This window comes from Xenopus laevis, chromosome 4L (assembly GCF_017654675.1).
Source record: "Xenopus laevis strain J_2021 chromosome 4L, Xenopus_laevis_v10.1, whole genome shotgun sequence".
NCBI lineage: Eukaryota > Metazoa > Chordata > Amphibia > Anura > Pipidae > Xenopus > Xenopus laevis.
In genome coordinates this window covers 122,319,701-122,391,789 of record NC_054377.1, presented here as the reverse complement: position 1 = coordinate 122,391,789, position 72,089 = coordinate 122,319,701, and the positions used below count along the sequence as shown (strand labels likewise).

General features: G+C 39.7%; 4 protein-coding genes across 6 annotated transcripts in view; 2 read left to right on the top strand and 2 right to left on the bottom strand.

Annotated features, from left to right (window-relative positions):
* Positions 1-3,930: 3,930 nt before the first annotated feature.
* Positions 3,931-7,021, bottom strand: MGC75753.L (Novel protein of BTG family L homeolog). Its single transcript, NM_001093510.1, is given in 2 exon segments — positions 3,931-4,603; positions 6,458-7,021. Coding segments are annotated over 2 exon segments (462 nt in total). The 5' UTR covers positions 6,576-7,021; the 3' UTR covers positions 3,931-4,259.
* A 13,974-nt stretch (positions 7,022-20,995) lies between these two features.
* Positions 20,996-48,578, top strand: atrip.L (ATR interacting protein L homeolog). Of its 3 annotated transcripts, none has more exons than XM_018256673.2 (14): positions 20,996-21,749; positions 22,736-23,151; positions 26,639-26,706; positions 28,115-28,285; positions 28,906-29,015; positions 30,888-31,054; positions 31,145-31,216; positions 33,027-33,153; positions 34,696-35,334; positions 39,814-39,956; positions 40,756-40,847; positions 46,868-46,954; positions 47,814-48,066; positions 48,347-48,578. In XM_018256673.2, exons 2-14 carry the CDS (start codon positions 22,755-22,757, stop codon positions 48,412-48,414), a joined length of 2,394 nt encoding a protein of 797 aa, XP_018112162.1. In that variant the 5' UTR covers positions 20,996-21,749; positions 22,736-22,754; the 3' UTR covers positions 48,415-48,578.
* Positions 48,579-49,712: 1,134 nt separating this feature from the next.
* Positions 49,713-62,977, bottom strand: LOC100137672 (protein shisa-5). Its single transcript, XM_018258921.2, has 5 exons — positions 62,819-62,977; positions 55,476-55,632; positions 54,233-54,363; positions 50,924-51,106; positions 49,713-50,242 (listed from the first exon to the last, which is right to left on the bottom strand). The coding sequence occupies exons 1-5, from the start codon at positions 62,877-62,879 to the stop codon at positions 50,208-50,210; spliced, it is 567 nt and encodes a 188-aa protein (XP_018114410.1). The 5' UTR covers positions 62,880-62,977; the 3' UTR covers positions 49,713-50,207.
* Positions 62,978-68,749: 5,772 nt separating this feature from the next.
* LOC121403108 overlaps positions 68,750-72,089 on the top strand; it is a 6,883-nt gene continuing 3,543 nt past the window's right edge. The window contains exons 1-3 of the mRNA XM_041590745.1: positions 68,750-69,094; positions 70,976-71,144; positions 71,518-71,760. Of these exons, the coding sequence (XP_041446679.1) occupies positions 69,016-69,094; positions 70,976-71,144; positions 71,518-71,760 (491 nt within the window). The 5' untranslated portion in view covers positions 68,750-69,015. The remainder of the gene's footprint in view (positions 69,095-70,975; positions 71,145-71,517; positions 71,761-72,089) is intronic.

Genomic DNA, 72,089 nt, shown 5'->3' with positions numbered 1-72,089 from the left:
TTATCAGCGAAAAGCCTTTTAGAATGGTTCACATACCGACCACTGAAGTCCTTGACAGTTAATCCGTGAAGCAGCAATGTTGTTCTTCTCTTCCGTCTGGTTTCCAGCACTCGCAGCCTTTCTCCCCCCTCCCTTAGGAATGCACGCTGAAATTTGGCGATGCGCACATGCGCAGTTCACCAAAAAAATCTAGCGCATGTGCACATGCTTGTATTAAGCGTCGGAAGCAACCTTAGTGTAGAGGTCAGGAGGATTGGGCTATTGGCGCATGCGCATTGGAACGAGGAAGCGCGCATACAGAAAAAAATGGCCGCCGGGTAAATCAGAGCGCAATGGTGTAAAGAATGCGATGGTGCAGGGAAACTGGAGCGCTTTTCAAAGCGCAACTAATGCGGTTCACATTGGGCTAAGGTAGGCTACACAGGGATACTGAAATGAAAAAGCGACTTGACTTTTCCTTTAATCTCTTCAAGAAAAAACTAAGAGCCTACCTTTTGGACCACTAAAATATTAGCCTAGTCCTGTCCCTACTGACTATGCCTTACCTTGTGCACTTTTTCATCTCCAATTTGTACCTGTATGTTAGCCTCCCATCCACTTAGAGTGTGGGGGTAAGGGACCTCCTTAAGCTCTTTGTCCTATGATTCTGTATATATTTATTATGTGATTTGTCTCCACCATGTATACTTTTATATATATTGTACTTTTATGCACTGTACAGCGCTGTGGCTCCTTAACAGCGCTTTACAAATTATACATACATACAGGCACAGCCCCATAGGCACAGCGTTTGGGTGCCTATATGGTAAACACACCACCGAGTACACAGCTCATTTACATTTCCTGTTGGAACTGGCACTTTAAATGTGATCTATCACCTCTTGAATAACAAAAGGAGATCCTGGTCTGATTACAAATACTCACCTAGTGGTTAGTGTGACCCCCTAGAGCAATGATTAAACTGCTGATATATTTTTTTGCTGAGGCCATTTTGTCTCTGGACTCACAAGTGGAGCCAGGTATGACTTCATAATACCTAATATCTATGCATTACCTGTAAAATATACCTCTATTAACATTGCTCACTGATGTCATGGTTGCTTGGTGATATCATTGGTGTCACATAATTAATTGAAATGTATGTACCATAAAAATATAGTAACCCAACTGAGACAAATGAGGTTATTAAAAGTTACCTTGGGGTTCCATGATCAGTATAAAAGCACTTGATTCCATGCCTTATGCCTCTATATGGTCATAGAACTGCTTGGTAACTTTAAATATGCTTACATTTTACAATAGAAGGACTTTATTACGATTTCCTATACAAATTTGGGACCTGTTATCCCGAACGCCTGTGACCTGGGCTTTTCCGGATAAAAGATCTTTCCGTAATTTGGATCTTCATACCTTAAGTCTACTAGAAAATCATGTAAACATTAAATAAACCCAATAGGCTGGTTTTGCTTTCAATAAGGATCCATTATATCTTAGTTGGGTTCAAGTACAAGGCATTGTTTTATTATTACAGAGAAAAAGGAAATCATTTTTAAAAATGTGTATTATTTGGATAAAATGGATGGGAAATGGCCTTTCCGTAATTCAGAGCTTTCCTGATAATGGGTTTCCGGTTAACAGATTCAATACCTGTACTGCCGTCAGCCTTTTGGGGTTCAGACTAATAATTAGTTACACTTTTTCAAGTATATCTGTATTTTTTATGCACGGGGAAGATATATTTCCTTTAAATTTCAGATGCCCCAGGCCGATTTAAAAAAGAAAAATATAAGAAAGAAAAAGTTTCCTGTCATCCCGGAAATCGTAATTTTGGAAGAACTAGTAAAAACCTGAAAGGCCCTGCAGGTTGCTGTGCAGTTCCCATTTGGGCAAGTTCCCAGTGCCAGCCTGTTATTATCATTCCTTTACTTCCAATAGTTACTCAGTGATTGTTCATTAGGTATATAAGTCACAGCGGAGCTAACAATCACATTCACCCAGACACAATAGGATCATTAAAATTGTGAACCAGTTAACCTGCTTGCAAGAACAGAGTTGTATATGTGACCAGATGATCATAAGCAACACATGATACCCAACTGCTCTGAGCCTCTTGTATCCACCCCACATGCTGATGCAGCTAGTTCCTACCCTGAGTCAACTACATCAGATACAGTTGCGCTGAGTCACATACACATCCATGTGGCCCCAGCCAAATCCAAGATAATCTACTACACACTTAAAGGAACAGTAACGTCAAAAAATAAAAGTGTTTTAAAGTAATGAAAATATCATGTACTATTGCCCTGCACTGGTAAAACTGATGTGTTTGCTTCAGAAACACTACTATAGTTCATATAAACAAACTGCTGTGGAGCAATGGCGGAAGTTGAAAAACGGCTATATGGCACAGGTTAACTAAAGGATAACAGATTACACCATTAGACAGATAGAACTTATTTTCCATCTGCTGTGTAACCTGAGCCTTTATTCCTTTGAATGACTGCCCCCATTGCTACACAGCAGCTTATTTATATAAACAGCAGTAGTGTTTCTGAAGCAAACACACCAGTTTTACTAGTGCAGGGCAACACTGCATTATATTTTCATTACTTTAAAACACTTTTATTTTTTGATGTTACTGTTCCTTTAACTGATCAATTTACATGAAAAATAACATTGAAAGAGTAAATATTCCCACTTTACTATTTGTCTTTGCAGATATGTGGGGGAATGTAATAAAAGTCAGTAACGGAAAAAATATTCGCAATGAGAAAAGTGATGCCTCCGTGCGAAAAAAATTCCCTTTGCGCAAATTTAATATAGCTTTTGCGAACCCGAAAACTGTCTAGCGACCACTTCCCACATTAGAAGAAGGTTTTTGAGTTTTATAGTTTGTGCCAGTGCGCAGTGAATGTAATAAAACGTCTTACTGAAAAAGTTACGTTTGCTCAAAAAGATCATGACACCTTTAAAGGAGAAGGAAACCCAGTCGGCGCAAAAACCCTCCCCTGCGTTGCTTCCCCTCCCCCCTGGCCTACCTGTCTCGCTGGGCAAATGCCCCTAACTTGTTACTTACCCTTCTGCGCAGGTCCAGTCTATGGAGTTCACCGACGCCATCTTCTTCTAAGCGATCTTCTTCCTGCTTTGACCGGCGCATGAGCAGTAGGAGCATTTCGCCGGTACGGATCTACTGCGCATGTGACAAAAGTCACAAAGTGAAATCGGAAATCTTTGTGACTTTTGGCGCATGCGCAGTAGATCTGTACCGGCCAAATGCTCCTACTGCGCATGCGCCAAAATGCCGGTCAAAGCAGGAAGATCGCTTGGAAGAAGATGGCGTCGGTGAACTCCGTAGACTGGACCTGCGCAGAAGGGTAAGTAACAAGTTAGGGGCATTTGCCCAGCGAGACAGGTAGGCCAGGGGGGAGGAGGGAGGGGAAGCAACACAGGGGAGGGGGGAGGGTTTTTGCGCCGACTGGGTTTCCTTCTCCTTTAAGCACTTCTTAAAAAGTGGGCAATGTGCAATAAAAATGTGCAATACGCAATGAAAATTCGCAATGCAATAACAGTTTAAGAATATTACATTGCAAAATGCAAATTTGTATTCTTATTTGTGCAAATTATTTTGCTCTTTGCGACTTTTATTACATTCCTCCAATAGACTTATAAATATCCCACAGGTGATAGACATAAACTCCCCAGTGATCATAAACAGATTGTTCTGTTGCCATTGCCGTCTATAGAAAGTGTCTCTTCAGAGGAAATCCCAATATAGTAGTAAACACTCATATGAATAAATGCAAGCAAAAAAAAAAAAAACAAATCCTGTGTTAACATTAAAATATACTCTTGCATTTTGCTATTTAAGTTGTGGAAAAAAAACAAAAAGACAACCACTACCAGCCCCACAGAGTACAGACAAAAGAGAAATAAAATAGTTTTTCTTTTTATTAAAAAGAGCCAATGGTTATTCCAAAATATAAATTCTCTCTTGACTCATGATTTCATTTTACAATGTACAATTTCAGAGACCGGCGCAAGAAAATGTCATTGGAAAAAAAAAAAAAAAAACAGAAATGATAAGAGCTTTTTTGCCCCAGATGATATTCTACATTCACCTTCTGCAACAAGACAGGTACATTTTTTGGCAGTATTACAGTTTTAACATGGAATGAAGATAAAACATTAATGCAAATCAAGGCAGAACCGGGACACATAGATACTTGTACAATTCCTGATTTATTTATTCTTTCAGCTTTTTAACTAGAAACTGTCATTATGTTGTAATTTTTGGAGGGGCTGTTCTGGCCAATTCTAAGTGCATCCTTGCAGCTGGCATGGCTTTCTAGAGGTTTGCCACCTGCTGCCGCTCCTTCGTACAATACGCAGATGGACCCGTCTTCACCAATGCGATAGGAGACTTCAAAAGGGTCAACCCAAAGTGTCAGCTCACGGGGGAGAAGCTGGAACAGTCTCAGATGGCTGAGCCCAATGTGACCTGCCGCCTGTCCTATCAAGGGGTCCATTTTGTGGTTGATTCTCAGGCAACGGTACCCTGATCCTTTGAAAGGGTTTTGCGGAAACCAGTGGTGTTTATAATGATCTGTTGGAAACAAAGAGAGGTGGGGGTTGCGGGGAGGGCAGGGATTTAGGAGGAATAGGGGGAGGGATCAGATAAAGACTCGTTTAGACATATTCATTCACATAACCAGTAATTCAAGTATTGTTCACAGAAAACACTTCACTGAATAAGTAATAAAACAGCCATTTTTAGGTGCCCCTCTCTAAAAAGAGTAAGCAATGCTCTAGTTATGTGTTCTTGGGCAACATTTAAACTCACTAATTGTTATAGTATCTATTTGTGTATGTACATATGGGGCCAGCAAAGGTTTCTCACTGAGATTAACTGTATGGGTCATCTAAATTAAACACAAGGAAAAGACTGAGGAATGAAGTAAGATCTATATATATATAGATAAATACAATTCTGGTAGCGAGATAATTCTGCATATGGCTAACCAAGTGATTATCTCTGCAATAAAGTAAAATGTTTCTCACAAGAACCTGCAGTAGGTTTTTATTGTTCCCAAATGGGGGTAAAGGGGACAAAAAAAAAATCTTGAGAGCAGTTGTATGAAATAAACGGTTGTTTTTTAAGCAACAAAAATATATCTTCTGACCTCTGAACCGGCCTAGAACTAGACAGAATAATAAGGTCCGTGATTAATGAGACTGCTGCTCCACCCACAAAAATAAAACAAAGATGTTTGTCTTTCAAGGGGAAACAGAAAATAGCAAGGCATACAAAACCACTGGGTCCATCTATATATAACAAAATGATCATTGGTGTTGTACGCTGTAGTGTACTTATGTTGTAGTGTTCAACTACAACTCCCAGGGATTGACAACAACATATGGAAGGGCCATGGGGGGAAGCTGTATGGGGATCCTGGCAGGGCCAAATTGCCAATCTGTGGGTTCAGAGGGGCTGCTGTAAAATGCCATAGACAGTCACTATTTATTGGGCTGCCGGGGGCCTCTGTGTGTCTGAAATAAAAGGGCTGCTTAAAAATCCTAGTCCAGACCTGGATCATGGGAATTGTAATAAAACAACAGCTCAAGATAAAACATCATACAAGTAAGGCTGGCTACATATAGAACATACGGTTTAATTTAGACTAAAATGTTTTAAAAGTAGGGATGCACCGAATCCAGGATTCGGTTCAGGATTTCGCCTTTTTCAGCAGGATTCGGATTTGGCCAAATCCTTCTGCCCAGCTGAACCGAATCTGAATCCTAATTTGCATATGAAAATTAGGGGCAGGGAGAGAAACTGTGTGACTTTTTGTCACAAAACAAGGAAGTAAAATTTTTTTCCCCCTCCAACCCCAAATTTGCATATGCAAATTAGGATTCTGTTCGGTATGCGGCCATATCTTTCGCAAAGGATTCGACCGGATCCAAAATAGTGGATTTGGCGCATCCCTATTTAAAAGCTAGAACTCATAAGCCCCCCATACACGGGCCGATAAAAACTCGGCCTGTCGGCAGCTTATTGGCCCATGTGTGGGGCCCTCCGACGGGCTTCCCCGATCGATATCTGGCAAAAAGTCGTCCGGATCTCGATCGGGGCAGGTTAAAAAACCGGGCAGCATCTATGCGTGTATCCGACTGCCCGTATCAGATCCATTATGATCCGATTGTGGGCCCTCGTCCACTTCAATGTGGGCGTATCGGGGAGAGATCCGCTCGTTCGGCGACATCGCCAATGAAAACAGTGTGGAATCCAGTAGATTCCTTTGAGATGCAGAAACCATTGGTGCATTCATATCCTGGCTGCTTGTTTGTAATGTTCATGCTCTTTGTTGGTTACAATTGGTGACATGAGGATAAATGTGAGTGTGAGAAGCTGGTGTATATGAGTGGAGATGTTTCCATATAGTCAGAGCCCTCTTACCCTTCATGGCCTCCTGTAGGACCTGGCAGAAGTGCTGCAGCTGCCTCTCCTCGATTGCTCCTGTTGTTTTCAGCAATCTGGTGATAAAAGCAGCCGCTGATGAGATCTCAGTCATCATTGTGGCACTGGCAGGGTCCCACCACCATAGAACAAGGAATGCTCAGGAGTGCGGGGGGATATCAACATCAACAGCAGCTGTTCTCCGCCCGGGACTCTTTCCTCGATCGAGTAGGCAGGATAGCGTAGTACACGGTCCCTTTGTGATCTACAGACAACTTTCTGCCCCCGATCCTTCCGCTGGTGTAGGAGAAGCAGGCCAGAGCGATCAGTCCGATGTTCAGCTGGACCCCCTCTGTAGCAGGCAGGGGATGGGAAGGACCTGCTTCTGCTGATGTCGTACAAGGGGGTATAAAGTCATTAAACTGTTTGGGTTTTGTTTACTCTCCTCCTCTGTCACTAAGCCCCGCCCAGGCCTTAGCGTCGCGCTCGCTTTAAGTCTGATTAGCGCGATCTGTTGTCCTTGTACATAGGCTACGTTTGCAGTTGCCGTTGTGTTTGATTGCCCTGGCACCAACTGCCCAGCTAGCGAAGCGCCAACACTGCAGGCCGCAGCTGGTAAACAAGAAGCGGGGAGGGACCAACGGGAAGACACGCCTTCTGTTACGTCACCGGGGGCGGCCAGCGCGTCGTCGGCACAGGTTTGGTACAATGTATAAATAAACACACGGAAGCGCTCTGACACGTCATGGGCTGGGAATCTGCCTAGCAACAAGTGGGAGGTGCGTGGGCTGAGGCTTGTGTGTGGATGGATCTGCCCGGCAACAGGTGAAAGAGGATTCAGTTGGTACATTCCGCTCAGCCATCTGGCCTAGGAAGAGCCTATGTTTCTACTGTTCGAGGGCTGGCAAAACTAGCAGCCATTGAGTCTACCAGCAATAATAACTACTGTCTTTCTTTAATCTGCTCAGTGCTATGCGCTCTTTTTACTTGTGAGACGGCTTTTTGATTTAGTGAAGATATTTCAGAAACAGTACAGAATTTTTAATTCATTATATTTAAAAAAAAAAAAAACAACTTCTTATTTCAGTATGCTAAAGCTTATATTAAATTTTCGTTTTCCCTTTTAAACTACAAATTCAAACTTGTCTGAACACCACTTTTTAAGATTTTGCCAATTTAACTCCACTCTTTGGATTCAACATTATTAATAGAAGCTGCATGAAAGACACAACTTTACCAACTTCAAATGACTGCACAATGTTCTGCCTGACAGAAATACAGTGGTGTGAAAAACTATTTGCCCCCTTCCTGATTTCTTATTCTTTTGCATGTTTGTCACACAAAATGTTTCTGATCATCAAACACATTTAACTATTAGTCAAAGATAACACAAGTAAACACAGACATACCTGAAAGACAGACTGAAAGGAAACCACATTAAGCTGGCCATAGACGTGCAGATTATTCCTTATGTCTGATGAACGATCGGACCTCGCAATCTCCCGTCCTACCACTAACCATTCAGATTAAATGAAGTGGTAAAAAGAACAAATCAGACGATGTTCTGGTCATTAAATAACAGAGAGCAAGTTATGTCCAACAAATAGTAATTACAGTCACCCTTTGATATCATCAGATTTCAAATTCACTTATCGTTAGCGGATTTAAATCTTTTAACCTGTCTGATCAACTGAACGGCTGATTGCCATGGTACGAAAGATGTCGGGATGATCCGAAAATCGTACAAATCAACTCTATCTTTGCGTTCTCTGATGAACCATTTCCCAACATCCTTAGACTTACAGTGTATTGAAACCCCCTCCCTTACCTTGATCCACTGTGAAGTGATGGCTTCTAGAACTTGAAGTCCCTCTATTTTCTATAATATACACTGCACAGATTCTCTGGAAAGCAGAGAGACTCCCAAGTTCTAGAATTCATCACTTCACAATGGAACAAGGTGAGGGAGGTGTTGGATAACTATGTGAGACTCAGGGAGACAAAAAACAGACTTCTTTAAAAATGTTTTTTGTAGGGATGCACCGAATCCACTATTTTGGATTCGTCCGAACCCCCGAATCCTTCATGAAGGATTTGGCCGAATACCGAACCAAATCCGAAATTAGGCGTGGAAAGTGGAAAACATCTTTTACCTCCTTGTTTTGCGACAAAAAGTCACGCATTTTACCTCTCCGCCCCTAATTTGCATATGCAAATTCAGATTCGGTTCAGCCAGGCAGAAGGATTCGGCCGAATCCTGCTTAAAAAAGGTTGAATCGTGGTCGATGCATCCCTATTTTCAGAACTTACCCAGCTGCTTTTGCTGAACTGCAACCCCTAAAACCCCTGAAACCTTTTTTTTTTTAGCACAGACATAGTCTTGTAGTATAACATTTGTTTTGGGCCTAGTTGACAGTGTTACAGATATAGGAATACAGTTTCATGTCAGATATTTTTATTTCAAAAGAGCCATAAGCACATTCTGCCCTAATCTTAAACATTCTAACTGTAATTCCATTTTTCACAAAATACCGGCCTTCCTATATATTTTTCTTTTTTTCCTATAAATAACATTGGGACAACAGCCCTCATTTTTACTGGCCAGGCCAATAAAATACCAGCCAGGTGGAAACCCTAGTGGCAGCAGAGTAGCAGCGGATTCTCGGCCTTTGAGGTCGAGATCAGCTACATGTGTACCTAGCCTTATGTCTTGTATTTGAATCCTCTTACTCTATAACGTGATGTGGGACAATGGAGCCATAGGCATAATAACAATCATTCTAAAACTGACAAACTATTGGAGGAGGTATTTTAGGGGTCTCAGCTGAGAAGTTATGTAAAGGCCTGAAGAAGAATCAAGGTATAGTATCTGTTAGAAGGATACAAAGATAGCCCTAAAAAAATATCCAAATATAGCACTTGCTAGTTCACGCTGTTCATACCAGATATGGTATGGTATACTTTATTAAAGAGAAAATAAACACAGCAGCAGTACTGCTGTCTATTAACTCGAGTTGCCACGGGTGGGTATAAAGTCATTAATTAATATTTTCACTTGTGCAATGTCACTAAATCCGGTCCTTTCCAAGAAAAAATTGGCAGACAAAACAGTTGGGAAGGCATCACAAGCATTGTACGTGACTCAAACAGGGTCATTCCCACACCCCACCCCATTACTCACAGTGATGCCTAAACATCCAATGGCTTGGCATTTGACTGCTAAATGGATTTTGTGGGGGAGGGCGAGGATCTGTTTACATATGAAAAGGGTATTCTTAGAGGTATCCAATTTCTACTGTGAAGGCAATAGACTGCCCTTGGAAACAGAGATAGAATGTAAAAGATTGCAATATATATATATTATTAAAGGAAACACCTTTTTATAGGCATTCCCTAGATGTTTCCGTAAATATTCAGCAACACACATTAGCAAATGTTATTCAGAAATACAGATATGACTTCTAATAGCAATTGCATTTACAAATAGCTTTAACACCACTGAAAATTTGTCATTAATATACATTAGAAAGTTACTTCAAATTACATTTTTCCAATATGCAAAAAAAAAAAAAAAATAGGTTTTGGGTGGAAGACCCCTTTAACCATTTTCCTGCCATTGACATAGGTACTGTAGTATCAGCAGGGGAAGATACATTTTGCCAACCATGCAGTACCTACAATTCCGAGTTTAAAGGGATACTGTCATTGGAAAACATGTTTTCAAAACGCATCTGTTAATAGTGCTACTCCAGCAGACTTCTGCACTGAGATCCAATTCTCAAAAGAGCAAACAGATTTTTTTATATTCAGTCATGCGACTTGTGCCTGCATTTTAGGATGGAACTACTTTCTGGCAGGCTGTTATCTCTCCTACTTAATGTAACTGAAGGAGTCTCAGTGGGACTTGGGTTTTACTATAGAGTGTTGTTCTTAGATCTACCACAGAGCTGTTATCTTGTGTTAGGGAGCTGCTATCTGGTTACCTTCCCATTGTTCTTTTGTTAGGCTGCTGGGGGGGGGGCGGGGGAGGGAGTGGGTGATATCATTCCAACTTGCAGTACTTGTTTGCTTGAGTCAGCTGGATTCCTTAATATGAAAGCAATATAAGGTGCACGTACCATCAGTGGTCCATCCTCCACCATTGATCCAAAAAATAAGTTTTCGTATAGCACCAATAGATCAAAATGCCTTTATTGGTACATTATATGGCAAACAGCCTGGTCTGCGACGTTTCAGGCCCTCAGGCCTTTTATCAAGCTCTGATATTATTCCAACTTGCAGTACAGCAGTGAAGAGAGACTGAAGTTTATCAGAGCACAAGTCACATGACCAGGGGCAGCTGGGAAACTGACAATATGTCTAGCCCCATGTCAGATTTCAAAATTGAATATAAAAAAATCTGTTTGCTCTTTTGAAAAAAGGATTTCAGTGCAGAATTCTGCTGGAGCAGCACTATTAACTGGTGCGTTTTGAAAAAAACATGTTTTCCCATGTCCGTATCCCTTTAAGGTTACGCTACAGGAACACAAGGGGACTCATTTATAAACACTGGTATATTTGAACCTGGGTGGTTATCTGTGAAAACCTGCAGCTGGCTGGAAAAAATGTTATCATTGGTTGGCTGCTATGGGTTACTGACCAGGTGCAAATTTGCCCAGTGTATATAAATTAGCCCCTTTATCTTTTATAAAGTGCAAGCAACTAAACCCACCAGAAAAAGGGTTAAACAAAACCTTTGCACTTAAAATGTAATTTAAATGGGTGATCAGGTTTCCATTCTGCATTGGTAAATCACCTTAACTATATATTCAGACTTCCTGCTTGGAGGACCTCTGTTGTTTGCTAGAAAGGCAATATAAGAAAATTTAGCCACGAAAAAAATTCTATAGGCTCCAATGAGTGAATAAAAATTTGCGTGTCAAAATTTGTCATCAGTAAGGTTAGTGTATATTCAGACTGCCTGCTTGGAGGACCTCTGCTGTTTGCTAGAAAATGAATATAAGAGAATTCAGCTATGAAAAAAATGCGCATAAAAAAATTGTTGCACATCAAAAAAATTTGTCGCCTATTGACGGTTTTTGCCATTTCATGAATTTTCGGTGAAACAGGTCAGATTCTCCCATCACTAGTACTGAACAATCGAAACCTGTGCTTTGCGGAACACAAACTTGGTCAAAAGCATGTAAATTATGTGTTTTCAAATGCTTTCAGTGTGTGCCTGCTTAGTGTTTGCAAACACAACATACTTTAATCAATTGTGTACATGTTTATATGTTTTGTTTTGTGATTTGGGGCAAATCAATAACAGTATATATGGGACCTGCTATCCAGAATGCTCAGGAACTGGGAGGTTTTGTTTTTTTTGAGATAAGGGATCTTTCTGTAATTTGAATCACCAAACTTTGAGTCTATTAAAAAAAATATTAGATATTAAAAATGTAAACATTAAATAAAACCAGCAGGGTTGTTATGCCAACAAAAATATAACCCTAACAAATGGTTAATTATATCTTAGTTGGGATCAAGTAGAGAATGGAAATCCTTTTTAAAAACATGAATTATTTTATTGAAATGGGGTCTGTGGGGGATGGTATTCCTGAAATTTGGAGCTTTCTGGATAAAACATTTCCAGATAACAGATCCTATACCTGTATAAAGGGGCACATACATGAAAAGATCCACTCGTATGGTGAGGTCGCCAAACGAGTGGATCTCCCCCCGATATGCCCACCTTGAGACGGGCGATATTGGGCAGATCCGATCGTGGACCTAGGGCAGGCGGTCAGACGGGTGTCCATCAACGAACCAATGCAGTCCCCAATCCGACAGGAATTTTAAGCCTGCCAGATCTACATGATATTGACCTCGGAAGCCCGTCGTGGGTCCCATACACTGGGCAATAAGTTGCAGACTTTGTCTGTTGGCAGCTTTTGTTGGCCACCTTAACTCATGCATTCCCATGTGGTAGAATGCATCAAAAAGCGTACATGCCTGTGTGTAAGGGCCCTTAGGATGTTGGGATTCCCAGATGAAATCACACAAGTACAGTAAGAACATACAAACTCCATGCAATTAGTGCTTAGGTCAGAATTGAACCCAGGATTCCAACCAAGACAGAATTGTTAACTGTATTGTCACCTTGCTGTCCATGAGAGTACAAAAAATATTAATGGGATTGTGCAATGTGTGACAGTATTTATATATATGAAGTCATAAAAGACACACCTAGGTGTATGCATGATCACAACAGTGCTCATTGACACATAGGTATAACGAGGACAGATTTGTTGGCCAAACTGAATGTGTCTGCTAACAAGACAAGACAAGACAAGTAATAACAGAAAAATCCTTGTGACAGCCTAAAATAGGTGAAATAACAGTACATGGCAAATGCAAAAATGATCTTCATATGAAACTGGAGAAATGATATACTCCCTCACCAGGTTAAAAGAAAAATAAGGGTCCCTAAAAATTGTGCTTCTTTCTTTTTCCAACAAAAAAAAGCCTCCTTGTAATCTAAGTGGTATAATCACAATAGAAAAGTGTGATGGCATGCCTTAAATGAGTTCAGTGTGTGGTGTTTATACAAAGGGCCTGTATGTGTCACTGTGCACAAGAGTTATACTGTGTATAAATAGTACTTTCTATACTGCTTAAAAGTATTAGAGTTGAAGCTACTGTTGAAGTGTAATGGCTGCATGAACCTGCTAATAAAGCACTGTTATACTCTACTCATCCTCGGCTACCAAAACATAACAGCGTAAAAATAAAAACTGGTTAAAGGAGAAGGAAATGTAAATTTCATACACTACCTCCCTCTACTCACATTGTTGTCCTTAATCGCTATATTTTCTCTTCACCAATGCGCATACAAAAGCAGAAAATTATGGTTGATCTTCTGCTCTGCTGTAGAACTGTAGAATGCAGCGGCCATCTTACCAAAGGATTTGAGACAGTAATGCGCATGCGCGAGAAAAACTTCCCCTGAGCGCGTCACGTGACGTAGCGCTAATTAGCAATAGCAGCACGAGCAGCAAGAGAGCGCAATAACTGTTAGCATAGCTAAATTTGCATGCACGTCATCTGGGGAGAAAGGCTGCGCCTCTGAGACATGCGCATTAAACTATAATTGAGCCCACCGCGCCTCAAGCAGCAGGGAGGAAGCTGCATTGAAAATTAGTGACGTCACCCGAGTCCACTGCTAGATTCTCTGCAGAGCGCTGTTCCTTCTTCTAGACACCACGGAGAAAGCATTAACTACGCTTTGTAAGCTATGATTGCTCTAGTCTTATGATAGAAATCTACTTAGGTTTAACCTTTCCTTCTCCTTTAAATAGATAGGCTGTTCAAAATAAAAAATGTTTCTAATATAGTTGATTAGCCAAACATTTCATGTATAAAAGCTGGGTGTCTAACATAACAGCACACTACTTCCTGCTTTGCAGCTCTCTAACTCTGAGTTAGTCGGTGACTTTAAGGGGGGCCACATGGGTCATAATTGTTCAGTGAATTTGCAATTGATCCTTAACATTCAGCTCAGATTCAAAAGCAAACAGGTATGACCCATGTTGTCCTCCCTCAAGTCACCGATTGGTTATTGCCTGGTAACCAATCAGTGGAAACCAAGAGAGCTGCAAAGCAGAAAGTAGTGTTCTGGCTGTTGTTAGACATCCGCTCACTCCAGCCTTTATACATTACATTTTTGGCTCACTAACTATATTAGAAACATGTTTTTTTTGCACTGCCTATCTATTTACACAGTTTTTATTTTTATACTGAACAATTCCTTTAAAAGTCAGGTGGATTGTATTAGGGCTTAATATGAACAGGAAGAATGATGTGTAGCGTATGCTCTATACGTGGAGACCAGAATGACATATTCCTTGTGTGCCATGAGCTTCTAAGAGAATGTAGTTCACACCTTCACAATTCCAAGGTGAGATTCCTACATCATGCAACACCATACAACACACACACAGTGAGGTTTATAATAGTGAGGTAATGTGCAAATATTTTTTGTTATTATTGTAATTAAATAGCACAGTATGACATATCTATCACTAGTTTCTCTATAATACAGTACAGTCCATCAGATGTTTCCTCCTTAGCATTATTTCCTTTCTGAGTGTATCTTTACTGTATATGCATGCAAGCACTGTCAATAGCTGCAGCCCACGGTTTCCATTTTGCAGAAAATTGCTCTCATCCGCATTCCTGCTGTTTTCAATTGTTTATGCCCTTGTGCCAACTAATTTAACAATATAAGGCAACCATACAGTGTTTGGCCACTCATACAGTCTTAATCTGTTTGGCCTGTGTTTTGATCATCAGAGAGCATAGCAGATCAGCCTTTGTTGATAAATCATATTAAAGAATAAATGGCTAGGTATGAAACTCAACACAAACAAGTAAGTGTATAGAGTTTCCACCTGCCGCTAAAAATTATGCTTGACGCTAATGTTATTAATACGAAAGAAAGTTACGTAGAAAGGAATGTTGAGTTCTGTTAAAATGTTTACATACTGTAAATCAAAAACTACTTGGCTTATACATCTATATAGTAATTCACATGACTGTGAATGTACAACTTGCCTTGTTTTATTTCGCCCTCTATTTCGTTTTGTTGCCTTCCTATATTTTTATATGTCTGCCCTATTTGTAACATCGGCTTCAAGCATCATTTTCACAGGCCAGATCATTTTAAATCTTTTTTTTGTGATTCCACCTACCGGTATATATTGTGTATAATACAGTTCCCTGAGTTGACACCATTTTTTCCGGACCCCTGAAAAAGGTAAAATTGAGATTCTAATTTAGCTATAAGGACTCTATATGTCTGAATTTTTTCTCATGAAACTTGGAAATGGAAATGGCTTTTTCAGTTGGATGTATAGTAGGCTTATGTTGGTTAATCCGTTCCTATATGGGTTGAGTAGTTTCTCTAGGATACAACATTCAATCTGTGTTTAAGTTAATACACAGCATAATCAGTATCATTAAAAATAACCCTTAATCTTCCTCAATGAGGGCAATTGAGATATGGTGTCTTAAAACACACTAGGTAACTGTGCACTGGAATCATCAATTCTCCATGAGCATATGAATAGTTGAGGTGAAATGAATATGTAACCATATCTACCCTGTCCAAATTGAACCGTCGATGTATACTTTTTGCTAAAATGCTGAACAATATTAGCTGTAACTGCAAAAGATATTCCATGTAACGTCACAGAAGGGTAGGTAAAATGGCTAACGTTAAAGGAAAGAAAGCAAGTGAAGGGGAGCGAAGATGAGAAGAGAGAATAAAGGGTAAGGTAAGACAACATTTTGGCCTAGGGGAGAGAAAGGTTCATTAAAATAGGTTTAAGGTGAGAAAAGTGGGGAGCATTTATGAGGAGAAGCAGGAGGAACAGAAAACCAAAATTGGACCTGGGAGGAAATATAGTATTTAATGTAGTCGCCATTTAAGTCACACAATGTATTTATACATTAGAACATGGTTTTGTGGGGCCTTGGTAGCCCTAGACGGTGCCCTAGTTCAACACTAGTACAATTTACTTCGTTGCGAACATGGGGCAGCACATTTATCAAGGGTCAAATTTTAAATCCATGCGAGTTTTTTTTTTTTTTTTTAAAGTCCAATGAATTTTAAATTCGACTAGTTGAAATGTATTAATAGAATCAAACTTTTGAAATTTGGACAAATTGAAACTACCCGGAAACTTGAATCGAATTCAATCAAACTGGATTGGAGTTTTTTCTCCGAAAAAAATTTGGAAGTCAGGAAGGCTGCAAACATCTCCAAATTGATCCCTGGACCTCTCCCATTGACTTAGAGAGTAATTCAGCAGGTTTTAGGTGGCGATTAGTCATATTCAAATTTTTAAAGCGCCAGAGTATGATAAGTCTTGAAAATTGAATTCAAATTTTTTAAAAAACACAAATCGATTTTGAATTTGACAGTTTTGACCATAAAAAAAATTAGAATTTTCAATTCGAGCCTTGAAAAATCTGGCCCATAGTGTCGTACACAGCAAAATGCCATATCAAAATGTAAAAACTGCAGTGAGCAACTATGCAAATAAATAACACAAGGAACAAGCGGGTATTGCTTTCTTTGTGTATGATTTTTACTGTGTCTACATAACCACGCTGAGTTAAGAAAAACAAACACTATATAACATCCGTCACTGCACAGCATAACAGTTGTTCATTGGCTGCTCCGTCTGAGGCTGGAAATCAGCTTGACAATCAGTGCATGTTGTTCATACTAAACATCCGTCCTGTTCTCTGAAGCGTCACAAAAACAAAAAGGGAGGATTCAGCGATGTACACATTATCAGTAATGCCATAAACACCTGCTTGTGTGCTATACAACCACAGACTTCCTTTCTTCTCTGCAACCGAGCGCAATCTGTACCTTGTATTTAAGCTAGAACTGCTGTAGGACCAAAAAAAAAAGGTTCTATTCATAGAGCCAGTCACTGGGGGATTGAGTAAAGAACACTCCACCTCTTCTCTGTTACAAATTAAAGCTTCCTTTTCCTTCTCTGCTGCTGATTAGTTTTATATGTGGAAGAGACCATAGGAATGCAGGACACATGGGAAAATTGCTTTGTTTATGGAGCATTTTCAGAAATGTGTCTGGAGAACATTTGCTAATCCCTGCAGCTACAGTATTTGATTTCCTCATTATGGGGCAGGTTCCCTAAAGGGCGAAAATTCGCCAGCGTAACGTCATTTCGGAATTTCCTAATGGGCGCAGGAATCATTTTGCTAGCGAAGGAGATAAGACGCTAGCGTTGGTTAGCACTGCCAGGTGACTTTTTGCTCTGGCGAACGGATGTAACTCCGCAACTTCACTAAGATGCGGATTTTACTGAACGTTACCTCATTCGCCAGACTTGCCTTCACCAGCTCAGACCAGACGAAGTGCAATGGAGTGTATAGGACTTCCTCAATTTTTAGTGCAACATTTTTCCAAAAATATGCTGGCCTTTTTCCCTTTTTCCTGAGTGATAGTGCAAAGGTTCGTAGATTTTTTTTTTTGGGTAACTGGGTTCCCCCCTCCATTTCCTAACATATGGCACATAAACTATACACTGGGCTCATGTGTAGGGCATTATAACAACTCTATTTTATTTAAGGTTCCCTGGACTTGTGTAGTGTAATGTATTTGCTGCAACAAATATGGCCATGTAACTTTATCATTTCCCGTCGTATGCAAATTAGGCACCGCTAGCGCATCTTCGCTTTGATTGCCGAAGTAACGACTGCAAAAATTAGCCAACATTCGGCGCCCTGGACACAACTTTGCTTGTTAGGGAATTGGCGTTGTCCTAGCGAATTTACGCCTGGCAACGTGTTGCGATGACTGCTAAGCCGTCGCTGTCTAATTTTAGCCGGTTAGGGAATTTGCCCCCATGCCTCATTTACAAATGTACCAAGCACCCAAATGGATGCAAAATTAAGGACTTATTAATGCTATTCATAAAAGTAGGCAAAATACCTGAAGCCTTATTGGCCATAGGGGTCCCCTACCCCCAAGCATGTATTTGTAGGTGCACCCACCATTCTCAGTGTGCCCTTGTATCTCTGGTGGGCCCCATTGTACACAGCTCTGGTGCAGTTGCCTCTGCATATGGGCTCCTTTAAACTTGTGGGAAACGACAATGCACCCTTCCATCAGCTCTGATAAATTACGGCAAATACAAGCATTTGTAATTACTATCAGCCTGGACCTGTTCCAGGGTTCCCTTAGCAACTGCATCAGTGGCTGCAACAGACTTGCACCAAGTGAATCGGATGCTAATGGAATTATTAACCCTGTGTACTGGAACCGACACTATTACAACACTGAGGGGCAGATGTATCAAGGGTCGAATTTCGAGGGGTTAAATCCCTCGAAATTCAACTGGGGAATAGAATCCAATAGGGAATTCGGGCGAATTCACGCACTGGCGAATAGTCCAATGTGTGAATATTCGCCCAGCGAATAGTCGAGCGATTGAATATTCGATCGAAGGATTTTCATCGAATGCCTTTTTATTCTGTCAAAAACGTAGAAAAAAAGCCTATGGGACTTTCCCATAGGCTTTTAGAGCAATTCGGTAGGTTTAATCTGGCGAAGTAGGCAGTCGAATGATTTTTAAAAGAGACTATCGAATGGGCGAAAAGTCACAGCGTTTTTTCGCTCGATCTATTCGAATCATTCTACTCAGGCGAATTTACGCCAATGCGATAGTCGAGGAGCACAAAAAACTCCTCGAAATTCGAGGTTTTTTCCCTCTATTCATTCACCGGAGCTTAGTGAATGTGCCCCCAAATCTTGAGAAATAAATGATATAAATAAATAAAAAATATTAATGTGCCTTATGCATCTATAGTCAACATGAGCTAATTAAAGCTAGATGTGTGCTTATTGTTTGAGTCTGACCTCAGCTCAATATTCACTCATCTCAGAAAATGCAGAAAGAGCGAGACAGAGAGAGCATAAACACAGGGTAGAAACCAACTGCATGTAAATGGGGGATGGGAAGTTGGGCCGCAGGCATTCAGAGAAAGGGCCTTCACTGAACTATAGCTTATTAATAATACACCAAGGTACGTGCATAAATCAGAGCACAGTATTTTTGCACTGCTGATGCCTTTGACTGGAAGAATGGCAAATCATACTTGCCAACATTTAAACATGATTTGTGGGGGAGTTTTGTTGCCTATTCCACACCAACCATTCACGGCATGCTTAAATGCCATGTTTAAAGCCTTATTAATGTTTTAAATAAGGTTTCACACCTTAAATAAAAAGGGATGCACCGAATCCACTATTTGGGATTCGGCCGAATCCCAGAATTCTTTGAGAAAGATTCGGCCGAATACCGAACCGAATCCTAATTTGCATATGCAGAATACCGAACTGAATCCTATTTTGCATATGCAAATTAGAGGCAGGAAAGGAAAAAGTGGGAAAAGAATGTTTTACTTCCTTGTTTTGAGATGAAAACCATGTGATTTCCCTTCCCACACCAAATTTACATATTCAAATTAGGATTCAGATTCGGCAACACACAAGGATTCACCCGAATCCCAAACCAAATCCTGGATTCGGTGCATCCCTATAAATGAGGTTTCACACCTTTTTACACAAAAAAGTAGTAATATGTTATTTAGCCCTTTTAGCAGACTAAAATAAACAGTCCACTATTCTTGAGAGATACTGTGGTTCATTTATGACCGCAAGTGCAGTGTCTTTTCCCCCAATAATGCATTATTTCCCAGAATTATAGCACTGTTGTGGAATTGTCTGACGTACCAACGTTAACACAATTGTGCTTGCACTTCAATGTAAATCGAGCACAATTGCACTGAAAGTCAGGTCTTGTTGCTGTTATTCCCTGCTTTCAGCATGAGAGCACCCTCTGAGAGAGCAGGGCTTTGAGGGAACCTTAGAGCTACTGCCTGTTCCAGAGGTGGAATCTATTGGCACAGCAGCACTTGATTCCAAATCGGAGGAATCAATTTAAATTCCATCCATAACACAATCTGCAAGGAGTTAGCCCAAAAGGATCAGCCAAAGCCTGATCTGGTGATAATGGTGTTACCAACAAATACCTTTTATAAATATAGGCAAAACAATCATGGTGATTTTTATGCCTTTTGTAGCTTGGGGGTACAAATGCCCCTCTGTTCAGTTTTATGGGAATTACATTGTTGTGGAATTTCAGAAACCATGGGGCAAATTTACTTACCTCCGAAGTTGCGCCAGCATTGGCTTCGCTGCACTTCGCTAGGGTGCCGCTAATTCACTAAAATCCGAAGTTGCGCTCATGGAGGCGGAAGGTAGCGGAGTTGCGCTAGTGTTAATTCGTCAAACAAAGCGAAGTTACGCTAGCGATACCTAATTTGCATACGGCGCCAAGTAAAGTACAATGGATGTATATGTAGCAGCAAATACATTACACTACACAAGCCTGGGAAAGCTTCATGAAATAAAAAAGCATTGTTATTGTGCCCACTGTATAGTTTAGGTGCCATATGTTAGGAAATGTTGGGAGGGAAGGAGGGTACCCCAAAAAAATGTACGATCTTTTTCAGCCTATCACCCTTAAAAAAGGAAAAGACTCCAGACATCCAGCCCTATCTAATCTATTGCACTTCGCCTGGTCTGAGGAAGGCAAGTCTAGCGCAAGAGGTAACGTTTGCGCAAGTTATTGAATTAGTGTAGTTGCGTCCCTTCGCATAGCGCAACTTCGCCTGGCGTAAGGGTGCGAAGTAGCGCTAGAGTAGGTCCACTTTGCTAGCAAATTTACACCAGCGCCCGTTAGTAAATCAATGAAGTAACGAAATGGCGTCACGCTGGCGAATTTGCACGAACCGCTTCGCACTTTAGTGAATTTGCCCCCAAGAGAGAGAGATCACTTGATGTAAAAGACAACATTTGACACAAGCTGCGTGGATTCTGCACTCTCAGCAGTCAGAATAGCAAAACAAATCAATCATGGGGTTTTTATGGACTGTGTCACGGTCAAAGCACACAAAGACAAGCTCGTCAGAAACTGCACCCAGAATGTTACATTGTAGCTCTCAACTTAGTGTTGTTAAGTGAGACAACACGAACCACAGTTTCTGCGTCGAAGTTCTGTGAAAGAAAGAAAAAATGTACGCAAGGATAGAAACAGAGCTTACACAGCCTTCCCATCCACTCAGCATTTCCTTCAGTGTTCCCCTCACTCCCTGCTTAATGCACTAATGAAAACAGCAGCAACAACAATACAAGGCCCCTCAAGTCTTTCCAAATAGCGTTCGATTCACACAACGTTTCCACCAACACAGCCTTCCCAACAGTATTCGCCAGCCTTTGTCTCAACCAATCCTATCAGTCAGACCGCTTCACCCCTTAGCATTCCTTCCCCTCACCGCTCCTCACACATAATTTGCATTGCCAGCGTTCCTCTCCATCAGTCTTCCCCTCACCCAGCCTTTCACTAATCGTTCCTCTTCCCCAGCCTTTCTCTCCTTCAGAATTTCCCTCAGGGTTCCTCTAACGGTCCCAACGTCCCCCTCACACACACACTGCGCCTGATCCACACAGCCCAAACGAGCCGTACATTTTACAAGAAAGGGGACCAGAATCGGAATGCCCCGCTGCTGAGCTACCGACTTCCGGTTTGAGCCGGAAGGAAGAAGTAAGACGTCGGGGGCGCGCAGGTAGCATCGTCCAGATTCAGCGCTTGTCTTTCTATTGCCTGTTCTCAAAACTTTTTACAGATCATGGAGAGGGGGATTCATTAAGGTATTTTTTTTATCAGTAAATGACTAACATTATGTGGGTCATGAGTCATTATTTGGAGGGTGTAGTTGGCACTTTTTACTTTTCCTTATAAACCCCTCATTCTACTTGTTCAACGGTAACATCGTACTAAATACAAGTTATACAACCGTGTTTCTTACCAACGCTACACACAGGGCCCAGCCAAACACTGCAAGGTGCTGAGAGCCCTATAGGCAAATATGTACAATTGTACCTCATAGGGGAAAGCTTAGCCTTGGGCTGAATGCATTGCTGTGTTTTATTTAGAAAACAAGTTACATCCCCCCTTTAAATGTTATGTGCAGTTTTACTATATCAAAAAGGCAAATACCAAATGCTGGCCATACGCTCTAACAATCGAAAGGGGTTGTAGACGCAAACATCTAGGGATGCACCGAATCCACTATTTTGGATTCGGCTGAACCCCAGAATCCTTGGTGAAGGATTCGGCCGAATACCAAACCGAATCCAAATCCTAATTTGCATTTGTAAATTAGGTGTGGGAAGGGGAAAACATTTTTTACTTCCTTGTTTTGTGACAAAAAGTCACACGATTTCCCTCCCGCCCCTAATTTGCATATGTAAATTAGGGTTCGGATATGGTTCGGCCAGGCAGAAGGATTCGGCCAAATCAGGATCCTGCTGAAAAAGGCCGAATCCTAGATTCGGTGCATCCCTACAAACATCACATTTTTGCCTAATAGAATTAGAATAGACACCTGCTTCTAAGGAACTTCCCCAATAGTTGCCCAGGTGAGTTTAGAGCTCCGCCTCTGAGAAGAAGCGATAAGGAGCGTGTATGTGAAAAGGTGAACTTCCAGTTTGCACCTTAAATGAATGAAAATTAGCTTTATACTTTACAGATTCCGAAGATGGTATTTTTCTTCAATGGAAGATATACTGTCCCCTTTACTTTATGATGTAAACTGTGTTCTAATATTGTTTTTTTTTTTTACCCCCAATCACAGGACTTCTTGTGCGTGCATTATGTCTGCTAACCCCTTGTTTGCCAATAAGAAAAGGGAAAACTCTGTATTGCACGGCACAGGGCGGGTACAAGTCGTCTCCTCTCTCAGTATGCCACAAGCTGCCCAGAGCACTAACTATGACAGAAGCAGGTATCCTCCTCCAAAGCGTCACCGAGCGGCAGATGCCAACTACAAGGCAATGGACGACCCTTTTGATGACAATGAAGATTTTACAGCTGACGACCTGGAAGAGATTGACATCCTTGCATCACAAGCTTACACCCAGGACACAGGGATGACAAGTATCAGAACAAATTATCAGCAAGGGAAAGCTGTTATAATTAACCAGCCGGCAAATACATTAAATGTCACAAAGCCACAGTCTTCATCACACAGAAATGAAAAGGAACAACAAGGTATTCCAGCAAACAGAATCATGTGCTTTCAGAAAGAGCCAGCACTTTTGGATTGAGCTGCTTTCTGGCAGGCTGTTGTTCCTCCTGCTCAATGAAACTTAATGTGACGCAGTGGAACCTGTATTTTGCTATTGAGTGCTGTTCTTAGATCTATCAGGCAGCTGTAAGGGCAGAGACACACACATCAATTCTCTTCTTCTGGAGCGACTAATCTCCGAACTGCCTTCCCGCGGGCTAGAATGAAAATCGCTGGCGGGATGACACTCGGAGCGATTCGTTTTCCGAAGTTGCTTCTGGTGACTTCGGAAAACGAAGAACTCCGAGTGCTATCCTGCCAGCGATTTTTATTCTAGCCGGAGGAGAGGCAGTTTGGGGAGATAAGTTGCCCCGAAGAAGAGGAGATTTGTCGCCGGGCAATTAATCTCCCCGAATTGCTGTGTGTGTCTCTGCCCTTATCTTGTGTAAGGGAGCTGCTGTCTGGTTACCTTCCCATTGTTCTGTTGCTGGGGGGAAAGCGAGGGGGTTGATATCACTCCAACTTGCAGTACAGCAGTAAAGAGTGATTGAAGTTTATCAGAGCACAAGTAACATGACTTGGGGCAGCTGGGCAACTGACAATATGTCTCGCCCCATGTCAGATTTCAAAATTAAATATATATTAAAAAATAAATCAGTTTGCTCTTTTGAGAAACGGATTCCAGTGCAGAAATTTGCTGGAGCAGCACTGTTAACTGATGCGGTTTGAAAAAATATTTTCCCATGACAGTATTCCTTTAAGTGTATCCGAAATTGTTGAAAACCTTGGCATACAAAAAATAATTAAAGGTTTTGCAGATGATGCATAATACTGAAAATAAACAAACAATATCTAATCATACTTAGGTGAGCTATCAAATATATTTTTATATGTCTGAGTGCTCAACTTGCACAGGCCATTTTTTTTTTTGTAGTTCACCTCAAAATGAAACTTTGGTATAGTGAAGACACTGGCATTCTTTTGAATAATTTAAGTTTTCTTATGCTTTGAATTTAGACATCTGTTTAGTTATCCTAGCATCCAGACAGAAATGAGGTATTGGAAGAGGAACAAGTTGCCGGAATCAGTGACCCTGACAATCGGATAGAATTATTGGTTGCAATGAAGAATAGAAATTAAAAACTATGCTAAATGAATATCTTCTAAAGAGTTTCTTAGAACTGGTCTCGCTATAACATACTAAAAGTTAATTCAAATTTGAACTTATCCTTTAGGGCAAGGCCAGATGTGGCGTTTTTACGTTGCGTTTTTAAAAAAGAAACGCCTGGCGTAAATTCGCCACTGAAACCACACGCTACCGTCAACATGCGTTTTTCAGCATGTAGGTTACTTTTCCCAACATGCACTTCTCATTTTTCTCATTGAGAATTTGGATGCCATATTTAAAATACGCTGCGTATTTACGCAAAGTGTGGTTTCAAACTATTGATTTGGTAGTTTCTTGACGTTTTTCTTGAAAAACGCCAATACTGGCATCCTGTGGCGGATTTCCATTTGTTTCAGTGGTAGTGCAGTTTATGCGTATTTACGGCTGGCGGAGATTTTCTAAAAACGCCACGTCTGGCCTTGCCCTTAATGTATAAATGGGAACTACCATGTTACCTGTCTTTGTTGAGGCACTATTAACAGTGTCGATCTGCAGGTGTCACGACCCCATCAACCACTCTCTCCCCTACCTGATTGGCTCATGTGCACATGTCTATAGACTAGAAGAGGGTCAACCTACGGATTTAGCTGAAATTGTCCGGTGGCAGGCCGAGGATATTTTTATCCCCCTAAAGCTGCAACCCATGGCTCATGCACTCAGGTGTCTTATAGCAAATGTGACCCTGATTATTCATACACTTTAGTTAAACAGGGAATATAGCTTTTGACATTGAATGATCAAAACATGCAGGTGAAATGCTTTTTGAAGTGTTTTCAAGTGATTGTGGGCCAGCATAGGATTGATTTTGAAATGTATTCATCTTGCACTCTATTGACAATAAGGTTCAATATACCCTTTTGTGCAGTGACACGGGCTTGTGCTGAATATTCTTTCTGCCTATTGTTTTAATAACAAACAAAATAATTCAACTGTTTTTGTTATTTCTGGAGCTAAAGAGGGCAAAAAGGGACATTGAAGCTATTCCAGGTTTGGAAGTTGCCCTGCATAATGAACAATGGGACAAGGAAGGGGTTTGTATACTGGTAGTTTAATTATCTACCTAGCAAATACCAAACTTACTCCCATATGTAATAACGGTTGCCCAGGAGCAGTAACCCATAACATGCAATAAGATGTTTGCTTTAAAACAGGTGACCAGTGAATTCTTCCTGCTGATTGGTTGCTATGAGTTTCTACTCCTGGGCAAACTAAGTATCTTTGATTACATAACCCCCATATAGAGTTCCTTTGGTTTCCCTGTTTAGCTCAGAAATAACAGAAAACAGATTTTTTTTGTTACTTAATCAATAGGCAGAAAGCATATTCAGGGAATACCCTATTCTTTGCACTCATGTTGAAAGGGGGGGGGGTATACATGGAATGTAAAGTGACCCAGTAAGGGAAGCAGAGAAAATATAAACATATATGTATAAAGCAAACTTATTTAGCATGGGGGGTCAAAAGGTGATCTACGAGCCGATCTTTAGAACAGAAGCCCAGCATTGTTCACAAGCAATTCCATGTGATCACTGACTTACTTCTTCTCATTATTATTATTATGATTGATATTCTGCAGCAATTTACAGAGATTATACATCTCTCAGTCCCTTCCCCAGTCGAGCTTGCAATCTAAGGTCCCTATACACGCTATGGTCAATTTTATCAGGATCCTATTTACCTGCCTGAGTGTGGGAGAAAACCAGAGAACAGGTACCTGTTATCCAGAATTCTTGGGACCTGGGATCTTCTGGATAACGTATCTTTTCTAAATTTAGATCTTCATACCTTGTCTTCTAGAAATCATGTAAACATTAAATAAACCCAATAGGCTGTTTTTGCTTCCATTAAGGATTAATTGTATCTTAATGTGGATCAAGTATAGGGTGCTGTTTTATTATTACAGAAAAAATAATTTAAAAAAATGTGGATTATTTTGATAAAATTGAGTCTTTTGGGAGACAGCCTTTCCGTAATATGGAACTTTCTGGATAACGGGTTTGCGGATAATGGACCCCATACCCGTACCTGAAGGAAACCCAAACAAATTAGCATGTACATGAGTTGTTAATTAATATATAACAATTTGTATGTGTGTTATTTTAATGTAATGCAATGAAGTCACAATTCTCATAGTAGTGGAACACTTCAGGTTGTAGGTCCTGATATGATGTAGACTCCACACTGATAAAGTCTCAGCATCCCTAGCCTATGGATACATGCTATGAGTGAAATGAAATGTGTTTTGCTCTTTTGATCTTATTTTTTCCTCTCTTTCCCTCTCTCTCCCCTTTCTGTTTCAGTAGCTCATAAAGAAAAATATGCTGTGGAGTTGGATGTTTTGCAGGTTCATCATGAAGATTTGACGCATAAGGTGTGCACCTTTTATCTTAGGTCCGATAATAGCCTGTTGCATTTTAGAAGTTTTTGTATCAGTAACAAAATCAACCTCTAATAATTCCACAGTAAGACATCTATACTTTGAACAAGCTTAGGGAAGGAAATCTAACGTTACTGTAGTCAAATTGAGAGGAAAAACTGTTTTTCACCTGTGCTCATTCATTTATAAATGAGTTCAACGAATAGGGCTTTATTGAATTTTCTTTTTGCCTACAGTTCTAATAGAAAAATATGTATGTATTTGCTGCACTAAAACAAGGCAAAATCTGAACACACATAACCAGTCCACTGAGAAGCTTCTACTTAATGAGCTGCTCCTTATCTTAAAGCCAAACAGGGTACAGCTGGGGCAAAGGGAGGGGTTTCCTGTACAGTGTTTTTCATAGTTGCTCAATTTTTTGTTCTGGAGGTCCACCTTTCACTGCTCCATTCAAGTCACTCGGTTCTTTTCATTTACTATAAATAAGAATTTGTGCCTGGGACATATTAGCTGCTGCTCATCTCATCCTGACAAAATGCCCAGTGTGTCATGGCCCTGATGGAAATGCCAAACTCTGCTAGGATAGGTGGTTCTTAGGAAAACTTTTGTTAACTCAAAGATGCTCATGAGCTATTCAGAGCTGTTTTGTGGGCATTAACTGAATGACAAAACATTTTAAAGAGGAAATGCTTTGCAAATACTCCAGAACCAGTGAATTGAGTTTGGAGAGATATATCAGAAATTTCTCTCACTCCATTTATAGATATCTAACTTGTTTATTTTTATCCAAGCAACCCTTTTTTTCCTTTCATATGTGTGTTCCACTCTCCACAATACTTCTGACTTACCTGTGTACTTAAACTAGTACCTGCACTCAACTTCTCTGTTCTTACTCCTTTATATCTTTTTGTTTTTTTATTTATTTTACTTCAATTACAAAGAACATCATACCAATGGAGCACTTAACTTAAACTGTGCTTGATATGGGCACAAGATTTGTAAACCTAGTAAAGCATTTGTGTTTGAGCACCCACACAGGCCTCTGAAACCATATTGGCAGCTAATAATACTAGCAGGTGGTTAATACTGAACAAGTAATTAAGGGCACAGATATGCCCTTGCATATTGAGAATAAGGAAGGTTTTTGCCTACCTGACACTGCCTCTTTGTTGTCGCTACATGCAAACCTCAAGCATGATGCATTATGCTGAAAATAGCTGTATTGTATTGGCAGCTTTATTAATTGCTCCATTCATAAATGAGCCCTTCTCTTTCCAATGCTTGTGTTACTTTTTTTCTGCACACCTGATATATCTGTAATGTGATGTTTGTCATTTGTGTTGCTAAGTTCATACAATATTCAGTACTTGATGCAATGTCTCCACTGCTTTTTTTCATTCAGCTGAAGGAATTACAAGATGAAGTTCTTGTTAAAAATGGTGAAATCAAGGTCTTGCGTGATGCTCTGCGTCAGACGGAGTCCAACCTGGAGCAGCAAAAAATCTCTCATGTGTTGATGGAGAAGGAAAAATCTCAGATACAAAGCGAGAAGGAGCGAGAGCTTAACAAAAAAGTATATAGTCTTCTTGTGATTTATTTTCATCAATGTAAGGTTTATTTTTCTTACATGTAAGAAGTGGGTCCACTTTTACTTTTTGCAAACCAGCAGTTTTTTTTAGGAGGTGGGGGGCTGGTGGGAGGTGGGTAGAGTATTATGCAGCCTGTGATATGGTTGCATTTTTTATCGGTGCAAGCATTAGGCCTGTTGCGTATTCATTGGGCAGTTCTTAGTCAAGCTTATTATACATTTTGATCAGTATTTATTAAGTGGTTACTGACTCAATTAAATTCTGGTGTGTAATGAATGGAATTTATGGATGTAGAAGGGCACAGTGCTTCTTACAAAGGAGCTACACGTGCCCAGGGGTTTTGTACCATTATCTCCAAGGCCTCACCCATGTCAAAAGTCCCCACCAAAATGATTGGACTGCAAAGTATTCTAAGAAGCAGGTACTATTTTAGAACATAGGCATAGTCTACTTGTACCTCAGGAGATTTCATGGTGCAGCTAATAGATTTCGCTGGACATTCAGTCCAAGGAATGTTTCAAGAATTGTCAAGATAGGTACCAGGATTTTGACATAAGCCATATAATTTTCTCTCATAAGAACATTTATGTTTTTCTTTTGTCAGATGCAATCTTTGCAGTCAGAGTTGGAGTTTAAAGATGCAGAAATGAATGAACTAAGAACAAAACTCCAGAACTGTGAACGCAGCAACAGGACTTCTGTACCAGTGGTTAGGTATGTGAGCGAAGTGTGTTTTAGTACATTAGCTGAAGTAGAAGTAATGAAAATTTACTTACCACGATAAGAATGGAAAAAAGAAAAATCTAGAACCAGTAGTGACAGCCAGTGGCGTAACTACCGGGGGAGCTGGGGGTGCAATTGGGCCAGGGCCCGCACCCCAAGCAGGGCCCCCCGGCAGTCACGCAGCGGCTGCATCGCCGCACGAAAGAGGGTGGGGGGCGGGGCCCGGCTGCACGGCCCACACCAGGGCACGCCCCCACCTAGTTCCGTCTGGTGACAGCCATTACAAGTTTGGCAATACTCCGATCTTGCACTTATTTAAGACATATGATTGATAATTTCCCAAAACCAGTGCACAGTAACAAGAATGGCAGCCAAAATAAGTTCTTCTTGTTCTGCTCTTGCATACAGGGTTCAATGGGTTTCAACCTAACCTATATTTTTAATGTTGGTATATGCAATAAAATTGAAGCGAGCCTCTAAGCGCTGTCATTTCCTGTTTGTTACAATTATATAAAGCGTGATTGCAGATTTTAATCTGGTAACTCCGTGAATTTACAAAGTACACTTGTGAGCTTCTGCTTGCATGTTATTTCTTGTCTTTACAGCCTATAAATTTACATCCCAAGTCCTTGCAATCATAGCGGCATAATACTTAAAGGGATTGTTCACCTTTGAGTTAACTGTTAGTATGAAGTAGAGAGTGATATTCTGAGACAATTTGTAATTGATTTTAATCTTTTATTATTTGTGGTTTTTGAGTTATTTAGCTTTTTATTCAGCAGCTCTCCAGTCTGCAATTTCAGCAACCTGTTGCTATGGTCCAAATTACCCTAGCAACCATGCAATGTTTTGAATTAAAGACTGGAATATGAATAGGAGAGGGCCTAAATAGAAAGATTAATAATAAAAAGTAGCAATAACAATACATATGGCACATTTGTTTTTTAGATGTGGTCAGTGACCCCCATTTGAATGCTGGGAAGAGTAAGAAGAGCAAAGCCAATAATTAAAAAACTATAGAAAATAAATAATGAAAACAAATTAAAAAGTTGCTTAGAATTAGCCATTGTATAACATACTTAAAGTTAATTTAAAGGTGAGCCATCCTTGTAATAATAAATTTTCTCCTCATCATAACTGAAGTGTCCATGCATTATTATCTCCAACACATCTCTGTTTATAGGTTTAGAATACTAGGCATGAAAATACCATTGGGTTTGTAAAAATGCATTGTTTACACACTGGTAGCATTTAAAGGCACACCACTATTTGTTGTTTCAGAGTTTGAGCTCAGCACCATTAGATACCTATTAACTGCATATGGAGACCCACATTGAGGTACTATGCAAAATGACACATGGTACTTGAATCCAAATTTTAGGATTTGCAAGTAAAATTTGAATAGCAAAAATATATGACCCCCTGATTATCCACATGAGAAATCTTTAAAATGAGGAAACGCAGATATACACAGCATTACGAAGTTACATGATAAGCATTGATATAAATGAGTATACATTCATGTGAGGTGTGACACCCTTTCATGAGAATGTGATAAATGTGATTACAGGCCAATGTTAAGACATGTTAAGTTAATAGCTGATTTTGGCTTGACATTTTCCCCAAAATTTATATGATGACGTTATTGGGTTTAATTAATGATTAAGTGCTTTTCTAGTAGATTTAAGGTATGAAGATCCAAATTATAGAAAGATCTATTATCTGGAAAACCCCAGGTCCCGAGCATTCTGGATAACAGGTACCATACCTGTATCTACAAATATCAAAAACTGATGCAACAAAGAATCCCTTTCCTGACTAATGTGCATTTGTTGATTCTCTTCTGCTATTCTCTAATTGCAGTCCTAAGAAAAGCCCCTCTAAAGGCCTGAAATCAGAGGCTTGTTCATCTCCACTGCCTGGGAGAAGCAGCTTTCCCACAAAGGAATCATTTTGCTCAGATATGAACCTCAGAACGCCCCCATTAATTTCAGCTCAGATTGGTCCTCGAACTCCAGTTATTAGTAAAGGTAAGACATACCAGCTGGATGGATTTATACAGGAGCTGCATTTAGAAATATTTCCTGAAATGCGTTTATATATCTTGTTCTTTATTGCAGAACCTGAAGCTTTACCTATGTCTTCGAAAACTTTCTCTTCATTCTTCTATGCCCAACGGAAAAACAGTCAAGGTGAGCAACGCAAGATGCTTATTTATATTGATATACTGCATCTACATGGGTGATTTTCCTGACATGGCTCTATCTAATGCAACTAGCTTCAGTGATGAATGCCAGCATTATGACCAAACACCGCCCATCCCCTGCCCCTTATGCAATCGCAAATCATAATTTTCCCTCTGCCATGAAGCCCTTGTCTGCCGTACCCCCTGTCCCCACCTGATGGCCATTCTGGGCACCCCAGTGTTTTGCCTGCAATTGACATTTTCTGGCTTGTGACAGGCAGTTAGGAACTATTGCGAAAATCACAATTTAATATGAGCTTCAGCACACTGAAATAAAAAAACTTTGTAAATACAATCAATTAAATATTCTGCATGAAAAGAGAATATTTTTTTGATTTTCAAGGGTGGGGGGTAGGGGAGTACATACAAGTACTTGGTTCACAAATAATGGTAAGAGTCAACATTTGGTGTGTCCATTATGTGGTACAATAAAGAGCACATAATCATCAATACTTGGTATAAAAAATATCAACCCTACATAACACCTTGCTTGTGAACAACACATTGCCCCTTTGTATTTGATTGGGCTGGTTGGCTGGCATAAACCAATTCTGGGAGCTCAAGTGGATTAATGTCTAGCCATGGGTCCCATATCTTTTCAAATTTTCCAGGGCAACCTCTAGCTAGGTAGGTAAATTTAACGGATGAAAGGGCTTTATTATTTAGATTGATCCATTGAGCTACTGAGGGAGGGTTGTTGCCCATCCAACCCATAATTACTTCTTTCTTGGCATAATATAAGGTTGTTCTCATGAGCGACCTGGCCCTGTTTAGTGGCAGTAATTCTTCTACTAATCCAAGTAGGCAGACCTCAGGGGAGCACACTTGTGGCAATGTCAGATTGTCTGCCAAGTATTTCATCACCCTTTGCCAAAATCTCTGTATCGGAGGGCATTGCGACGCCAAATGTAGGAAAGATGCCTCCGGTAATTGACATCTCGGGCACCCTGCCTTAGATTGTCGGCCAATTTTCTGAAGCTTTATAGGAGTGATATATAATTGATGGACACATTTATATTGGATAAGTTTATCACGTAAGGAGATCAGGTGAAGAGAGAATATTTAACTTCGCGATTGCTCCCTTTTAACCATTAAAGGGCACCATTTTTGGGGCAAAATTCACCAAAAATGGTGACATGTTTCTCTGCCATAAAAATATGCTAGTGGAGAAATTGTCTAGTGTACCATTAGCCTTAGTTTTTTTAAAAATTCACCATTTTTTCTCCAACATCCACAGATGTTGTACAGCAATTCCACAGCTGAATGTCAGAGGAATAATATATTACAGGGGAAAGGAATATGTGGAGAATGTGTTGGTTTTTAGTAGGGATTTTAGTAGGCAAATCCTTGCACCTGGCCGAACCAAATTCAAATCCTAATTTGCATATGCAAATTAGTGGCAGGAAGGGAAATCACATGAGTTTTCATCACAAAACAAGGAAGTAAAATATTGTTCCCCACTTTTTCCTTTCCCTCCCCTAATTTCCATATGCAAATTAGGATCCTGTTCGGTATTTGGCCAAATCTTTCACGAAGGATTCAGTGCATCCCTAGTTTTTAGAACATTTGTGAAAATCACTCTATTTAACATAGGTTTTACCATTTAGCATCTTGATTTGCCCATTTTCATAATATCTTATTTACCTATTATATATTACTATGTAAAGCTATGATAAACATTTGAGGCTACTTTTATATTTATACCTAGTTTCAGCCCTTGATAGTGGCAGCCCTGGTTTAAATGTTTTCTTTTTCAGGTTCTCTTTTGCTAAACGCTTTGATGCAACAGCCCATATGCCCAGGATCTCTTGGCCTCTGTAACCTTCTCAGTAGCAGCACAGAGTCTTTACCTGGCTCTCCCGGACGCAATGCACATGCAAAAAAGTGAGCACCATTGTCTATTTTACACTGTAACTTACACTAAAAATCAATTAACAGTATTCCCTTAATATGCCATCTCCTTCAAAAAGACACACCAACGCTGAGGGAAGCATAATACTAGGTTGAGTAAACCTGAACACAAATCAGTTATGTATATTTTTTAATGGAATTTGCATGGGAGTAATGGTAACACTGTCAGTAAGAGGTGGTGCTAGTATAAAAGAGGTAGTAGAACGAATGTGTACTATACTAAATACGATTTGTTAGGTGTGACTCACATTTTACTTAACTGTTGGTATGATAAAGACTTTAATATTCTATTTTAATTCTATTTTAATTGGTTTTAATTTTTTTTTGTTAAGCAGTTTTCCAGTTTGGATTTTCAGCACCTAGGTGGTTGCCAAGGTCCTGTTTACTCTAATAACCAGGCAGTGGTTTGAATGAGAGACTGGAATATGAATAGGAGAGGGTCTGTATAGAGAGATAAGTAATAAAAAGTAACAAGAACTACAAAATTGTAGCCTCACATAGCAAATTTTTTTGACTACTGGGATCAGCAACCCCCATCTATGAAAAATGAAGAACAATTGGAAAGTTGCTAAGAATAGGGCATTGTTATTTTAAAACAACCCATTTAATTGGGGATTACTACTGTTCTTTGTAAGAATATCTGAGTGGTGTTTGTATGCAACAAATTGAGTTAACACAAAAAAGAAACAGAAGCTATATTATAGTTGTGATTTTTATGTGTCATGTTGTCTGTTCTGCATATCCATCAAGTATATATTTCCATTTTCAGCATACATTAAAGACAATTTAAAAGAATTTTCACATTTGCATATAAAATCATTTTGGTGAACCTTTTCCACATGATTTAAAAGTATGATTTATTTTCCTTCTAGCATTTAAAAGCAGGGATGCACCGAATCCACTATTTTGGATTCGGCCGAACCCCCGAATCATTTGTGAAAGATTCGGCCGAATACCGAACCGAATCCGAACCCTAATTTGCATATGTAAATTAGGGGTGAGAAGGGGAAAACATGTTTTACTTCCTTGTTTTTTGACAAAAAGTCACGTGATTTCCTTCCCCGCCCCTAATTTGCATATGCAAATTAGGGTTCGGATTTGGTTCGGCCGGGCAGAAGGATTCGGCCGAATCCGAATCCTGCTGAAAAAGGCCGAATCCCGAACCGAATCCTGGATTTGGTGCATCCCTATTTAAAAGATTATGCACTATTGAAACTCAGTTGTGTTTCCTTTATATCTGCAGCAATTTTTGTATACATCCAGCAGAGGGCGATGCTGCTTTTCCATATGTAGCTTTCAGTAAGGCTACTGGGACATTCTGACCATAGTATTTAAAGAGGCAAATGGGAGAGGGGTTTGCAGAACATACCCTTCCATTCTGCACACTATAATGTACTTTAGTTTACCTTAATATTTTTAGGACATTTATTCGTATTTAGAAGGCAGTATCTGTCCTACTATGCAGTGTTCTTGTGTCTGCTACATTTCATAACTGCATCATTTTATTTTGCTTAGTACCAGTGGAACATCCTGCTCCAGTGTCTTGTCCTCGGCTCAGGGCTCTGCACTAAGAGACGCTCAGAAATTAGCCCTTACTGGTCTTAATTCCATTGCGGTGGGTGAAGATGTGACTTGCAAGAGGGAAACGGCAATACAGAGTGGGTTATTACACTTGAACAAACTGAGTCCCATTGCAGGGGCTGTGCACCTTTTGCCTCTAGTTGAATATCACATCACTGTATACTGTCAAGCCCAGCAGACCTTTGAGAAGTCTGGACCAGGCCCCTCCAGAACAGAACAAAGTCTGGCCTCCAGTGTTGAGGACATCCTCTACCATCTTGTAGAACCTGCCTTGGCCTCTCTAAGGATACTTTATCATCTGGTGTTTTACAGCCTGGAAGTAGTGAGCACTTTACTGAAGTGCACAACACATTGCTCTGAGGCTGAACAGGAATCCAGAACTTCAAAATTGAATACCGATACTGTCTGTGATGATCAGCACTGTGATATTCAATGTCCGCATCCTTTGTTTGGTAAACTTGTACAGCTCTTGTGCGTCAATATCACCATGTGCCATAGAGACACCATCTGGCACCAAACTCTGAGAGTACTGGTAAAATTAGCAGAAAATTCATCCACTGAACTGTTGTCCAGGTAAGAGAGAGTTTTTATTGTTTGCACAACAGAAGACAATTCTGTCATGATTTCCCATCCTCTGACTGCAAAAATGTTTGGGGATAAAATATATTTAACAGTAATGAGTTAACGGTAATATTAACTCACTCAAACACTGAGTTAAGAATAGAGAATAATGTTATCAACACAGCAATTTAAAGGCTGTCACTAAACATTTTATAATCCATGAATTTGAACCTTTACAGAAGGCAAACAAAATCCTGTTAACAGTAGTATCAAAAATCCCTGGTATCCATACACAGGCCATTCCTGTATAGTAGCCTACCAGGACAGATGGATAACTTACAAGAAGTCGTACAAGTGATGGCAGCCTTTCTATTGTACCGTTAGCTCAGGTCAGCAGACAGATACGGTACATCAGCAGATGACATTTTCAAACCTGACTGATTGACAAACTGACTGAAATGGACATTAGTCAGGGTTATATACATACCGAAAAACACAGGAAACTTTTATTGGTACGTGTAGTCACCATTAGGCCTGTCCAAATAATATTCAGTGGGGAAGATACATCCCTTCATGATATTTAAAAGACATGTAAAGCCTACATTTGCCTACCATGTACTGTATATAATTTGTCCATATCTTCCCCACCCAAGCCACATCATTTGTACTGCATATACCCCCTCCATTTGGCAGCGCCATCACATTTTCCTAAAACAAATAGCAGCTTTCACCCAGAGGCCATTTTCCCTCTGACACATTGTCAGTAACATTGACATGTGCAAAGAGAATGCAGGTTTACACAGGCACAACATACTTTGATAAAAAGTTCTGCTAAGGTTGAGCACTGTAATGGTTAAGCTAAGCTCAGGAGAGGTGCTTAGGATCAGTCCGCTAAAGTTTCTATGGGAAATGCTATCTCTTCATTGGCTGTTAGACTGGAGGGTGTGTTTAGTAATCAGAGCTGAGAAGAACTGAGCATGCTCATTAGCCAAAAGCCAAAGTAAATTCATGACGAAGGGGGCAGGGTGGGTTCGAGAGAGTAGGAATTCTAATTGATTAATGGGATGCCTCAGCCTTACTGTTAACCTTTTAACAACCAGAGTGGCAAATATTTCAAAGAGGCTGTTCACTGATTACATTGTTGTAGGGAGGGTTTACATGTCCTTTAAGGCTCACAAGCAGGTAGTTGTTACACTTCAGATTTTCACGTGGCAGGTGGCTGGTGCAGGAGGTGTACTTTGCATTCATATCATAGGTGAAATGGTGGTGCAGGTCAAGCATAGGAACTAGAACAAAGATGCAAATTGGTGTTCGCAGTCTTGCTTCATCTGGTTCAGGAAACATCTGTGAGAAACTGAAAAACATGGTGGGGGGTGGGAGGCAAAGGCAATCACATCCATCTTACCAGCCAAGCCCATAAACCACGGAATTGGATGTTTCCTAACTTGCATGAAAGTCAGGGTCACAGGAAATATTGTTTTTGTTATTGGGGAAGGAACTATCAGCCAGCCCTAGAAGCTAATATTTCATATTCGGTAAAGAAAGTGAAACTAATAAGATATAAGTACTATATACATCTCAAGATATACTCTCTCACTTACATATGAGCTATTGAAACATTTTATTTAAATCTTATGCACATGTTGTCATCTGTTTTGCTCCCTCCCTGTAATCTGCATCAGTTGTCAGGTCTTTGCACTCCCAACTCCGTGCTTAGGTCTCCTCCATCCGATATCAGCCCTCCTGTATGCATTGTCAGATCTCATACATTCTCATCCTCGCTGTGACCCTAACACTATGGGGCGTGTTTATCATGCTGTGTAAAACAATCAGATCTTTGTTTTTGTTGTCTAATTGTTTTGGACATCATCTCCAGAAATATTTTTCTCCAATGTATATATATAAGGATGTTTAAGATAGAAAGGGCCATATGTGAGAAACAGCCTTGCAGCAACAGCTTGGTCTATACTCTTACTTGTTATATTTTCTTTGTCCAGTTGAAAATCAGTAAATCTGTGCAGCTTTAACATTCAGTTCTGAAAATGTTTTGCTTAATTTGATACAAGGACATCATGCAGCCTTCTCTTCACTTCAGTGATTCATTGAAACAATTAATTATACAAGGCGTCCCTAACTGTTGAACACAAATGATCAAGCCAACTGAGGCTGCTCATGAAATACAGTGGTGTGAAAAACTATTTGCCCCCTTCCTGATTTCTTATTCTTTTGCATTTTTGTCACACAAAATGTTTCTGATCATCAAACACATTTAACTATTAGTCAAAGATAACACAAGTAAACACAAAATGCAGTTTTTAAACGTGGGTTTTTATTATTTAGGGAGAAAAGAAATCCAAACCTGTGTGAAAAAGTAATTGCCCCCTGAACCTAATAACTGGTTGGGCCACCCTTAGCAGCAATAACTGCAATCAAGTGTTTGCGATAACTTGCAACGAGTCTTTTACAGCGCTCTGGAGGAATTTTGGCCCACTCATCTTTGCAGAATTGTTGTAATTCAGCTTTATTTGAGGGTTTTCTAGCATGAACCGCCTTTTTAAGGTCATGCCACAACATCTCAATAGGATTCAGGTCAGGACTTTGACTAGGCCACTCCAAAGTCTTCATTTTGTTTTTGTTCAGCCATTCAGAGGTGGATTTGCTGGTGTGTTTTGGGTCATTGTCCTGCTGCAGCACCCAAGATCGCTTCAGCTTGAGTTGACGAACAGATGGCCGGACATTCTCCTTCAGGATTTTTTGGTAGACAGTAGAATTCATGGTTCCATCTATCACAGCAAGTCTTCCAGGTCCTGAAGCAGCAAAACAACCCCAGACCATCACACTACCACCACCATATTTTACTGTTGGTATGATGTTCTTTTTCTGAAATGCTGTGTTACTTTTACGCCAGATGTAACGGGACGCGCACCTTCCAAAAAGTTCAACTTTTGTCTCGTCGGTCCACAAGGTATTTTCCCAAAAGTCTTGGCAATCATTGAGATGTTTTTTAGCAAAATTGAGACGAGCCATAATGTTCTTTTTGCTTAAAAGTGGTTTGCGCCTTGGAAATCTGCCATGCAGGCCGTTTTTGCCCAGTCTCTTTCTTATGGTGGAGTCGTGAACACTGACCTTAATTGAGGCAAGTGAGGCCTGCAGTTCTTTAGATGTTGTCCTGGGGTCTTTTGTGGCCTCTCGGATGAGTTGTCTCTGCGCTCTTGGGGTAATTTTGGTCGGCCGGCCACTCCTGGGAAGGTTCACCACTGTTCCATGTTTTTGCCATTTGTGGATAATGGCTCTCACTGTGGTTCGCTGGAGTCCCAAAGCTTTAGAAATGGCTTTATAACCTTTGAAATTGAACTCAGGTGTGATAAACCACAGTTAAGTGACTTGTGCAGTCACAACTCTACTACCTCACTTGACTTTTATTTTGTTATACTTGTGTTTTTTTTTTTTTTTTGTGTTTTTTTTGTTGTTATTTACATTATTGTACCTGCAATATGCCATTTAACATGTAACGCATATAAATAAATAAAAACATTATTGAAAAAAAAAAAAAAACCACAGTTAAGTTATTTTTTAACAAGGGGGGCAATCACTTTTTCACACAGGCCCATGTAGATTTGGAGTTTTTTTTCTCCCTTAACGTAAACCTTCATTTAAAAACTGCATTTTGTGTTCAATTATGTTATCTTTGACTAATAGTTAACGGTTTTTGATGAGCAGAAACATTTAAGTGTGACAAACATGCAAAAGAATAAGAAATCAGGAAGGGGGCAAATAGTTTTTCACACCACTGTAGTCCTTACTGGCTCACTCTCCTAGAATGGCTACTCATAGATCCAGCTTTCTTGCAGTTGGTCCTTATTCACAGGTCCCTTCGTCCTGCTTTTACTGAGGTCTTCTCTTAGGGCTTCTGGACACATGATCTTGCATATATTGTTGCTGTTCATATTGCCATATTGTTTCTTACCCCCATGTTCCTCTATGAGGGGGCTGCCATATTTGTGCAGGAGTAGTCGGTTATTATTAGAAACTCTAACTGACAGACTGAGACGGGACAGTCGGGTTGGCAAAACAGTCAGGTTTAGGAACTTCAAGTAACAATTACTTTCAGCGAAAAAGATCAACGTGACCTATAGGTAACTTTTAATGTAGATTAATATTTTGAAAAGAAAATGTTTAGTGTTAGTATGACTTTAAGTGTAGAAGAGGTAAGAAAGCAGAGCTCAATGGATCAAATAAAATCATCAAAGCTACAAATGTATGAACATATTACATCTGCACTAATGGGACTGAAAATCGCACAAGTAAGAATAGAATGGCATTAGAAGTGTGTATTTATTTGATGAAAACATCTGTTTAATCTGTATCCAGTCCTACAGGAATTTAATCTAGCTTTATGATCTATAAATGCTGTGATTAGCTATAATAAAGTATGAAGCAGGCTGCTTGCAATAATGTTATCCTTTACTTCTTTCTACCATGTCTCAAAAGCTTCCAGCACTTATTAAAAAAGCCTTCACTGCTACTTTGCCTGGCTGCCGAGTCCCCCGTGTCTGTGGCCCACATGACTGTCAGACTCCTGGCTGCACTCGCTGATCACCAGAGGTTGTCTTCCCTGTTCTGTTCATGCTCTGGTATGTGCCACATGTAGGCTGTTTTTGGAAGCATTTACTGCACACTGTCCTGGGAAAACATGTATTTTTCAAAATTCATTTTTATATTTCATTTTGAAATCTGACATGTGGCTAGATATATTGTCCATTTCCCAGGTTCCCCCAGTCATGTGACTTGTGCTCTGATAAACTTCAGTCACTCTTTACTGCTGTACTGTTGGAGTGATATCACCCTACCCCCCCCCCCCCCAGCAGCCTACCAAAAGAACAATGGGAAGGTAACCAGATAACAGCTCACTGGCAGATACAATAACTGCACTAAATTGTAAAAATCTGTGTCCTACTGCGACTCCTTCAGTTACACTTGAGTAGGAGAAACAACAGCCTGCCAGAAAGCAGTTTCATAGTGCAGCTCTGACTCTTTCTGAAAGCACATGACCAGGCAGAAATGACTTGAGATGGCTGCCTACACTCCAATATTACAACTAAAAAAAATATACTTGCTGGTTCAGGAGTGAAGTTTTACATGGTAGAATGAATGGCTTGCAGTGTAAACAGTGTAATTTAGAAATAAAAACGACATCATAAAAATCATGACGAATCCCTTTAAGATGATAATGTATAGTTGTTTCCCTCTTGTGTTTTCTCTAGGAAAAGTCTGACTGGCTCAGCTTGCAATTTTAATCTTGCCCATTTAAAAAAAAAAAAGTACTTATATCATTTGTTCCTTATGCAATTAATTTGTTTTTTAATTTATGATCTTGCTATGTAAACTTAACACATCCTCTGCTACATATAAAGCTGTTTCTTTTCACTACAGAATCCTGCATCCTGCTTGCACTCTACACGTACATCACTTCAGGACCAGATAAGTCTGCATCAGAATCGCTTTGGCTTCAGTTGGAGCATGAGGTGCGTCCAACTGTAATAGTATTTCCACACTTTAGGGCGGAGGCGTGCGCACACAGTGTTTGGTAGTAGAAATTGCGCCATGACCCTAAACTGTTGATTACTTACATGGCATGTAACAGAATTCCTAAGCAGTGCCTGGAAAGCTCGTGTTACATGTAAATTAATTCTTTAATCTGCTCCAAAAATAATGTCTTGTTCCTGCCATAAATCCCATATTCTATACTTATGGGTTCCTTCTTGCCCTGTATTCAAAATAAAATGTCTTCAACCAATATAACACTGCATATTGCAGGGGACCCAAACCTTTTTCACCAGTGAGCAACATTCAGATATAAAAAGAGCTGGGGAGCAACACAAGCATGAAACAAGTTCCTGGGGTGCCAAATAAGGGCTGTGATTGGCTATTTGGTAGCCCCTATGTGGACTAGCAGCCTACAGGAGGCTCTGCTTGGCATTATACTTAGTTTTTATGTAATGAAAACTTGCTTCCAAGCCCGAAATTCAAAAACAAACGCCTTATTGAGGCCACTGAGAGCAACATCCAAGCGGTTGGTGAGCAAAATGTTGCTCACGAGCTACTGGTTGGGGATCACTGGCATATTGCCTCAACAATGTATTTCTTTAGACACATACTTTCTGCACAGACAGATCTCGAAGGACTTTCCCTTCACTACTCAATCTGTTTTACAAACTTGATTTCTATAGGGAAGTGCAAAAGTATCCCTAGTGTTGCAACTTCCTTTATTGGCATATTCTCTCTTTACATGAATAACCGCTAGATGGTTTTAAAGGAAAACTATACCCCCCAAACAATGTAGGTCTCTATAAAAATATATTGCATAAAACAGCTCATGTGTAAAACCCTGCTTCATTTAAACAAACCATTTTCATAATAATATACTTTTCTAGTAGTATGTGCCATTGGGTAATCCTAAATAGAAAACTGGCATTTTAAAAAATAAGGGCCGCCCCCTGGGATCGAACGATTCACTGTATACATAAACAAAACAAACGATACTTCTTAGGTCACATGAGCCAATTAACAGGCAGAGTTGTGTCTTTCTGCTTCCTGTTACAGTTAGAGCTGTAGTATTTCTGGTCAGGTGATCTCTGAGGCAGAGACCATCACGAAATGGGGGGTTCAAGGCAAGAGATGTAGAAGAGTAATATTTACTTAAATATATATTCCAGTTCGGTAAGATTCTTTAATATGCCACTTAATATGATATAAACTGTTGCTTAAGTATTCATTTTGGGGGCATAGTTTTCCTTTAATTCAAGAAAGGAAGAAAGATTAGTGGCTTTGCTTGATTTGTGCACTTGATGGTTTTACCTCTGAGGAACAGGCAATCTTACCAAAGTGGAGCTGGCACTGCCAGTATCGTTTTTTTACTGCATCTTTCACATGGTTTGTGAGTAGAAAGCACATGGGAACTTGCAATTTTCCATATAAAGAGGTTACTGCACTAGAGAATCTTGATGCGCTTCCCTACAGAAATCAGGTTTTTGTGTTTAAATCAAGCAGCTGCAGTGGATTCCCCCACCACGCCTTCAGTGCAGAACGAACCTTTTCTACTTACTTCAACATTTGATATACAGTCGTATGAAAAAGTTTGGGAATCCCTCTAGGTCTGCATAATAATTTACCCCACTTTCAACAAAAAAGATAACAGTGGCATGTATTTCATTTCCCATGAACATCTGAGTACTGAGGTGTTTTCTGAAAAAAGATTTAGTGAAGCAGTATTCAGTTGTATGGAATTAAATTAAATGTGAAAAACTGGATGTGCAAAAAATTGGGTACCCTTGTAATTTTGCTAATTTGAATGCATGTAACGGCTCAATACTGATTACTGGAAACACCAAATTGGTTGGATTAGCTTGTTAAGCCTTGAACTTCATAGGCAGGTGTGTTAAATCATGAGAAAAGGTATTTAAGGTGACCACTTGCAAGTTGTGCTTCTGTTTGACTCTCCTCTGAAGAGTGACAGCATGGGATCCTCAAAGCAACTCTCATAAGATATGAAAACAAAGATTGTTCAGTATCAGGGTTTAGAGGAAGGCTACAAAAAGCTCAGAGGTTTAAACTGTCAGTTTCAACTGTAAGGAATGGAATCAGGAAATGGAAGGCCACAAGCTCAGTTGCTGTAAAACCCAGGTCTGGCAGGACAAGAAAAATACAGGAGCGGCATTTGTGGAGGATTGTGAGAATAGTTACAGACAACCCATAGATCACCTCCAAAGATCTGCAAGAACATCTTGCTGCAGATGGTGTATCTGTTCATCGTTCTACAATTCAGAGCAATTTGCACAAAGAACATCTGTATGGTAGGGTGATGAGAAAGAAGCCCTTTCTGCACTCACGCCAAAAACAGTTGCTTGTTGTATGCAAAAGCTCATTTAGACATTCATTCATTTAGATCAGTGATCCCCAACCAGTAGCTCGTGAGCAACATGTTGCTCTCCAACCCCTTGGATGTTGCTCTCGGTGTCCTCAAAGCAGTTGCTTATTTTTGAATTTTCAGCTTGAAAGCTAATTTTAATTGCATAAAAACTAAGTATAGTGCCAGGGAGAGCCTCTTGTAGGCTGCCAGTCCACATAGGGGCTACCAAATAGCCAATCACAGCACTTATTTGGCACCCCAGGGGACTTTTTCATGCTTGTGTTGCTCCCCAACTCGTTTTACATTTGAATGTGGCTCACGGGTTAAAAAGGTTGGGGACCCCTGATTTAGATGGTCATTTTGGAACAAAGTGCTTTGGACTGAAGAGACAATAATTTAGTTATTTGGTCATAAAAAGCTCTTTGCATGGCAGAAGAAGAACACCGCATTCCAAGAAAAACACCTGCTACCTACTGTCAAATTTGGTGGAGGTTCCATCATGCTGTGGGGCTGTGTGGCTAGTTCAGGGACTGGGGCCCTTGTTAAAGTCGAGGGTCAGATAAATTCAACCCAATATCAACAAATTCTTCAGGATAATGTTCAAGCATCAGTCACAAAGTTAAAGTTACGCAGGGGTTGGATATTCAATGACCCTAAACACACCTCTTTATGCAGAGGTAATGGAAAGGCCGTCACATAGATCAAAAATCTATGGGATGATTTGAAACAGGCTGTCTAGAGGCCGTTACATTTGCAAAAGGAGGCTCAACTAAGTATTGATGTAATATCTCTGTTGGGGTGCCTAAATTTATGCACCTGTCTCATTTTGTTATGATGCATATTTTCTGTTAATCCAATAAACTTTGTCACTGCTGAAATACTACTGCATAAGGCTTGTTATATATTAAAAGGAAGTTGCTACTTTGCAGGCTCAGCCAATGATAAACAAAACTCCAAAGAATTAAGAGGGGTTCCCAAACTTTTTCATATGACTGTACTAACAGCAAACACTGTTCTTATGGGTTTGATTTTACTCCTCAAGAAGGGTTGGTTTCTAAAGCCTTGTTGCCATAACAGCCAGGTTGTTTTCTGTAGGATTAACTGTGTTGGTACACTCTGTGTATATGCACTGTTCTGTCTTTTCTCAGGTTATACACAGTTCAGAACATACTGTTTACTCCAACGTGAACACACAAACATTGCACAAAAATAAACTTTATTTTATTTTTACGTTTGGAAAATAGGTTTTAAAAATGGCAAGGCATATGTAAGTCAACAGGGTGGGTGTTTTAAAAAAAGGAAAGCTTAAATCACTGGGGTGTTCTAAAAGTTAGGCACCCTTAGTTATTGTAATCACTTACACTGGGCTGCTCCTGTTAGTATAAAACTTCCCCGGCTCAGAGTTCTCCCATTGAGCACCACGGAGCGACCCTCTTCTTGCTTCTTCTTTCTTCACGTGGGTGTGGATTTTGGCAAAAAATATTACCCCAACCAAAGGTGAAGGCTAATAGAACCTGTACTCCAGTTGGGGGTTGTTTAAAAAAGCTACTATTACCCCCAACCGGAGTACTGGCTCTATTAGCATGCACCTTTGGTTGGGGATAATGTTTTTTGAGAACAGGTGCCCTTTAACAAATAAAGCAGCCTTTTTCACTCTAATGAGCATGCGTTGGCCCTGGAATCTTGAAGAAGGAAGAAGTGTTTTTTCTTCCTGTGTATGAAATGAAACCACTATAGTCAACACAGCTTTTTGTTATGCTCTTATGTAAATGTTTCCTATAGCACAATTTTATCTTAAATAGCAGCTTATTTGTAAAGAAAGCCTCTTTAAGGTACCAAGGGGCCTAGGGCAAAAATCTTATTGGTGGGCCCTGCACCCATGTGAACCTGAATATACTAAGGAATGCTTGCTGAAGCAGACCAGAGGTCCAGGTGAACCACGTTGAACCAACAACCAAGGGAGTGAAAACATTTTAATTGCAAAATAGGGGGACACTGTAAAACTGTATTTATATAAACTAAACTGTGGTAGCTATTTAAAGGAATTGTTCAGTATAAAAAGAAAAACTGGGTAAATAGGGTGTGCAAAATAAAAAAATGTTTTCAATATAGTTAGTTAGCCAAAAATGTAATGTATAAAGACTGGAGTGAGCAGATGTGTAACATAAAAGCCAGAACACTACTTCTTGCTTTTCAGCTCTTTTGGTTTCCACTGATTGGTTACCAGGCAATAATCAATTGCAAGCTCACTAAACAGTTATGTCCACTGTGGGCTCCCTTCAAGTTGCTGACTAAAGGTGGCCATACACCAAACGAGCAGATCTCTCCCGATATGCCCACATTGAGGTGGGCGATATCGGACTGATCCAATCGTGGGCCCATCGATCGGTTCAGAATGGAGGCGATACTGCGGTTGGATCACGGCACCGCATCAACTAACGATGCGTTCGCGATTCAAAGGGATTTTTTACCCTGCCTGATCGACATCTGGCCGACTTTTGGGCAGATATTGATTGGGGAAGCCCGTCGGACGGCCCCACACATGGGCGAATGAGCTGCAGACTCGGTCTGTCTGCAGCTTTTATCGGCCCGTGTATGGGGGCCTTAACTCAGAGTTATAAAGCCGAAAAGCAAGTAGTGTTCTGGCTATTATGTTAGACATCCAGTTACTCCAGCCTTTATACATTAAATTTTTGGCTAACTAACTATATTAGAAACATGTTTTTATTTTGCACAGACTATCTATTTACCCAGTTTTTATTTTTACACTGAACTGTTCCTTTAAAACCAAGCATGCATTTATACCAGTACCGGGAAACCATAAATACATGCAAAACCCTTTCATTTTTTTTTTGTTGGCTAGGTGTATGAAGCCCATTCTACTGGGCAAAAGCTCAAAGGTTTCTAACAAATAACTTGTAAATTATTGTACAGATATTCTATGGATTCTTGGTTTATCCGTCAGTGCTATTTTTCTGTACTTTGAACTATTGATTAGCAACCTGCCTTTGCACGCTCACATAGACTACTCAGATCTCGGTGGATTTTACCTTAAGTCCGTATGATATAAGACCAATATGGAGGATGCAATATGTACCAATCAGATGGGAGTATTTTCATGAACTTTATCTCTACAACCAAGACATTTATTATCTTTATATGGTTATGGAACCCCTTGGTGACTTTAAATATACTTTTATTTTACAATAGATAGCACAGGTATGCGACCGGTTATACAAAATGCTCGGGACCTGGGATAAGGGGTCTTTCCATAATTTGGATCTTCATACCTTAAGTCTACTAGAAAATCAAGTAAAAATTAAAAAAAACCAATAGGATTGTTTTGCCTCCAATAAGGATTAATTATATCTTAGTTTGGATAAAGTACAAGGTACTCTTCAATTATAAAAAAAAATAAATAAATAGGAAATCATGTTTAAAATTTTGAATTATTTGATTATAAAGAAATCTTTGGGAGAATGGTCTCCCAAAATTCGGAGCTTTCTAGATAACTGGTTTCCAGATAATGGATCCTGTACCTGTACATTATTTCCTTTTATTTCTCTCTCTCTCTCTCTCTATATATATATATATATATATATATATGTATAATAATATAAGTTGTGTCTTTACTAGGTGGTTCGTTTCCTTACCAAACTGTCTGTGATAGGCTGGAGCCCTCTCAGCACCACCTCAGAGACTTTATGCCAGTGTAACCGAGAGGTAAGTTCCCAGGCCACTTTATCAGATATTCTTAAGGAAGCTTATTATATACACAGGCCTAAATGGCAGTTTTTGGTGTTAAAGCTCTTTATTTTTGTTGGTGTTTTATGGACACTACCTGTGAGTCTAGTAGGTTTTAGATCATTCTGTATTCATAAAGTTTTTCTTAACAGAGTAGGGAAGACCTAGTCACTTGTGTAATTGAGCACTTGTGAATCTCTATAAATCTTTCACTAAGGGGATCTCTTCCACCTTTCCATTGCGGGCCATATTCTATGGGGATGACATTTTTACAGCATAGGTTGCTTCCCTCTGTACTTTAAGAAGTGAACCTGTACGGAGAAACCCCCCCCCCCCCCGCGCAAATGCCCCTGACTTGTTACTTACCCCTCAGTGCAGGTCTTCTGCTGCCGAGTTCATGGGCGCCATCTTCTCCCGAGTGCTCTTCTTCCTGCTTTGACCAGTGTTTTTTGGCGCATGCGCAGTACGAGGCATTTACCGGTAAGGATCTTCTGCGCATGTGCCAAAAGTCACGAAGTTTCTTTAAAAAAAAAGTTCCGGGCCCTGCAAAACCGGAAGTGACGTCACCCCGGGGCTGAAAATGCAGGGAAACTAAAGAAACCTCCTGGGACCACTGGGGAGGGATCAAGCCCAAAACTTTTGCCTGGTACCCAGCCAGTTTACCCCCTGACTGGCCAGGAAATCGGGGACTTTTTGCCCAAAACCTGGAACACTTTGCAGGGATTCCGCGGGTGCCAAACCCATTGCAGTATTCTAGTAGAGGGTTGAATAGTCCCATGGTAAGATTAGTTGATAAGAAGTTTCTGTTAGTCTGCATTTACCAATTCTTTCTATGCAGGTTGTTAAAGCAGTGGTCCTGATGCTGCACAGAGAATGGCTGGGTTTGCGACGCTTGTCTCTAAAAGTACTGACTGCCACTAAAACCAAGATGGTGCAGTTTTTACGGGATGCTGTGCTTTTGCTGCACTCGCTCTCACAGAAAGACAGAAACTTTCATGAGCACTGCCTGGAGGTCCTGCACCAGTATGACCAGGCCTTACCCGGGGTCCGAATCCTCTTCAAGAAGGTGCAGGTGTTGAAAGATAATGAAGGTAAACATTTTCCACGAATTTCACTCTCTCCTTTAATTATGTTCATTACAATACTAGATATTTCATGCAAATCATGTAACCAGCCAATTTGATTCTTCTGCACTTCCTCGAGGTCTGTGTTCATTGACTCATTGTAAGAAATAATATTCTGTTTGTTCTGATTATGTTTCTTCCTGGTATCCTATGGACTTTTGGTATAACTGCATGGCAAGTTTATTGTATTTCATTATGATTTCTAGTTTGGTTTCCTAATTGTTCTCTGTTAATATTTGTGTTACAGAATTTGCCTTGGATGAACTCTGCCCCCCTGAAGTTGAAACAGAGGATGAATACATGGATTGCACATGACTTTCTACCGTGGATCTTCTGATCAGCTATACGCTGTCTCTTTTAATGAACTTTTTTTATGTCGGTACAGTTTTATCTGGAAACTTTTTTCCTTCCGTTTCCAGTATTGTGGAACTGTGAATACTGTACTCCTGAAATAATAAATTCTAACCTTCTACAAAACACATCCAGCGTCCAGTAATATTAAATACCTTTTTAATATTGTCTAGCATAACTTTTGACTCCTTGAGCCCAAGGGGTAAATCACTAACCTCCAAAAATTCGCCAGCAATGGCTTTGCTCACAGCCCCACATTTAGCCAGGTGTAGATTTGCCAGGACAACGCAAAGCAAAGTTGCACTAGCGTTGCCTAATTTGCATATGTCGGGAAGTTAACGTTGAATGGACGTATATGTTGCAGCAAATACATTACATTACACAAGCCCGGGAAACCTTAATAAAAGAAAATAGAGTTGTTATATTGCCCTACACATGAGCCCAGTGTATAGTTTATGTGCCATATGTTAGGAAATGTAGGGGGGAAGCTGGTTACCCCAAATTTATGCTCTTTTGCAGCCTATCACCCTGAAAAAAGGAAAAGACGCCAGCGTTTTTTGGGAAAAATATTCAACTAAATTTTGAGGAAGTTCTATCTACTCTATTGCACTTCGCCTGGTCTGAGGTGGCGAAGGCAAGTCTGGCGCAAGAGGTAACGTTCAGTAAAATCTTAGTGAATTTGCGTAGTTGCGTCCATTTGCCAGAGCAAAAAATTCGGCAGACATTAGAGAGCGAAGTACCATTAGAGTCTATCTCCTTCGCTAGCGAAGTTACACCGGCGATCGTTAGTAAATCGGCGAAGTATCGAAATGACGTCACTCTGGCGAATTTTTATCAGTCACTTTGCCCCTTAGTTTGTAAATGCACTGGGGCACCAAAAAGGGTCTGTGTATTCACCTATGAAATCAAAGGACTTATAAAAATGTTATGACCTATGTCTGTCACTCATCTCCTAAAACATTACTACAACTGAACTCTATCAAAGAAGCTTTTCCTACTCAAAGAATGAATAATGCAGGCCAGAGAAATTTCTACAGACAGTTTAGTTGATTCTGTCCATCAGTATCGACGACTTCAGACTCCATCTGAGAGTTTCACCTGTACTTGCTAATTCTTTGGCACATGAACAGCATCATTAATATTAACCATATTCTCATTAAAAAATAAAGATCCTACATTCTCTTTGTTAGTAGAAGCTTGGTGTACACATTTCATTAGGTGCTCTTAGACATGACATAGGTTTGATATAAGGGAGTAAACACTTTTTTTTAATGAAAAAAAAAAAAAACTTTATTGGATAGAACATGTTTTCTATACACAGCCATTTTTATGTGGAACCACCATATCAGCAACACTACAGTGTCAAGTTGCCCGTTTTGTTCAGCAGGGACATTTAAACTTAACACAAGATTTAAAACTAGGATTTTGTGCAGAGGATGATTTAAAAAACAAAAACAATCAAAAACCCTATATTTAGAGGAAACTAGAAAGTGCCCCATGGTATAAAACTATTTATTTATCAGCTATTAAAGGGTTGCTAAACCACTAAGAAAAAAACAAGCTTATTACACCATTTACAGACTCTTTGGCCAGTGCTGCACTAAGCCTCAAATACAGATCTGTCTATATCAGTTCAGCAAAAAGTCATATCAAAATATATATACGGAATAAAATTCTGACAATTAGAGGAAGAGGCATTTTTCTATATGCTATAGCAAACAGTAGTTTCTCTGTTTCTTGCTTACAGAGATGGAAATTCAAGGGTATTCCACAAAAGCCACATTTTCTTCACCTGCAAAATAAATAAAGGGATGAGTTATAGTCCTGGAGAAGCAGAAAAAAAATTCAGTTGGTTTTCTTTATATATGTGGGACCACAAAAAGTGTAAAATCGGGGTATGTTTTGTAGTTTCGGCATATTGCCCCAGCCCCTTTCATTATTCTAGTTTATTACTAGCACCACTCCATTCCACAGCACTGTACTGGCAAACAGAAAGGAAACCATAACAAATGATGTAGTAAGTGCGACATGACATCAGAGGGTCTTGTCTATGAGAGCGTTCCCCATAATGGAAGGGAAGGCCTGTTACATCACAGAAACATCGCTGGAATAACAAATTGTCAAATGAGCAGTCATGGCACCTGATGAAATAAAGAAATACAACTGCTCTGCTGTCTGATATCGGGAAGGCCATCTTTCATGAACGCCATTGTAATTCAAAAAAAATCATGTTTAAATTATTTTTTAGTAGTTTAAGATATGGCAATCCAAACTACAGAAAGATCCTTTATCTGGAAAACCCCAGGCCCCGAGCATTCTGGATAACAGGCCCCACTGGTAGAAGGGAAGTGGACCAGTGACAGTGCATGACAGTGCACCTGGGCAGTAACCCATAGCAACCAATCAGTGATTAGCTTTTTACAGTCAGCTACAGGGTGAACACTAAAAGCAATCTTCATAAATATCATTTCACCTGGGTAGCGTGGCGGGAGTTCATATTTATCTTCAGGGCCGGCGTGCATAGGCTGACTGGGCAGTGGCTGATATCCTGCTGGGGGAGGCACAACCATGTTATATATTATTGGCATCCTTGGCTGCCGAGGGATCACATTGGTCACTGCCACAGTGGTGGTGGTTTGTCTCACAGTAACTCGACCTTTAAAGAAAAACAAAAACACAATTAGACGAGGTTTAGACTTTTCCTCCCTATGTCCTTGTACCACATATGTGATAATACTGGAATATGAGAAGCACAGATGTGACGTTAGGGAGTGAAGGACAGTGTCTCCAAGAGTTGCTATAAATTGATCAAGTTGAGCTGTTATTAAAAGTTTTGTTCTTGTATAATATTGGAACTAAGAGCAGAAATCCAGTTTGTCTTATAAAATCCAGCTCTTCTGATGCAGACAGTGCTATTATTTGTCCCTGAAGTAGAAATATTAGGGGCAGGTGGTGAGTATGGGTGCCATGGAGTCAGACATGACCCTGTGTGAGAAATAACTGGTATATTGGGAGAGTGCAAGGCATCCATAGAGGAGATGGAGAGGGCACAGATCTGAGAAGCCACAGGGAAGAGAAGGTGAGAGCATGGAAATCAGGGAGAGGAGAGGACAGAGATGAGGAGAGCTGCAGGGAAGAGAGACAAGGGCATAGTGTGTTAAAGCAACAGGAACACCAAAAAAATGTATCAAAGTAATTAAAATATGTACTGTTGCTCAGCACTGGTAAAACTAGTGTATTGGCTTCAGAAAGACTACTATAGTTTATATAAAAAAGCTGCTGTGTAGCCATGGGGGCAGCTATTCAAGCTGGAAAATGAGAAAAGGCACAGGATAGACACCATTGTATTGGAAAGTGCTTATCTGGTATGTGCTGTGTAACCTGTGCCTTTTTCCAGCCTGAATGGCTGCCTCCTTGCTACACAGTAGTTTTATTATATAAACTATAATAGTTTCTGAAGCAAGCACGCAGCTTTTACCAGTGCTACGCAATATGTTGGCACTATATAAATACATGTTAATAATAATACTAGTGCAGGATAACGGTATATTATATATTACTTTAAAGGAAAACTATACCCCCAAAATGAACACTTAAGCAACAGATTACAGTTTATATCATATTAAGTGGCATATTAAAGAATCTTACCAAACTGGAATATATATTTAAGTAAATATTGCCCTTTTACATCTCTTGCCTTGAGCCACCATTTTGTGATGGTCTGTGTGCTGCCTCAGAGATCACCTGACCAGAAATACTACAACTCTAACTGTAACAGGAAGAAGTGTGGAAGCAAAAGACACAACTCTGTCTGTTAATTGGCTCATGTAACCTCAGAAGTACAGTTTTCTTGGTTTGTTTGTGTGCACAGTGAATTGTACGATCCCAGGGGGCGGCCCTTATTTTTTAAAATGCCAATTACCTATTTATGATTACCCAATGGCACATACTACTAGAAAAGTATATTATTATGAAAATGGTTTATTTATATGGAGCAGGGTTTTACATACGAGCTGTTTTATGGAATTTCTTTTTATAGAGACCTACATTGTTTGGGGGGTATAGTTTTAAACACTTTAATTTTTTTTTTTTACTTTCCCTTTAAGGATTAAAAGGTCTCAAGAGTTTATCATGTTACATGTACTGTATATGGTTATGGATGTAAGAAGACAGCTCTGTTAACCCCCCAACACCACCCAGATTCCAGCGGGCCACGCCCCCCTGTTCCCCGGAGGTCTGCTTCCTCTATAGTTATGTCACTGTATACAGGAATTTACTTGATCCAAATTATTGCAAAATCCGTTGTGAATGTTTCCAGAAGAACAAGGAAATTTCATTCACATATGTTTCACTATTGAGCAGTGTGAGCCCCTGCGAGCACTTCCATCCAGATTTAATACATACATATCTGGAACAAACACTCTTTAGTTGCTCCCACTTATGATGAAAACTGCAAATCAATACTGTATATAAGGCAACACATTTTGAGAAATATTTATAGACTAGTAAAATGTATGCAACTCCAATTAACCCCATCCTACAGTTCTGCAAGTGAGTCTACATAACAATAGCCACCACCTGCCACCTGACTGTTACAAGATCCTTCTGAATTTCATTTCATTGTTTGCACGGCACTGTGTATATGACAAACATACTTCATATACTGTAGCTAAATACAACAGCTCAGCTATAGCACTGAGGTGCATGAATACACTGTTCCAGAGCTCATGGGCATCAGTATAAATAGTTTAAAGCAACACCTCTGCCCATTGTACTTACTGCCATATCCATAAATGCTGTCTAAAGCTGGCTAAAATCCCTGTATTTTTAAAGCTACAGCATCTTGAAAAATAGACCTGACACTTCATGGAGCACTGGAAATCAGGTTGCTGCCCGTTATTCCCTATTTTAGCAACCCGACATCTGGTAGATCCAGAGGATGAACGACTGCGTAACCCTAGTAAAACTGTTTCAAGCACAGCTCATAAACATGTCTGAAATAGGTTATTCAACATGCACTCTCCTTAATGCCTTGTGTACAGAGATGCAATTTATTTCTATAATACACAAGAACATGAACATCCTGTAAATTATATGCTTATAATACGCAAAAGCCATGAATATCTTGTAAATTATATCCTTATAAAGTTGACTAGTGATGTCATTAGTTATAAACAGTGAGGAGTGATGTCATTTTTGTCACATGGCTCACAAACTTGTGTATTATAATATATAAAGTACCCCTTGTTGTGATATAATATGAGGATATTAGAAGTAACCTTTGTGTTTCCATGACCTGTATAAAAGCACTCAGCCTTGGGCTTCGTACTTTTATATGATCATGGAACTCCTCAGTGACTTATAATATCCTTATATTTTACAATTGAATAGGGGGTACTTTATTCACTATATAATACACAAAAGCCATGAATATCTTGTCAATTATACCCTTATAAACGGTGAGTTCTGATGTCATTTCTGTCACAACTCACTGAAACGTGTATTATAATAAATAAAGTACCCCCTATTGTAAAATATGAGGATATTAGAAGTTACCTCGGAGTTCCATCACCTGTATAAAAACACTCTGCCTTCGGCCTCGTGTTTTTATATGGTCATGAAACTCCTTGGTAACTTATAATATCCTTATATTTTACAATAGGGGGTACTTTATTCACTATATAAACGTTACTTAGTGATGTCATCAGTTATAATTGGTGCTTAGTGATGTTGTTTCTGTTACGTGACTCACTCGATTTGACTACAGGTGACAAATACTTACTTCGCTTACGGCAGCAGATACAATCAAGGCAAGCGCTGAACAGACAACAGATGGATTTGCAGATGCAAGTGATAACTCCAGCTACAATTAAGATGACTGCCAATAGGAATAATCCAAGGACCACCCAAAAACTGTTGAAGGAAAATGAAGTCATTTCAGTAAATAAAATTGGCTCTCCATAAGCATAAAACATGCATGCAACACACAGCACTTGTGCTAAAATTGATTTAACTGTCATTTGAAGCATATGAGGACTAATGATAAAACTATGGCCAGTAGTCAAATGTGCAGAATGCTTGCCAATTGGGCTACAGTCAGTGACAGAAAATGGCTAACAGAGGCCCATAGCCAATTCATCCAACATTCAACATCTCCACTAGGCTTAAAGGGCACCTGTTGGACAAAAATATTATCCCCCAACCAAAGGTGCAGGCTAATAGAGCCCAGTTTGGGGTAACAGTAGTATTTTTCTTAATTGCCTCTGCTAGGACACTTGCACTGTGAGGAAGCACCCGGTGTGTCCGGCCATGTCATACACAGCGCATGTGCATAATGCTCTTCTGATGTCACGTGCATGGCGAGCAAGTCGCGGCATTCACTCATTATGCACGTGTGTGTCCCAACATGGCCGCTTGTACTGGGAGCTCCCTCCTGGGGCAGGTGGCCTAGCCCTGGCGGAGGGGCAATTTAAAAAAAAAAACAACCTACTGTTCCCCTAACCAGAGTCCGTGCTCTGTTAGTCGGCACCTTTGGTTGGGGATAATATTTGCTGTTTTTGCTTTTTAGATTTCCTTATGTGAAATGCCCACCTGCCACTGACAGAATGTACATGGTAGAAGTCAGAAAGGTAAAAGGATTCTTAAAGTGATAGTACTCCTTTAATCGGACACATCAAAACGTGTCACTGGGTGCAGTATCGGACCCACGGGCACTGGCGCTTTAGGGGCACGCACACACCCCAGTACAAGGAAGCACAAATCCTTATTATTGCTGTAGACCCTAATGTGATTTATTAGAGTATTTGAAGCCAAAATAATATTTTTTGTCCCATTGTCAAGACCTTTCATTATGCACTATTGCTGCTTTTAAACAGACATGTACATAGAATTGAGAGTCCCATCCTAACAAGGTTATGATATAGATTATGGTGCACGAGGCTCGGAATGTATCTTGGCCCTGTTGTCTGCATCCACCATTGTATTGTTTGTTAGGCTCAAAATAATCTCTATTTAATGTCACTTACTTGGTTAGTATGCATAGAAACTGGGATTGATCCAGGATAGGGACGATACTGCAAAACCTTTCTGTGCAGGATCCAGAGCAAGTGCTCAGTATGCAGACTTGTGCTTCATGGTAACGGAAATCAGAGCCAAAGTAGGGGGCGCAGTCCTCAGCCAGCACTACCAAAGGAACAGTGTTGTCAAAACCATAAAATATTTCTTGTATTATGCAAATATACTGTCAAATATGTTATTCTTCTTGGCAACAGAATACCCACAGCTCTCCCACATTTCTCTTTAGCTTTTCACTGTAAGTTAACATGAGCATAGTCATGTAAGCGATGTGGGTACCGATCCTTTCTTGCTTCTGAACTAACTTTATATTATCATTTATAATTGTGCTGTAAATGTTATCCTTCATTTAATGCAATTGAAATCTATATGGATGATGCCTCCTGGAGGGATTTTAGACATTTGGCTTGGAGTGCCCAATCCCATGCTGTGAAACTCCAGAATGTACAAGTGCTGGCACTGGCAAGTATTTCATATTTTCTGGGAAGATTTTGGGCTCTCAAAAAGCAGCTGGCTGGAATGTAATTAAAGTTGCGAAGAGAAAAACAATTCACACCAATTAGAATAAAAATCAACATCTCGCAATGAAATATTGTTCCTTAAACTGTTATTGCATTGCGAATTTTAATTGCGCACTCTTAGGAAGTGCTTTAAGGGGTAGTAATAAAGACTTTTTCAGTAAGAAGTTTTATTACATTTACTGCGCATTAGCTATAAAACTATAAAATTCGCAAATGGTCTTCCACTGTCGTAAGTGGTCGCTAAACAGTTTCCGGGTTCGCAAAAGCTATATTAAATTTGCACAAAAAAAAAAGTGTTCGTGCAAATGCATAACTTTTCACATTGCGAATAGTTTTTCCGTAACCGACTTTTATTACATTCCCCCGTTGTGTGCCAAAAGCCTATACATTGTTTAGATAACCTGATTAATAATGACTATTTCTCTTGCTAAGTGGGTGTGAGCTTGACTAGGCAGTGTCCTGGCTGTGAGTGGGGAGGGGGTGTTCTCTGCTGGTGTGTTTCCACCTGATTAAAGGTGGCCCTTGGTTTTCATTACACATGTTAAAAGCTGAATCATTAGATACACAGGTAGAAACAATAGAGTTTTACCTCTATCTGACAATTTAGCAGTAAACCCTGGCCATTATTTGGGTGCCTGCAAACTTTTCGTCTTGGCTGATAGATGAGCCGACTGATATCGAAGTCTTTTGCCAATATTGGTGGTCTCATCTTACGCCATACACGCACCGAATATCATACAAAACTTTGTTCTGCAGGATTGTGGGTGTATGGCCACCTATAGAAATGTACTTCAAAACACCCATGCGCCACGAAATGTCATGGAAACCACCTGTTTCTTATGTAAAAGGGAGTGATAAGAACACTCAGAGGGTCGCTTCACCGACGTTTGTAGCCTTTGAAAGCAGTTTCATTTACCAAAGATTTTAGCAGAGTATTTTCCCTTCAGAAGCAATGAATAAATACAACTTCTTGCATCAGAAATAGAAATGACTAAAAGTTACTCTACATAGCACAAGGAAAACAATCTAAAAGCGACAGTGTCCTTTCTTTTTTATCACTTATTTTTCCCATACAGTCTATCATGCTCAAAATATGAAGATTTAAGCTCACACGGCCAAAGGCAAATGCCCTCTCAGTCTTGATTTAAGGTTTTGGCTACTGACAGTCACTCTAGCCCATAACCCTCCTTTGCAGGTGTTACATTAGCACAGCTCTATGCGCCATCTGACTGGAATTTACACTTCTACATTAGCTGAAGGGAGGCAGGTTTGGTAGCACTGACAGGACCATCAACCCCACTATTACCATCTTATCTTATTCCTAGTAAGGAAAAGTAAAAGACAACAAAATGGCCTCTTTCAAAACAAAGTTTTGGTTTTGGGCAAACTTGGTCACATAGGGGTATAACTGGGAGTGGGAAGGGCAGGCTGGGGTGTCCCTCAGTAAGAAATGTAAACTTTGGTATGAATTCCTCAACACTATGACATTGCTGAATTGTCTGCTATTGTCACCCTTGCTCCAACCAGACCTGGGTTTTATGCTGCTTTGGATGCACATTTGGATGCACTGATTAAAATCATACCAAAAAAGTGTTTTAAAGGAATGACAGTATACTGTACTGTTTCCGTGCACTGGTAGAACTTTTGTGTTTGGTTTAAGAACACTACCAAAGTTTATATAAACAAGCAGCTGTGTAGCCATGGGGGCAGCCATTCAAGCACAGGATACACAGTAGAGAACAGATAAGCTAAAGAATACCATTGTATACTACAGAGCTTATCTGTTATCTGCTTTGTATTCTGTGCCTTTTCTCCTTTTTCAGCTTTGGATTGCTGCCCCAATAGCTACACGCAGCTTCTTTAAATAAACTATAGTAGAGTTTCTGAAGCAAACACACCAGTTGTATCAGCGCAGTGCAATTGATACATTATATTTTCTTTAATTTTTTGGTGTTACTGTTCCTTGAAGGAGGAGATTGTGCCCAAGAACAAAATGTACCCATTTCCTGCCAGCTCTGGGCCTTATAATGACAAACAGGAGTAACACGAACGCCTGTGTTTTACTGTACAATAAGGAAATTGCTTCTACGGAGTTAATAAACCCCATTGCTATATCCATTACACTTCAGAAGGTGCAGCTACAGAACCGGTTGTTTGCTACTGGCAGAATTGGGGACCGATGAAATTTAATACACATGAATACAGATCATGTTTGCTTTTGTGGGTATGGCAGACAATACACTATAATACAATTAAGTTGGTAACTTAAGGGAGTCACAGTCACTAACACACCTATTATTATTCAATTATGTAATTCATGTGTTATGGCTGGTATAAACAATTTTGAATGCACTGAAATTAATCTGGACGCTAGTTTAGGCTATAAAAAGTCCTGACCCAAGGGGGAGTACTCTTCATATCTGGATGAGTGAATCAATGCAATTAGCCCATCCATATGGATGAACACGTACCACTAATATTCAGCTGATTTGTTGGATACTCTCACCTTACCATGTGTGTCTCCAACCTACAAGTTAGGTATGTGCCACCCTTTCCCCCAAACATACTGGCCAGGCCTGTAAAATACCTGTCCAGGTGCCAACCCTAAAGTTGGATCAGCAGGAGATCAGTGCAGAACTGGCAAATTGCTATTGCAAATAAAATGTATGCACAAAGCATGAAGTGTGATCTCTTGTGTGTTCTACCAGAATAAATGCACAAATTCACTCAGTATATAGAGTAGAGAGGCAGCAGTATGAACCCTGAAGCCTCTGTTCCAAATCCAATTGCTGGTTACCGTATTTATCTGTCTGGGTGCAAATTGTGGTGTTATAAAGTTTATTTCTTGGTTTGCCTCCTTGATAATATAGAGAGAATACAGATTAAAGTTAGAGCTTAGCTTCCTGTTTTGTCATTTCATGAGGTTAACTGGCTAGAACACGAAAGAAGATTGTTAGAATCTCTTCCATGCTGCCACCATTATGACTCCATGGCCTGTAGACCATTTTACATCTATATCCTACTGCAAATACTAATAAAATGCTGCTAAACTAGGGGCTGCTGAGATTGTTTTTCTTTTACTTCCCCCAAAACCTAGTAAAAATACGATGCAGGGCTAGTGAATAGCTGCTTTACTGGAAGGGTCATGCACTTACCACCCATGTTCTCTGGATAGGAAATAAAATGTACTACCCTACGATGACTGGCCTGCTAGAAAATACCGTAACCCCTTCATTTCAAGTTCTGAATGCAAACGTGTATGTCACTCCATGCATGTAAATGTGATCATTAAATTTAGGGGTTTAGTACTGCCTCCTAACCAGTTAATATTGGTTTGGGGGTCAGTATTAAAGATTAAGAAGGGCCCATATTTACACAGTTGGCTTGCCCCAGAGCAAAACGATTTTGAAGCTAAACTCTTAGTGAATCTGGCTTGTCCCTAATAAAGTCTCTGGTGGCAATACATACAGAAGGATAACAGCCAAGCAGACAGAATAAGGACTGGAAAACACCTTTCATGCCCCTCCAACATGTCAAAACTAGACAGAACAATGTCTTGTCCTTGAAGAGACTAGCTAAGCAGCAGACGATTACAAAATATTCAATAAGATCTGGAACTCATGGTTCCAGGCCTGGACTGGCAATCTGTAGATTTTCTTGAAGACAAAATCGGTAAGCACTCTGTGATCCACTCGTATGTAAAACGATAAACTTTATTTCAGCAAGTTAAACCATCAAACGTCCTGACGCATTCCGTATCCACGATACGTAGTCATAGGCGAGTGGATCACGTGGTGCTTGCCGATTTTGTCTTCAAGTGTATCTCACTTTCAGCTACGGGTTTGGGGAGATGCACCCAGGCCACTGGTCTAATTCGGTAAGTGCGTTCCCCCTTTACAATAATCATGCCTTTTTAAAGCGTCAGCGAACCCAGAAGCGTGGGACCTGGGGTTTACACACCCGGGTCATCGTGGACTAAGGGTCAGCTATTTTTGGAGCAGTTATTGCTATGTTATGACCATTCAAAAGGATTCTATTTTAGAGATCATAGGAACGATTTACCAATAGTGATTGCCACTCTTATATAAGGAATAAGGCAGAGACAGATTGGTTTGGTTAATCTCTATAGAGTCTAGCAAATATCAATTGGGCTGCTGTGAAATGTTATAGACGGTCACTATTTTTTTTGAAACACCATTTTAAATCTCAGTCCAAACCTGCATGGCTCTGTTACAGTGTTGGCTGTATAACTGATAAACATTTCCCTGTGAATTGTGTTTTTGTCTGTGATCACATGAAAATCAAGAATTAAAACAGTTCAAGATAAACGGATTAATGCACACATTATTTGATACAGAGAAACAGAAGGACATGTTGGGGCAATGTACCCAAGGTGAACAGCAACACTTCTCAGCAGGTTCCCCTTCAATACAGTGAACCTTGCACTGGCTCTGACAAAACCGACTGTATCAGCTCATGATAATCTGCTCTTGGAGAGACTCTTCTTTGTCTGCTATAAAGTGCATGTCCTAACAGATGCTGCTTTACAAGCCTTGGCCCATAGCAAGGTGCTTTTCACATTCTGTATGTGTACACACAGGCATTACAGCACCTGCTTGTTGAACACTGCACCTGGGTTACCAGGAAGCTCTTAGGGCAATTTTGGTCTCCCATTGACACCATTTTATCCAAATAGTCCACATTTTTAAAAGTAATTCCCCTTTTCTCTGTAATAATGAAAAGGTACATTGTACTTGATCCAAACTAAGATATAATTAATCATTATTGGCAGCAAAACCAGCCTATTGGGTGTATTTAATATTTAAAGGGATCCTGTCATGGGAAAACATGTTTTTTAAAAAAAAAAAAAAAAACATCAGTTAATAGTGCTGCTCCAGCAGAATTCTGCACTGAAATCTGTTTCTCAAAAGAGCAAACAGATTTTTTTATATTTAATTTTGAAATCTGACATGGGGCTAGACATATTGTCAGTTTCCCAGCTGTCCCCAGTCATGTGACTTGTGCTCTGATAAACTTCAGTCACTCTTTACTGCAAGTTGGAGTGATATCAACCCCCACCCCTCCAGCAGCCTAACAACAGAACAATGGGAAGGTAACCAGATAGCAGCTCCTTACCACAAAAGAACAACACTCAATAGTACAATCCAGGTCCCATTGCGAAACATTTAGTTACACTGAGTAGGACAAACAACAGCCTGCCAGAAAGCAGTTACATCCTAAAGTGCTGGCTCTTTCTGAAAGCACATGACCAGGCAAAATGACCTGAGATGGCTGTCTACACACCAATATTATAAATAAAAAATACACTTTCTGGTTCAGGAATGACATTTTATATTGTAGAGTGAATTATTTGCAGTGTAAACAGTGTAATTTAGAAATAAAAACAAAAATCATGACAGGCTCCCTTTAAGCAAAGATCCTAGCCTGATTAGGGTGAGATGAGCTAAAAGGAGCCAAAAAGCCCTTCACATACAAAACATGCATCAGGCCTGAAAACATAAGGTATTTTTGATATAAAGCGAGCGCTATGTATATGGGATGAGGCAAGTACATACCTTTTGTTTTCAGAAGGCCTTATGTTTAATATTTAAATGAATTTCTAGTAGATTTAAGGTATGAAAAGCCAAATTGTGAAAAGATATGTTATCTGGAAGACCCCAGTCTCTGAGCATTCTGGATAACAGGTCCCAAAATTGTACTAAGCTGAAGAAAGAGGCAATGAAGAGGTATCCCCTTTTGGGTATAAGAGCAGGGACCACTAAGGGAGCTAGCACACAGGTAGATTCGGGGAGATTTAATCACCTGGCGACTAATCGCCTCTTCTGCGGGGCTACAATCGCCCCGAACTGCCTCACGAGGAAACTTGGGGCAACTTTGGAAATCGAAGTGCCACAAGTGCTTTGGCGCTGGCGTTTTCGCATTATAGCAGGCGGAAGGCAGTTCGGGGAGATTGTCGCACCGCAGAAGAGGCGATTAGTCACCAGGCGACTAAATCTCCCGAAACTGCCCATGTGCTTTAACCCTAAGAGGTACCCCTTTTGGGTATACAGGTGGGGTCCACTAACAGTTAACCCTTTTTGGTAACTTTCTTACAGTAGCATTATTATTATCCTTTATTTATATAGTGTGGCCATTTTCAGAGATTACACATCAGTCACAGGAGAATGAAAGACACCATTGTTAACAGAGTTAAAAGGTAAATTATAATTGATGGCAAGAACAGTGTTGGCAAGCAGTATGGCACACCCGCAGGTGCATGATGAGAGGTGATAAACGACACGATTAGCAGCAGCACATAACTGTGATAGAGTTGCCACTTTTATTGAAAAATAAACCGTAGGCACCTCTGAGTTCTATACACAGCATAATAAGCAAAGAGTACAGACCAGGCCTGAGTAATGTAAAGAGCACTAAATGTACTAGAACCACTCCTAGTCCTAGTGACATGGTAAAGAAGTCTTAACCCTGTAGTTGCCTGTAACTATGTAGCGTGTTGATCAGTGTTCACAGTCAGAAAAGATCTGGAGTGAATTTGCTCAAACACCCTGTTTTTACTCCATACCGTGAGCAAGGGGCCCCCTTTGTGGGGATACACATTAAAGGTACAGGATTTCCTATCCTTGTACAGACACAATCAGATACGCAGCAAACTCTCTATCCCACCCCCTTTAGATCAGAGGCGCACATGTTGCGCCATGCGCAGAAATAACACTATTCTGTTCCGAGCATCGCTTGGAGAATAAGAGACAGACCTGCCGGCACGGGGATCAGGCAAAGGAGGAGCGAAATCGACGCTACAATCATGGGCTTCATACTGCAACTTCTCCTCGCTGATCGCTGTCTGTAGGATAGGCGTGCGACTCTGTACTGAACCCAAGTGCAACTCCCACTCCCCAGCGCTAACCAGACACACGCCTGGGGGAGGGGCTAAGGCTCAGTTAACCCTGTGACGCCCAATAGGACTAATAAAGGCAACACATCCAGTTCCAGTACAGCTGGACTCAAAAACATTTTTATGCATTAGAAGGATACTGTATACCTATGTTATTAATGCAGTTTAATTATATTTATAATATTTATCAACATTTAGGACTGTCCTCACTTTCCTTCTTGTGAGCTGTTGGACTTTAATGTTAAGGTGTTTTCACATTACTTGATGGCAGTGATGTTTACTGGGCCTCACAGTATATCACAGTATCATTTACCACTTAGAATTCAATAAGTTGACTTGTTTTACTAATTTATATATTTAAATAAAAGCTCTGCCAATCCCTCTGCCCTTCGGTGTCCCCTGCAAGTAGGGTTGCCACCTTTTCTGGAAAAAAATACCGGCCTTCCTATATATTTATCATTTTTCTCTATTAATAACATTGGGATCAACCCAATACCGGCCAGGTGGCAACAATACCTGTAACCCCAGGGTCTGCTTCCCCTACTTGATAGTAATACACACAGCTTCTTTTATTGACCACAGAAGTAAAGTGCAGCCTCAGATGATGTCTTTTGCACCTCACCTACTTTGTCAGTAGCAGCCATGATTTATATTATCCCAGGCTGTAACTACTAGAGCGCTAAAGGGTGCAAGAGCACATCCACTTAAGTTCTTACTTAGCAAACATGTCAGTCCTGGGGAAATGTTAATGACCACTACCTACAAAGTAGGTGAGGTGCAAAAGGCTGCACTTTGTCTCTACACGTGACCAGAATGCCACCTGCTTTTGGTTGCTATGGGTTACTAGACCTGTAGAAAACTCAGCATCTTTTATTACACAACCCCTTTATCTACATTGATTCCTTTTACAACACAGAATATGACTGTTCAGAATGGTGATATATTCAAGTCCCTGCTTTTTATCACCAAGCTTATAATAAAATTATTGTTATCATAGGATGAAAAAGTACATTTCTGTTGTTATTGGGTTTATATAAGAAGCTGTACTGGGCCACATGCACCTTATGGAAAGACATGGGTTATTTTCAGTTCTGTATTATCCTGTTTCCTGTCCCTGTGGATGTGAGGGAGGGTGGGAGGAGTGTGGGAATTCCTCTCTCCAGATTAGTTTCGTTTCTCAGAGATGTGTATAGCCATTAGCGTAACAAGAGTGCGACAGGCCAGAAAGATTTTCGGAGGGCACGGCTAGGGTCGATACTTGGTCGCAATTTTACCGGCCTGGCCGGTAAAAATGTTGCTTGATGCCAATGTTATTTATATGAAAAACCATACAAATTTAGGAAGGCCAGTATTTTTTTTCCAGTAAAGGTGGCTTCCCCCACTGCGAGGGGTATTTGAACATTATAATGAAAACAGACCCTGCGGTCCAGGCTCCCCTATACTCTGCCCCCCCCCTCACGAGGTCTGTTTCCTCTATAGTTACACCAGTGTGTAAAGCTTAGCTACAGGGTGGGGGTGCTCACTCAACTTTCAGTGTTCTATCTCACTAGATACCATGGCCCTGCAAATAGAGCCCATGCTCATCAGCTCTTCTTTATTAGAAAGTCATTCATTTCAACAGGACCGTGCCCCATGTTCCAGTCCAGAAAAAGAAAATCCGCTAAGAATGATAGTCTTTTCTGCTTTCCTTCCCTTCACACAGCAGTGGGCACCACTGCTGGTGACAAATCTTTTGGAAATAACTGAAATCACCTGCGGTAAACCAGCACATCGCTTTGCTCTTCTGAAGTCGCATGAAGTTGCCTTCTTGTTCCATTCACCAATGGTAGATTTAGCAACTAACTATCTAACAAGGCATTTGTTTTTCTGATGATACATTGATGCTCTTTTTTAGAAACACGTTTCTAAAAATTACCATTAAGAACCTGCAATAAGCTAATAAAAGTCTTACATCTTGTGGCCATCCCAATGCCTATTCTACTGCTCAGAGCAGCAGTCCGGTTTAGTTCCGTTCCTTCCCTCTGTGACACACTTTCTGCTCCTCAACTGTGTGAGGAATGAGAGAATAACAGTAGAGAATCTACTCCTGATGAAGCAGCTTCTTTGAAAAGGGCAGAGTGTGAATCTGTCAGGTGTGTTTAACTTAGAGTGTGAATGCCAGCAGGGTCGCCACCAGGGGGGGACAGGGGGAGAGTTGTAGGGGGCCCAGAGGGTAAGGGGGTCCCGGACACGCCACACTTACTTGATTAGCCGGCCCCCCATCTGACTTTGGGAAGGCATGGACGTTTAAGGGGCCCGGCCACCAATTTAAACCACATATTTTTTTTTTTCATGTGGGGTCCTAGCCACCAATATTTTTTAATGGGGGGGCCCTGGCCACAAATGTTTTTTTTTATGGGGGCCCTGACCACCAATATCTTTTTACTTTTTATAAACATGTGAGAACCCTAGCCACCAATATTTTTTGTTTTTTCACTGTGTGGTGGGGGTGGACCTGTGGGGTGGGCGGACCTGTAGGTGGGGCTTGCGGTGGGCGCGGCCCAGGAAATTTTGTTGTATGGGGCCCTGCGATTTCTGATGGCGGTCCTGAAGGCCAATGTATATATGTGTCTTACTTTCTCTGCCTTACTCTATATATCTGTATAGATAGAAATATCTATAATATTATAATATATATTTTTGCACCTCACCCTCCTCTCCTGCCCTGTATCCAACTTATTGTATAATATTGGATGACATATCTTTTAACCCTTCTGCCACTCTGGGAACAAAGCAGCTTTCCCCTAGATAGAAATAGAAATTATAAATATAGATTCTATACTAGTGACATTTTGTTGTGCACAACCTCTTCCTGCTGTTGTTACTCTACTTTATGTACAGTAGAACCCCCATTTTACATTTTACATGGGACCAGAAAAAATGGTGTAAAGTCATGGAAATATATTATGCATTATATATCGGTGGGACCACAAAAAAATGGTATAACACATGTAAAAACGTAAAATTATGTAAAATGGAGGCTTCAATGTATGTATCCAACTGTAACTAGAACTATAGAAAAAACAACATTCTATAAACCGCTGGCTAGTATTTTTTTTTTTAAACATTTTTATTTGTACAGTTTTTCATATTCACAGATATATTTATAACAGTGTTTTTTACACAACTGATTCTACAAATTAACATTAGCAAAACATGTGTTTATTTGACTTATACATAGTGGGGGATAATCTCCTGAAAACTAGTTATAACAGTTCACCGTAGAATAAAATTATACAGTACCATCTGGTAGAAAATAATACTTTCAGGATTGACTGTTTTACTATATTGTAATATAATGTATATTATGCTGTGCAAGTTATTAATAAAATTTGAGAAAGAAATATGTATTGAAAGTTATATAGAACACCAACAGAATGGTAACACTAAAAAAAAGAAAATAAACTTTAACTAAAACAACCTAATGGAGACATAGACAATAAACTTTAACTAAAACAACCTAATGGAGACATAGACAACTATGTAGCTGTAGAAAAACTCTGGTGCTGGAAGTACCTTAGTAAATAAGTATATTTTATCTATATTTAATATAAATGGGGATGATCTCCTTTAAACTAACTAATAGTATATTGCATATAGAAGGCATTTGAGAAACTTTGCAACATTCAGAGCAATCTACAGAATAATGGAAAAAATAATAATAGACTATGGTAATTTGCCATATATCTGCCTTTAATGTTTTATATTTCCCATTATCTGCTAAGTAGGTAATATTAATATCTAAGCCATGGATTTATATTTTCCAGTATTTGCTGACTTTAATGTTAGAACTGATATAATAATGGATTACTATTGTGATAAACTGCTTGGCTAGCAGTGGGTTAAATGATACTGCTGTGTTAGTTCAGGTGAAGTAGTCAGACCAGCCCAGGAACTTTATACATTTATTTGAACATGGCAGGTAACACAGCCCTGCTCCACACTCGCTCTCAGCTTAGACAGGAAGAGAAACAAACAGGAACAGGAAATGAATCATAAGGTAATGGCAAAAGCAGAAATGCCCTTAAACAAAATGTCCACAAAAGCTGCTAACTACAACTATCATGATCAAACAATGAGAGGTTACCATAGTAACACCATTGTGATGTAATTTATTATGTTAAGATTGTCACCTGGCTGAAAGTAGGTCACCAATTATGACATCATAATATCACCTCAAGCTGTAGATAAAATCTTTCAATCTGGTTATTCTGTGCTTGTCAGTTGAAAGTGCTAGATCAGCCTTTGCTGAAAGCTCAGAATAAAATCACAAGATCAAAACTCAATTCTTTTACTAACTGAATTTTAACAGACTAAAGGTAAGTGACTCTGACCTGTTATTTGTCCTTATTCATGGTCCTGCTGCTGTTTGTACTTTAGGTTTATATAAAGACTAAATAAGTAAAGACAATGGCTGTGTGCAATCTAATTAACTTTAATTTTCATGATATTGATCATTTTAAATGACTTTTCCGTTAGAGAATGTAGCTGTGAAAGTGTCTTTTCCCATTAGACTCTCTTGATTAATTACAATGATAGCTAAAGTATGTATCTAAAGATGTATGACAAACTATAGTATTTAGAACAGGGTTAGGAATATCTCAGGCTCTTACTGATTATGGATACCTTTATATGAACACTTACTTATGGGGATGCTCTCCTTTAAACTAACTAATAGTAGGTTGCATATAGGAGGCATTTGAGAGACTTTGCAGCAATTCAGAGCAATCTACAGAATAATGGGAAAAAATAATAATAGGCTATGGTAATATGCCATATATCTGCCTTTAATGTTTTGTATTTCCCATTATCTGCTAAGTAGGTAATATTAATATCTAAGCCATGGATTTATATTTTCCAGTATTTGCTGATATTAATGTTAGAACTGATATCATAGTGGATTACTAGCATGACATCATAATGAGAGGTTACCATAGTAACACCATTGTGATGTATTAGGTTAATGATTCTCACCTGGCTGAAAGTAGGTCACCAATTATGACATCATAATATGACCTCAAGCTTTAGATAAAACCTTTCAATCTGGTTATTCTGTGCTTGTCAGTTGAAAGTGCTAGATCAGCCTTTGCTGAAAGCTCAGAACAAAATCACAAGATCAAAACTCAATTCTTTTACTTACTGAATTTTAACAGACTAAAAGTAAGTGACTCTGACCTGTTATTTGTCCTTATTCATGGTCCTGCTGTTTATGTACTTTAGGTTTATATATACAAACTATGGCTGCGTGCAATCTAATTAACTTCCACTATTTTGGATTTGGCTGAACCCCCGAATCCTTCACAAAGGATTTGGCCGAATACCGAACCAAATCCTAATTTGCATATGCAAATTAGGGGTCGGAAGGGGGAAACTTTTTTTACTTCCTTGTTTTGTGACAAAAAGTCACGTGATTTCCATCTCTGACCCTAATTTGCATATGCAAATTAGGATTCAAATTAGGTTCGGCCGGGCAGAAGGATTCGGACGAATCCGAATCCTGCTGAAACAGGCTGAATCCCGAACCGAATCCTGGATTCGGTGCATCCCTAATTAAAATCCAATTTTTTTTCTGGTTGGGCTTTTTGTGACAAAACCTAAATTTTTTATTGGAAAAAACCCCCACATTTTTTAGATGTATTATTCCCTCAAGCTGCTAAAAAATTCTGCTATCTCAAACCTGTCTAATTCAATGGCAGATATCCCTTTCCCAATTTGAAGATATCATGGTTTGCGCTGGGTTTAGCCAGATAATCTGACTAATTCAGGGTTTTCGCGCAATATCCAAAAAAAAACCCTTTAGAGATAGTAGCTATGAATGTGTCTTTTCCCATGAGACTCTCTTGATTAATTGCAATGAAAGCTAAAGTATGTATCTAAAGATGTATGACCAACTATAGTATTTAGAACAGGGTTAGGAATATCTCAGGTTCTTACAGGTTATGGATACCAGGTTATATGAACACTTACTTATGTTTTTTTCATTTTCCTTCTTTCCTGCAGTAATCTAACATTAATTTGATGAAGATATTTAACATGCATTTCATTCAATGCATCATCATAGGACTCAGCCTATTATTATGTATCTATCCCGCATCTGGTAAGTAGAGAGATAACAACTGGCATTAATAGCAACTTGTCTAATCTGATCTAAGGGATATATTTTGGGTACAGTTTTTTTGACTAAAAATTAAAATTATTTTATTGGTTCCAAATACATATGGTATATAAAGGGCAGGTATAGTTAGCCAATGTAGAATAGCCCCAGGATTTGCACTTGGGCCACATATCCAGGCCCCCCCCCCCCACATGTGCCGACACCTTTCTACTTCAATCCTCCATGCACTTCATTCCTTCATGCACTTCATTCCTCCATGCACCAAGGGGTACAGTCCCGATATTTACACCACTTATTAACCCAATCCCTCACTAGGGGGCAAATTCCCTAACCGGCGAAAATTTGAAGCCATCGCAACGCTGGCGAATTTTTGCTAGTGTTACTTCTACAATCAAAGTGAAAATGGAGGGGGGAACCTGGTTACCCAAAAAAATTTTTATGGACCTTTGCAGTCTATCACTCAGAAAAAAGGAAAAGACGCCAGCGTTTTTGGGACTTTTTTTTGTTTTTTTTGCACTAAAAATTGAGGAAGTCCTATTCACTCAATTGCACTTCGCCTGGTCTGAGCTGGCGAAGGCAAGTCTGGCGAACGAGGTAACATTCAGTAAAATCTGGATCTTAGAGAATTTGCGGAGTCTGTTCACCAGAGCGAAAATTCGCCTAGCGTTAGAATTCGAAGCAACGCTAGCGTCTATCTCCTTCGCTAGCAAAGTAACGCCTGCGCCCCTTAGGGAATCGGTAAAGTTCTGAAATGACATCACGCTGGCAAATTTTTGCTAGCGTTAGTCACTTCGCCCTTTAGGGACTTGTGGGGCTTTTTAAATGTATGAATCATATAGACAAGCTGTGATAATAGTTAAGATAAGTTAATGCATCTGAAACATGGTTGTACTGGTGTGTGTATAAATGTGGCTGTTTTGCATGTAAATTGTTTGGTTTATAAAAATGTGATAATGAGTATGAATGTGGCTTTCTGCATGGCCTGTTTGAATGTGAGTATATTCATGGGGCAGATTTATTAAGCTTCGAGTTGTGTTTTCCACAAAGATTCGAGTTTTTGAGTCGTATTTTTTGGTCAAAACTCAAATTTTCGAGTTGAAAGTTTTTTCAAGATTTATTATATCTATATTTCTAGGAGGGTTTTGCCTGAAAACTCGAATAATTCGAGTGATTCCCAGCAGAAAACTTGATTAATTCAAGTTTTCGGTTTTGGAATTCGAACTTGCAGAATCGGGTTTTTCCCATTCGAGTTTTTTCTTAAATAAGATACCATTCGAGTTGTGAGTTCATTCAAGGTATAAAAAACTCTAAGGGGAAGATTTATCAAGGATCGAATTGAAAATTGAAAGTAAAAAAAATTGGAATTTCAAGCTATTTTTGTGTACTTTGACCAGGGAATAGTCCAAATTCAATTCGAATTTAAAAAATAATTCAAAAATTCGAATATCGAAATTAATCATATACGATCTCTTTAAAAATTCGACTTCAACCATTCGATATCTAAAACCTGCTGAATTGCTATTTTAGCCTATGGGGGACCTCCTAGAACCTATTTTGAGTCAATTGGTGGAGTCAAAGTTTTTTTTCTGAAAATACTTCAAATCCAATTCAATCAAATACCATGTTACTTTGATTCAAACGATAGATGTAACATCTATTCACCCTCAGAATTTTTTTTTAATACATTTCGTTTGCTCTTTTTTCAAATTTTGAAGTTATGGGAGTTCAAAAAAACTCCCATTACTTCGAAATTCAGCCCTTGATAAATCTGCCCCTAACACTCGACCTTTAATAAATAACCCCCCTAAGTATGCAGGAAAGTAAATTGTAAGGATTTTCACTTACGTATGTTTGTTTTGACAGCGGTGAATAAAACGATAATGGTGAATGAAAGTCACATTACAGAGAACTGGCAAGAAGAAACTTCAAATAATACAAAGAGCCATGAACTCTTCGCTGTATTAAATATTACAGCATTAATTATCTCAATATCTGCTTTTGTAATGGTTGCATTGCCAGGAGCAGTTGGATGGTAAGTCTTTTCTCTTACACTAACACATTATTCATCCACATATATATTATATATATTTATCTACAGCCAGCTAGAGGTGCAGAACTCTAATACTCCCACAATTTAAATTTTCTCTGCCTTGGAATGAGCTTGTGAGCAATGTAACTATAATTACTGGACTGAAAGTCATTTCTGTACATTTATAGACTAATAAATAGCTTATCAAATTGGCACACTAACTAAGATAACTAGATTCATTAGAACCTAATTTTTGCACTGCAATGTTCATGACTTTTTCAGTATATTAGCTGGGCTGATAGAATTGAGGGGATCACAGTGCAGTAAATTGTCTGAACTTGGTTATTTCAATGATCTGTTCCCTTCCCTTGTGCAGGTATCTTTATTACAAACTAAGGAAGAAGATGGCAATTCATGATGTAGAAAAAGCAATGGAGGATCCACAGCCTGTGAAATTTACTTCAAAAATAAGTTTGCGGTTATCTAAAAACTGCTTTTGTAACATGTTCAGGCTCCTCTGTAACAGAATAAAGAAGAGGAAGACTATCTGTGATGAAGAAAGTGCAATAGATAAATCACAGACTACGCCTAAACCATCCAAACCTGAAACTATTACAAGGTTTGAATCCCTAAATGAGTTATTTTTAGTTATTTTCTTTTTCTCTTAAAGTGGTTTTATTATTTTTATTTTGTGTTTAAATAAAAACTACAAGGGTGCAGCTTTTTGTCTACAAAAAATGTTTGCCTTTTGGAAGTGAATTTTTACTAAAATTTAGAAGCACATTACAGGACATTCTTACATCTATAATAGGCCAAAGCATTTGACTTTTTAATTTGTCTTTATTAATACTGCATTACAATATTCCTTTTTAACTGGCTTTACGTTAATTGCCAAGATCTAATACAATCATAAAGGCAACTGCCACTTGTATGCAAGGAACATTTTTT

What these genes read in the sequence shown, in the direction of transcription:
- LOC100137672 (XM_018258921.2), bottom strand. Translation starts at nt 62,879, where the DNA reads ATGAAGCCCATGATTGTAGCGTCGATTTCGCTCCTCCTTTGCCTGATC. An exon ending in TTTCTATGCATACTAACCAA is followed by an intron (nt 54,364 to 55,475) that starts GTAAGTGACATT and finishes TTCCTTCAACAG; the next exon opens with TTTTTGGGTGGTCCTTGGAT. An exon ending in TATCTGCTGCCGTAAGCGAA is followed by an intron (nt 51,107 to 54,232) that starts GTAAGTATTTGT and finishes TTTTCTTTAAAG; the next exon opens with GTCGAGTTACTGTGAGACAA.
- atrip.L (XM_018256671.2), top strand. Translation starts at nt 22,755, where the DNA reads ATGTCTGCTAACCCCTTGTTTGCCAATAAGAAAAGGGAAAACTCTGTA. An exon ending in ACTTCTGTACCAGTGGTTAG is followed by an intron (nt 29,016 to 30,887) that starts GTATGTGAGCGA and finishes CTCTAATTGCAG; the next exon opens with TCCTAAGAAAAGCCCCTCTA. An exon ending in CCTGTTCTGTTCATGCTCTG is followed by an intron (nt 39,957 to 40,755) that starts GTATGTGCCACA and finishes TTTTCACTACAG; the next exon opens with AATCCTGCATCCTGCTTGCA.